The sequence below is a fragment of the Megascapheus bottae genome, unplaced genomic scaffold (genome assembly GCF_031878675.1).
Source record: "Megascapheus bottae isolate mThoBot1 unplaced genomic scaffold, mThoBot2.hap1 HAP1_SCAFFOLD_45, whole genome shotgun sequence".
In the NCBI taxonomy this organism is placed as follows: Eukaryota; Metazoa; Chordata; class Mammalia; order Rodentia; family Geomyidae; genus Megascapheus; species Megascapheus bottae.
The window spans coordinates 3,058,422-3,130,510 of record NW_028327483.1 but is presented as its reverse complement, the minus strand read 5'-3'; the positions used below and the strand labels follow the sequence as shown (position 1 = coordinate 3,130,510).

The 72,089-nt window shown below is 42.3% G+C and overlaps 1 pseudogene; it reads right to left on the bottom strand.

The window, feature by feature from the left end:
* Positions 1–50,716: 50,716 nt before the first annotated feature.
* Positions 50,717–51,031, bottom strand: LOC150039760 (uncharacterized protein C4orf46 homolog pseudogene; annotated as a pseudogene).
* Between the last annotated feature and the right edge of the window lie 21,058 nt (positions 51,032–72,089).

Sequence of the window (72,089 nt, the reverse complement as noted above, 5' to 3'; positions counted from 1 at the left end):
ATCAAAGCTATCTACTTTATTTTTCTTCTCCCTTGCTTCTAATTGCTCATTTTTGATGCCTTGCATCTCTTCTTTTAGTTAATGTATGGATTTCTTTATCTCCTTCATTTCCGTTTGAGTGGTTAGCTCAGTAGCTTTATTTTCTTTGGATATTTGCTGGAGTTCAGTCACTTTTTTATTTGTGGATTCTATGAATTCATCCATCTTTCTTTGAAAAATCTTTATTATTGCCTCCTTTATAGCTTCTTCTTTTTCACTTATCACCTTGTTTATGGTTTCCTCTTGTTTAGCTATGGCTTCCTCCCTTATCTCTTCCTTTATATTTTCACATTTTTCATTAATGATGTTTATCAATTGCATTTGTGTAGCACTTGGACCACTCTCCTCTAGGTTGGCAGTGACTGTTCCATTGGTTGTTTACATTGGGTGGGGGATGTTGTTTCTTGATTTGACATTTTCCTTGAGTTTCTTGTTCTGCCCATTTGAAAATGGGAGCAAGATATAACCAACCTAGACCTCTGTAGCTGGCAGACACTAGATGTTCACAAGTTTTGATTGGTTTTATCACTCTTTCTTTTTGTGCACTTACAGACCAGTCTAATACAACCACTGGTAAACGATTTATACCCAAAAGAATAAGCCTCTCAATCCAATATCTATTGTCTTTAAGTCCCTCTGAGCCTAGAGAATAATTAAACACCTAGATATACAGTATTGCTCAACAGCCATCAAGTGTAGATCCCTGCAGTATAAGGGTTGAATGAAGAACAGAGCTCCAGAGATAGAAAAATAGAATGAGAGAGGTCAGGGGAGGTACAAGAGGATTAACGTAGGAGTGTAAGAATATTGTAGTAATGAAGAAAAGGTATAATGTAAGGATAACTGACCTAAGTTGGTAAGTAGGTAGCATATTTGAGTACAAAGTTTGGAAAGTATTAGAATAAAACTTATGTGTTGCTGCACGACTAGATCTTAGCCCAACTAGTGGCCTCACAGTGGACCATGGGATGGATCTGCGAGCTTCCGTTTGAGCGCGGTTGGCAGACGTTTTCCTGTGCTGCTTCCAGGGGCGGCCCGAAACCAAGGGTCTGGAGATTGAGAGTTCCCAGGGGCTCTCAGCAGGACCAGCAGGAGGCCCCTCTGTTCCCAGGGGCGGGGCCCAGCTGAGGACATGGGCTCCAAGGGCGGAGCCACGCCTTTTTGATTCTCAGAAGTGGAGCATGGCTGCTGGTTGGCCCTTCAGATCCCTGCTGTTTCCACTGCTTTATGAGAGTCTGTGACTCTGGGGGGCCCCTTGTTGCTCTCTTGCTCAGGATTCCCAGCTGGAGGATGCCCCGCTCAAGAATTGAGGGGGGGGCCGGGAGTTTAGCCTAGTGGTTAAATTGCTTGCCTAGCATGCATGACGACCCGGGTTTGATTCCTCGGTACCACATACGTAGAAAAAAGCCGGAAGTGGTGCTGAGGTTCAAGTGGTAGAGCTCTAGTCTTGAGAAAGTCCAAGGACATTGCTCAGGCCCTGAGCTCAAGCCCAGGACTGGCAAAAAAAAAAAAAGAATTGAGGGGGGGCAGATGCTGGCTTCTATTTTCCCGCTTCCCCTACCCGCTGTTGTAAGGCAGGGTCCCAGCGCCCTCCACTCTCCAGATCCAGTGGCCTGGGAGAGGAGCCTGGTGGGCGGGTGGGAGCTGGGACAGCTCCCCCTCCCCTGGTGGGGTGCTGAGTCTTAGGGTCCGCCTGCTTCTCAGTCTCCAGTCAGAGGGCTGGTGGTTTAGCCTGTTGGGCTTGTGGGAGTTGGGACAGCCCCTCCTCCTTGGTGGGGTGCTGGGTCTTAGTTAGCCCACCTGTCAATCTCCAGTCAATGGCCTGAGGGAGGGGGCTGTTGAGGGAAGGGACAGGATTCTAAATTCCTTGCCCCCCTGCTCCCACCAGTCTTTCTCGGGCACGGTATTGGGGTCTGAGTTAAGTTCTATTGCTTGGCACCGCTCTGCTTTCCTGATGTGTCTGGGGACGCGCTGTATTACTCACGCCTCTGCGTCCCTCTTCAGGTGATCCACGGTGGTGGGGAGTCTTTCGCTCCCCTCGGGTCTCTGCTGATGTCTGTGTTCTGCATCTGGGTTCCGCTGCTTACTGTTCTGGTTCCGCGTCTTGGTTCCGCGGCTTCCGCCGTTTGCTGGCTCGGTTCTGTGCTGGTTTCTGCAGTAGTTGGGCTCCCAGCCTGGCGCCCTCTACTGTAGCTTCTTTTCGCGGCTTGGAGCCAGCGCCGGCCGCTGCTTTTCGGGGATTGGAGCTGGTGGAGGGAGGTGGGGATGGGGTCCTCGCATTCGGAATTCTTTGAGAAAGTTGGATGTAAGCTTTACCTGGATTTCTTTTCTGGTTCGAGCCCTTCTCCTTTGCTTTTTGAGTTTGTTGTTGTGGATTTCTTAAGGTAGTTGGCTCGTGGGACTCCCTGGTTCTCTCTTTTTGTGAGAGAGAGCTAGGCAACGTCCCTATTGTCTCTGCGCCATATTCCTTCCCTGTGCCCTCTTTTTTTTTTGTAAGGTGTCTTCACAAGATTTTTTTTCTCTAATTTCTGTCTTCATTGTCTGTTTCCTGCTCACTAGTTTTCTTCATTTCTATTTTGTTTGCATCTGTTTTTCTCCGTGTCTTTTTATTTTACCCAGTCCCTCTTCCCTCCATTTGTCTCTCACTTTTTTTCTTTTGTTCAAATGATCTGTCTGGGAGCTACTCTTCCTTCCTGCTTTCCTAATCAATTTGGCTTTGTTGACGTAACCTTTCTAATTGATAATTTTCTTTTTCTTTTTCTTTTCGATTGTGAGTCTTTAACTCTAGGCCTGGATTCTGTCCATGAGCTCTTCATCTCAAGACTGCAACCCTAACCCTTGAGCCACAGAGCCATTTCTGTTTTTATAAGTGTTTAGTTGGAGATGATAGTCTCATGGACTTCAGTGCCTGGGTTAGATTGGGGCTGGCTTTCCACCTTTTGAACCAGTTTTGAACCGAGATCCTCAAATCTCAGCCTCCAGATTATCTAGGATGACAGGAGTGAGCCATCATACCCTGCAAATTGATACTTTTCTTATCCACAATGTAGGAAGATTGTTGTTAACTGTAACCCTAGACAATTCTACAAGATTGCAGTGCCAAATAAAATGGGAAAAATACAAAGACATAAACAGAGAGAGACATGGGGACATGGAGGAGGGGAGGCCAGGTCTCCCAAGGCTCACTGGCACTTGAGTACACAAAAGCAAGTATATTTGCTCGAGTACACACAGGGAAGGTTACCATGGACACATGTAAAAAACAAAGCATCGGTATTAATACTACAATCAGAGCCAAAAAAAGTTTGGGAGAGACACTTGTTCACTTATTTTTTTGAGTCTGTAAACTAGAGCCCAGAGAAAGTCCAGATGTGAACTTTATCTTACCAAGCCTTAAAGGTCAATAGCAGGGCCATGAGTTTGGCCTAGTGGTAGAGTGCTTGCCTAGTATGTGAGAAGACCCAGGTTCAATTCCTCAGGACCACATACATAGAGAAAGCCATAGTTGCCAAGTGCAGTGGCTCACACTTGTAATCCTAGCTACTCAGGAGGCTGAGATCTGAGGATCACGGTTCAAAGGCAGCATGAGCACTAAAGACTGTTAGACTCTTATCTCCAATCAATCAATAGAAAATGGGAAGTGGCTCTGTGGCTCAAGGGATAGGGTAGTAGCCTTGAGTTGAAGAGCTCAGGGACAGCACCCAGGCCCAGAGTTCAATCCCCAACACCCACAAAAACAGAAAAAGAAAAAGACAGAAGTGCTGCTCTGGCTCATGTGGTTGAATGCCTGCCTTGAGGAATGCCCAAGAACAGTGCTCAGGCCTTGAGTTCAAGACCAAGGACTGGCAAATAAAAAAAAGTCAACAGCATGCAAGGTTCAGTTCCCAGCCTTTGCAGCACTAAGGAAGGGAAGAGGGTTGAGAAGGGTCTCTTAATCCTATCCAGAGTTGTCTGTTGTAACCCTTCCTTAGCCAGCTCTCAGAGTGTTGTCAGGGTGGAGTTCCAATCTCTCAGAATTTTTTAACTTCAGCTCAAATTCGGGGCTCCCTACAAGAAATTTTATTTATTTATTTATTTTGCCAGTCCTGGGCTTGAACTCAGGGCCTGAGCAGTGTTCTTGGGTTTTCTTAAGGCTAGAGCTCTACCACTTCAGCCACAGCACCACTTCCAGCTTTTTCTATGCATGTGGTACCAAGGAGTCGAGCCCAGGATTTCATGCATGCTAAGCAAGCACACTCCTGATTGTATTGACTTTATGTGGTCTAACCTCATTTGATGTGATACTGTAGTTTTGTTTTTTGGGGTTTTTTGGTCAGTACATTTGAATATTCTCATCCACTGCCAGTGTAAGTTAGAAGCTGGTATTGATACTAAATAATACAGTGAGTAGGATTTTTATATTAGAAATATCACTGGTGGCAAAATCTAACAGACATTTGCTTAGTAATTGCTTTTAATTTCTCAGGAAGTTCAGTACAAGCTAACATGTGTGGCATATATCAACTAGGAGAAATGATTCATGAAAATATGACTCATTTGAACAGGAGTCAGTGAAAAGATACAAAATCTAAAAGCAGGATATACATATTATAATAATTTGTATCCTTTGTCCATCTGTGTTTGTTATTAATTCCATTTGTAGTGTACAATTCTAGGTAAAATCTTTTAAAATGTTTCCAAACAATTTGTTATTTCAACAGGAAAAGAGATTATACACCATTTATATCCCTGATGAAGTTCACAAAATCTAGATTTTTCCGTATTTTTTTGTTTTTGTTTTTGTTTTGTTGGGACATGGAGCTTGAACTCAGCCTGGGCATTACTCTTGAGCTCTTCAGCTCAAGGCTACCACCTTACCCAGAAGCCAAGCCCCACTTCCCTTTTTCTAAAGGTTAATTAGAGAAAGGATTGTCAGGTCTTTTTGTGCCAGGATGGCTTTAAACCTTGATTCTCAGATCTAAGTCTCCTGAGTAGCTAGGATTATAGAAATGAGCCACCACGCACACCTTGTCAAGCTTCCTTGTTTTTTTTGTTGTTTTGTTTTTATCCGTCCTTTGTCTTGAACTCGGTCTGAGCAATGTCCTTCAGCTTTCCTCAAGCCTAGTGATCTACTACTTGAGCCACAGCACCACTTCTTTCTTTCTCTATGTATGTTGTACCGAGGAATTGAACCCTGGTCTTCATACAAGCACTCTACCACTATGCCAAACTCCCATCCCCTCTACATTCCTTTTGATGATAGATCTTTCCATGTAGTCTAGCATGGCTAGAATTCTTTCTTGAGTTTCCCAAGATCACGGAGTATAAGAGTGTCCCATTCTGCAAGGCTACATTAGCCATTGTTTAGAGTACAGATCCCTCTTCCTTCTATCCATCTACAGCAATTTTCATCTTCCACGTACAATCACTAAACATGCAGCTCCTGTTTCTCTCTACTCCATTCTCTGGAACCATCATGCTTTTTGGCTCTATGGGTTTGTTGATCCTTGGAAGCTCTGGAAGGGAAATCATACCCTAGCCGTTTTATTTGGTTTACTCTATTGAAGATTCATCTGTAAAATATAGTAAAATATTCTTCTTTTTTAATGCACTGTTTTGCATACTCCTATCTTTTGGTTATTATGAATAGTTGTGAAGTGATTCTCCACATATTTGTTCTAGTCTCTGCTTTCTCTTCTATTGGGTACAAATCTAGAAATAGAAGTTTTGGACCACATTGCTATGTAATTCTATATTTAGTTCTTTTTTAGCACTGTCCACACAATTTTTGATTGTTGTTTATTCCTTGCAGAAATATACCAAAGTTCTCTTTCTTCTCACAACCTTCCCAATAATAGTTAGACACTGGAAGTTGGTTTTGTGTGTGTGTGTGTGTGTGTGTGTGTGTGTGTGTGTGTGTGTTTCTTTTTGTTTAAAACTATGTCTATATTAAAATATTTAGATAAGTGATTTCATTGTACTTTTAATTTTTCTCATGACTATTGATATTGAACTTCTTTCTACATTTTGAACCAATATTTGTATATATTCTCTTTAGAAAAGACTCTCCAATCTCCAATCTTTTTTCCCTTTTGTTTGTGGGGGAACACGTGGAATCATGGGACTTGGACTTTGAGCCATGAGCTCTTCACTTCAATGCTACTGTCCTACCCTGGATATTGCCCCTGAGTTCTTCAGCTCAAGGCTACCTACGATTCTACCCCTTGAGCCACTTCCCATTATGTACACAACAAATGTCATCCTCAGTCTGAACCATTAATGCTTTTGAAAAAGTAAAATGTACAGTAAACTTGTAGTAGTATAAAACAGTAAGAAATAAATTTCTTGCCAGGTGCATTGATTTACACCTGTAATCCTAGCTACTCAGATATCAGGCTGATATTTGGGGTTTTGGTTCAAAGCCAGCCTGGCCATTAGAAATCTGTGAGACTCTCATCTCTAATTAACCACTAGAATATGGGACGTAACACTGTGGCTTCATAGGTAGGGTGATAGCCTTGAGCTGAAGAGCTCAGGAACAGTGCCCAGAGGCCCAGAGTTCAAGCCCTACAACCCACCAAAAAACAAAAAACAAAAGAAAAAAGTTTCTCCCCCAACTGATTATTATGCCAGACATAGGAAATTAACATTCTGCATGTACTTCACTGTATTATTACTTGATACCACAAGACATTAGCCATTTTCTGGTGGGTAATTGGAAATGAGTCTCATGGAATTTTCTGCCAGGATGACTTTAAACCATAGTCCTCAGATCTCAGTCTCCTGAGTAGTTAGGATGACAGGCTTGAGCCTCCCGCACCTGGCTTGCCATTTTTTTTGTGGGTCATGGGACTTCCACTCTGGGCCTAGGCGCCATCCCTAAGCTCTTCATGTCAATATTTTATGTAAGTCTAAAGCATTCATGTAGAAGTATAAACTTCCAGACATGGTGTGTTTAAAACTCAGGGCTAATTGCTTGATGGAAATGTGCCATTACAGAAGTATGTGTCATTTGATGATGTGGCTGTAGACTTCAGCTGGGAGGAGTGGCAGAATCTGGACAAAGCTCAGAGGCCCCTGTACAGAGATGTAATGCTGGAGACCTACAGCAACTTGTGTCATTAGGTGAACAAAAGTCAACCTAACTTACAGGGTCAAGTGCCTTGTTATTCTGTAGATAGGGGAATATTTATCAAACTTTAAATCCTATTTAAATGTAAGATTCTAGGGCCTGAGCAGTATCATTTTTTTTTCTAAAGAAAATCTAAAGTTGAGGGAAGGAAGATGGCGTCGAGACAATAGGGACGCAGCCTAGCTCTCTCTGACAAAAAGAGAGAACCAGGGAGTCCCACGAGCCAACTACCTTAAGAAATCCACAACAACAAACTCAAAAAGCAATGCAGAAAGACTCAAACCGGAAAAGAAATCCAGATAAATCTCACATTCAACTTTCTCAAAGAATTCACAACGCGAAGACCCCTCCCCCACTTCTCGCCACCGGATCCAAGCCTCAAAAGCCACAGAAAGCCTCGAAAAGCTGCAGCTGGCGCAGCATCAAGCCGCAAAAAGCGGCTTGAGCAGGTGCCGGCCTCACGCTGGGAAAGCAGTGGCGAGCTCCGGCTCTAATCCACGAAAAGCGGCGGCAGTGGAGGGAGCCAGGCTGGGAGCCCAACAGCTGCAGAAACCAGCACAGAACCGGGCCAGCGAACGGCGGAAGCAGCGGAACCAGAACAGCAAGCAGTAGAACCCAGACGCAGAACACATGCGGCGGCAGAGACCCGAGGGGACCACCATGGAGCACCTGCAGACGGACGCAGAGGCGTGAGTAATACAGCGCGTCCCCAAACACATCGGAAAGCAGAGCGGGTGCCTAGCAATAGAACTTAACTCAGACCCCAACACCCTGCCCGAGAAAGACTGGCGGCAACAGGGAGGCAACGAATTTAGAATCCTGTCCCTTCCATCAACAGCCCCCTCCCTCAGGCCATTGACTAGAGATTGACAGGCGGGATACTCATAAAACCCAGCACCCCACCAAGGGAGGCAGGGCTGTCCCAACTCCCACCACCCAAAGGGCTCAACCCCTAGCCCTCTGACTGGAGACTGACAAGCGGGTGGACCCTAAGACTCAGCACCCCACCAGGGGAGGCGGAGCTGTCCCAGGTCCCACCCGCCCACCAGGCTCCTCTCCCAGGCCACTGGATCTGGAGAGTGGAGGGCGTTGGGACCCTGCCTTACAACAGTGGGTAGGGGGTGCGGGTAAATAGGAGTCAGCATCTGCCCCCCCCTCAATTCTTGAGCGGGGCATCCTCCAGCTTGGTATCCTGAGCAAGACAGCACTGAGGGGCCCCCCACAGTCACAGACTCTGACCAAGCACTGGAAACACAGCAGGGATCTAAACGGCCAACCAGCTCCCCTTCTGAGAACCAAAAAGGCGTGGCTCTGCCCTTGGAGCCCACGTCCCCAGCTGGGCCCTGCCCCTGGGAACACAGGGGCCTCATGCTGGTCCTGCTGAGAGCCCCTGAAACTCTCAATCCCCAGACCCTGGGCTTGGGGCCGCCCCTGGAAGCAGCACAGGAAAACGACTGCCAACCGCGCTCAGAGGGAAGCTCGCAGATCCATCCCATGGTCCACTGTGAGGCCACTGGTTGGGCTAAGAGCTAGTCGTGCAGCAACAAATAAGTTTCATTCTGATACTTTCCAAACTTTGTACTCAAATACGGTATCTACTTACCCCCTGACCTCTCTCATTCTATTTTTCTATCTCTGGACCTCTGCTCGTCTTTCAACCCTTATACTGCAGGGATCTACACTTGATGGCTGTTGAGCAACACTGTATATCTAGGTGTTTAATTATTCTTTAGGCTCAGAGGGACTTAAAGACAATAGAGTTTGGATTGAGAGGCTTATTGTTTTGGGTATAAATCGCTTATCAGTGGATTATTAGACTGGTCTGTAAGTGCACAAAAAGAAAGAGTGATAACACCAATCAAAACTTGTGAACATCTAGAGTCTGCCACCTACAGAGGTCTAGGTTGGTTATATCTGAAAAACTACAATCATGTTTAGTATTAATCTTGCTCCCATTTTCAAATGGGCAGAAGAAGAAACTCAAGAAAAATGTCAAATCAAGAAACAACATCCCCCACCCCCCCACCCAATGTAAACAGCCAATAGAACAGTCACTGGCAAACCTAGAGGAGAGTCTTCCAAGTGCTGTACAAATGGAATTGATAAACATCATTAATGAAAAATGTGAAAATATAAAGAAAGAGATAAGGGAGGAAGCCATAGCTGAACAAGAGGAAACCATAAACAAGGTGATAAGTGAAAAAGAAGAAGCGATAAAGGAGGCCATAATAAAGGTTTTTCAAAGAAAGATGGATGAATTCACAGAATCCACAAATAAAAAGTTGACCGAACTCCAGCAAATGTTCAAAGAAAATAAAGCTACTGAGCTAACCACTCAAATGGAAATCAAGGAGCTAAAAAAATCCATACATGATCTAAAAGAAGAGATGCAAGGCATCAAAAATGAGCAATTAGAAGTAAGGGAGATGAAAAATAAAGTAGATAGCTTTGATAGCAGGTTAGACAATGCAGAGGAGAAAATTTCCAGGGCTGAAGATAATTTAGTTATTATAGAGAAAGAACAGAAAATGAGTCGCTCCAAATCTAGGAAAAATGAGAGAGCGCTTCAGGAGGTCCAAGATACAATTAGGAAACCTAATTTAAGGCCAATGGGTATTGAGCAGAATTAAATGATTTGGAATCCAAAAAAACTATAGAAAGAATCAACAAAACAAGGAGTTGGTTCTTTGAAAGAATTAACAAAATTCACAAGCCCTTAGCAAATCTTACCAAAAAACGAAGAGAGCATATCGAAATAAACAAAATCGCAGGTGAAAATGGTAATATCACGACAGAAATTATCAAGATCCAGAGTATCATGAGGGAATACTTCTCAAACCTTTATGCCAACAAATTTGAGAATCTAGATGAAATGGATGAATTCTTAGCCAATATTAACATACCCACACTGAATCAAGAAGAACTAAGCCAACTCAACAGGCCTATTTCAAGCTCTGAAATAGAAATGGCAATTAGAGAACTTCCACCTAAGAAAAGCCCAGGGCCAGATGATTTCACAGATGAATTCTACAAGGTCTTCAAAGCAGAGCTCAAACCAATACTCCTCAAGCTCTTCAACGAAATTGAAAATGAAGGTTCCTTACCAAACTCATACTATGTAGCCAGTATAACCCTCATCCCCTCCACAGAGATTCATCAAAGAAAGAGAACTATAGACCTATATCTTTGATGAACATCGATGCAAAACTTCCCCACAAAATACTGGCCAACTGTCTACAACAACTCATCAAAAAAATTATGCACTGTGATCAAACTGGATTCATCACAGGGAGGCAAAGCTGGTTCAATATACGCAAATCAATTAATATACTTCAACACATCAACAGGAGCAAGGACAAAAATCACATGATTGTCTCAATAGACATGGAAAAGGCATTTGACAAGATCCAACACCCCTTTATGGTAAAAGCTCTGGAGAAACTAGGAATCCAAGGAACATTCCTCAATGTAATAAAGGCTGTGTATGAGAAACCTACTGCTAGGATTACACTTAATGGTGAAAATCTAAAGCCATTCCATCTAAAATCAGGAACGAGACAAGGATGCCCACTCTCTCCACTACTCTTTAACATAGTACTAGAATTCCTAGCCAGTGCAATAAGGAAAGAAGCAAGCATAAAGGGGATCCAAGTAGGGAAAGAGGAAATAAAACTATCCCTCTTTGCAGATGACATGATTCTGTATTTAAAGAATCCTATAGACTCTACTCCCAAGCTCCTTGAGCTGATTCAAAACTTTGGAAGAGTAGCAGGCTATAAAATCAACCCTCAAAAATCAACTGCCTTCCTTTACGCCAACAGTGAGAGGAACGAGGCAATAATCAGGAAAGAAACTCCTTTCACAATAGCCTCAAAGAAAATAAAGTAACTAGGAATTAGCTTAACTAAGAATGTAAAGGACCTTTTTGACGAAAACTTTAAAACCCTAAGAAAGGAAATTAAAGCAGAACTAAGGAACTGGAAAAACCTCCCATGCTCCTGGATTGGAAGAATCAACATTGTGAAAATGACAATCTTGCCAAGAGCTATCTACAAATTCAATGCAATACCCATTAATATCCCAATGGCATTCTGTAAAGAAATAGAAGAGGCAATCCAAAATTTCATATGTAATAATAAAATACCCCGTATAGCAAAAACACTTCTTAGCAGAAAGAACAGCGCTGGAGGGATTTCAATTCCAAACTTTAGACTCTATTACAGAACTATAATTCTCAAAACAGCTTGGTACTGGCACAGGAACAGGCTTGAAGACCAATGGAATAGAACTGAGGACCCAGATATTAATCCACAGATCTATGGCCACGTAATCTTTGACAAGGGAGCCAAAAAAATAGAATGGAAGAAAGACAGCCTCTTCAACAAGTTGTGCTGGCAGAACTGGTTAAGCACCTGCAGAAAACTAAATTTGGATCCTTCTTTGTCACCTTGCACTAGAATTAACTCCAAATGGATCAAAGACCTGGAGGTAAAAGCTGACACACTGAAACCTTTACAATAAGGAATAGGAGATACACTAGGCCTCCTTGGCACAGGTCAAAACTTTCTTAATAAGGACCAAGAATCACAACAAATCAGAGAAAGGCTGGATAAGTGGGACTGCATTAAACTGCAGAGCTTTTGTATGGCAAAGGACATAGCTAGTAAACTAATTAGGAAGCCTACAGAGTGGGAGAAGATCTTCACCAACCAAACAACGGACAAAAGCCTCATATCTAAAATATATCAACAACTCAAAAAATTGAATCAGTCCAAAACTAACCTCCAAAGTAACAACCATCCCATTAAAAAATGGGCCAAAGTCTTAAAGAGAGTCTTCTCTGAAAAAGAAACAAAAATGGCCTATAGACACATGAAGAAATGCTCAACATCTCTGGTCATTAAAGAAATGCAAATGAAAACAACTCTAAGATTCCACCTCACTCTAGCTAGAATGGCCAGGATCAGGAAAACGAATGACAACAGATGCTGGAGGGGATGTGGCCAGGAGGGATCACTACTACACTGTTGGTGGGAGTGCAAACTCGTTCAACCACTATGGAAAGCAGTGTGGCAATGCCTCAAAAGGCTAAACATAGACATCCCCTATGACCCAGCAGTTCCACTACTTGGCATTTACCCAACCATCCAGAAACAAGGACATACTAAATCCACTAGCACAACAATGTTCATTGCAGCACTATTCACCATGGCAAAGATATGGAACCAGCCTAGATGTCCCTCGGTTGATGAGTGGATCAACAATTTCTGGTATTTGTACACAATGGAATTCTATGCTGCTGTCAGAAAGAATGACATAGCCCCAATTGTTAGGAAATGGAAAGACTTAGAAAAAATCATATTAAGTGAAGTAAGCCAGACTCAAAGGAACTTAGGCTCAATGGTTTCCCTCATTCGTCATAATCACTAGAAACCTTGGGCTCTAGTAGCAGAGATCTGCAATAGAGCAAAATCTTGATACGTAAGGCCATATAATGTGAAGCTAATTGAAAGGACATCCAGGATATTGAAACAAAAGCCATATAATGAATGATTGTTGTCCTTAATGTACTATGTTGTCTCCCATCTCCTTTGCTATCCCTTGGTTATCTCATATTGGTATAGTATCTCACTTTGTTATCTGATATATTGAATTTATTTGTATTTGGATATTTGAAATTTGATAGGGAAGGGGGGAAAACCAAGACGGGTGGGGGGTGTGGGCGGGGGAGGGAAATGGGTACCAAGACATGTGAAAGGATATCAATTTATGTGAATTAATGTACCTTCTATCTGGCCAATAACATGTAACCCTTTTACTAATTACAATTAAAGAAAATAAATAAATAAATAAATAAATAAATAAATAAATAAATAACAAAAAAAGAAAATCTAAGGTTATTTTGTTCTCATTCTTCAAGATACCTAATCAACACTTTGACAAAAGTTCTAAATTATGTTCCCACTAATTGAGATGACATTCCAAACTTACACAGTAATTTTAAGTGGATAAACAATCCAGAATAGAATATATATCATTATTGGAAATAGGATCTACAAATCACTAAACAGTGAGTTTATAATGGAAACCTGGCACTAGGTGCAATGTTTCGTGCCTGTATTCTTAGACACTCAAGAGGAAGAAATTTGAGAATTCTAATTTGAAGCCAGTAATGGCAGAAAAGTTCCCATGAAACTCTATAACTCCAATTAACCCCTCAAAAATGTTAGTGGAGTGTCGAGAATTTTGCATTGTGGTTGAGTGCTTGCCTAGCATATATGAAGACCCATGCATGTCAGTGGAGCTAGGACTCAAACTGTTAGATTTCTAGCCTTCAAGCAACGAGCTAAATTCATGCCATACAGAATGAATCCAGAGCTGGGGAAAAGTCAACCATGGAGCTAGTGAGAAATGAGAAAAAATATTAAAGAGCTACCTTGTGAGAGGGAGCTGATTTCTTACAGCAATGATGACCTAGCATAAGCAATAATTCTCAACTATTTCTAATTTACAGGGCCCTGTGTTCCCAAACCTGTATTTATTGTCATGCTAGAGCAAGGTGCAGAACCGAGGATAGGAAATTCCTCTGACAAGTATATCACAGGTGAGTTAATACATCTTCATGTTGATGTTGGAGCCTGAGCCCAGTTGGTAAGTTCATGTTGTGATGTACTGAGCCATAATGTTCTTAGTTATCCTAAGTCCTGTGTGTGGAACCTAGGGTATTCTTTGTGAATGAATCAAGAATCATGTTTTTTTTTGTTTTTTGGGTTTTTTTTTGCCAGACTTGTGCTTGGGCTCAGGGCCTGAGCACCGTCCTTGGGTTTTCTCAAGGCTAGCTCTCTACCACTGGAGCTATAGCACCACTTCTAGCATTTTTCTTTGTATGTGGTACCAAGGAAGTGAACCAGGTCTTAGTGCATGCTAGGCCAAATTCTCAGCCCCAAGAATCATATGGTGATATAATGAATTCTATGTGACAGTAGAGTTAAAGGTAGATTTCTCTGTGGAAATCACTGTGAAACAAAATAAAATGAGAAAGCCAGAAGCCAATGGCTCACAACTGTAATCCTAGCTACTTAGGAATCTGAGATCTGAGGATGAAGGTTCAAAGCGAGACCTATCACAAAAGGACCTTAGACTATTCTCTCCAACGAACCACTAGAATATAGGAAGTGGGGCCGTGGCTAAAGAGGTGAAGAGCTCAGGGACAACACCAGGTCGAGAGTTCAAGTTCCATGACTGACAAAGAAAGAAAGAAAGAAAGAAAGAAAGAAAGAAAGAAAGAAAGAAAGAAAGAAAGAAAGAAGAAATGAGATTTCATTTTCTTTGAAACTGAGAGTAAAGGTATGCGTAAAGAAGGAATAAGTCAGGGCTTTGTTCTCTGGTAAGGATACTGGCTTTTCGCTTGTTGGCAGGCACTGGGATTCTGAACTAAATCTTTCCAGCAAGGAGTTGAGCCTAGGGGTAGAGGGCTTGCCAAACATGTACAAAGACACCCGTTTGATTACTCAGTACCACATACATAGAATAAGCCAGAAGTACTGACTTAATTGGTAGGGTTCTAGCCTTGAGATAACCCAAGAACAGTGGTCAGGTCCTAAGTTCAAGCCCAGGACTGAAAAGAAAAAAAATGAAATTTTAGTCTACAGAAGATAATTAACTAGACAATGAGCTGGAGTTTTTCTGGTCTTCCATGGTTCTCAGGGACAGGAGTGTCAGAAAAGTAATTTTGATGAGACTTCAAATTGAAAGAAACAAATTTCAAAATTCCCACACATACCTAAATTGAGACGTTAAGGAGAAGTTATAACTGAAGGGATGTAAGTATAAGTCCTTACTCTCAAGAACCATTCTTTCTTAGATCAAAGGCAGACAGATATATAAACCACTCTTGTGGCCTCTGAATCTAGAAAATATTCCTGTTCCTCACTTAATGGTTAAAAAGCAAAGCAGCATTGGAGCTGGGTAAGGTAATCCTAGCTGCTGCTCAGGATCTGAGGATCAAGGTTCAAAGCCAGCCTGGGCACAAAAGCACCTGAAACACTTCCAGTTAACCTCTAGAAAACAGGAAGTATGGCTGTAGGTCAAGGATAGGGGCTGTAGCCTTCTGCTGAAGAGTTCAGGGACAGGGCCCAGGACTATGAACAACAAAAAAAAGAGAGTTTAAAAAAGAAGCAATACATAAATTATTTCTCAAAAATAAAAGAAAGCCAGCTATTCCTCCATGTATAAACAAAACAGTGTTTGAAAAAAACAGATGCAGGTATACTATAAGCAATATTCAGCTTAAAACTATAGAAATACATAGTTGAGTAATTTGAATAAATGTTTCCTGTGATATAAAAAGAAAACTAAAACACAGAAAAACATTGGTCATTGTAAAATATCATTTTCTTAATATGTTAAGGAGAAATGCATATATTTCTCACAAATTAATTTCCACTTTTTTAAAGAATTTATTAATGTTGATTTTTACATCATATTTTAAATGACAGGTTTAACAAACAAGTGTTCAAGAAGGGAATCTCTATTTACAATCACTGGGACTTTATAATTAGAACTTAATCAAAATTAGGCTAAGGGTTTGTATATCAGAGAAACACTAATTTATGAAATAAAACATTATGTCTATAGAGTCATAGGTTTTTATGTCTCTACAGTTATGTTTATATTTCCATTATCATATCTACAGCATTGGGTATGCAGATATTGAGTCCTTGCTCCTATACTCTTTGGATTTAATAGGCACATGTTAAGGATACCATGCACCTTTTGTTCCTTAGGTCTTGACTTGTCTCACTCAACATGATTTGCTCTAGATTCATCCTCTTCCCTGAGAATGCCATTATTTTTTCTTGTCTGTTGGCTAAGTAGAATTCCATTCTGTATATATACCACATTTTCTGTATTCATTCATCTGCAGTAGGGCATCTGGATTGTTTCCATGCCTGGCTATTGTGATTAGTGCAGAGGTGAACATAGCTGAGCAGGTGTCCTTATCATATCCTGGGTCATGTTCAGGGTAGATGCCCAGAAGTGGTATGGCGGGATCGTTGGGAAGGTCTATTTTCAGTTTTTTCAGAAACCCCCACACTGCTTTCCAGAGTGGCTGAAATAGTTTACATTCCCACCAGTAGTGTACTAGGGTTCGTTTTTCTCCACAAATCCGCCAGCAAATGTCATTGTCTGAGTTCAAAGTCTTGGCTATTCTTGTTGGTGTAAGGTGATATCTTAGGGTTGTTTTTATTTGTATTTCCTTTATGACCATAGATGATCAACATTTGCTTTTCTGTCATTTTATTCTCTTCTTCTGATAGGACTCTCTTTAGTTCCCTTCCCATTTTATTGGTTTATTGGGCTTGGGGGAGGGGGATTAATTTCTTGAGTTCCCTGTAGATACTGCATATTAAGCATTTGTCAGATGTATTATTGGTGAGTATCTTTTCCCAGTTGGTTGGCTGTCTCTCTACTTTTGCGACTATGTTTTTACTGTACAGAAACATTTTATTTTTAGGTAGTCCAATTTATTGAGTCTCTCTCCAATCTGTTGTGACCCTGGGATTATGTTCAGGAATCTTTTGCCTGTGCCTATGAGTTCCAGTGTCTCTCCTAATTTATCATGCAACAGTTTCATGGTTTCCGGTCTAACATTGAGGTCTTTGATCCACTTTGAGTTAATGCTTGTGCATGGCAAAAGGCTAGGGTCAATTTTTACTTTTCTGCATGTGCCTGGCCAGTTTTGCCAGCACCAATAATTGAATAGACTGTGTTTGTTCCATTGTATATCTTTGGCTCCTTTATCAAATACAAGTTGCCTATAGGTATGTGGTTCTATTTCTGGGTCTTCTATTCAGTTCCACTGACCTTCTGGTCTGTTTTTGTGCCAATACCAAGTGTTTTTTGTTATTATGGCTCTATAGAAGAGTTTGAAGTCTGGTATCGTAATACCTCCAGCATTGCTCTTTTTGCCTAGAATTGTTTTGGCGCTTCTAGGTCTTTTCTTGTTCCATATGAATCTTTGGATTGTATCTTCTATTTCAGTAAAGAATGTCTTTGGGATTTTGATGGGGATTGCATTGAATTTGTACATCAGTTTTGGCAGTATAGACATTTTCATTATGTTTGTTCTCCGTAGCCATGAGCATGGGATGCCTTTCCATTTCCTAGTGTACTTTTTAATCTCTTTCATTAGGCTTTTATAGTTTTCATTAAATAATTCCTTTACATCTTTGGTTAAATTAATTTCCAAGTATTTTATTCTTTTGGGGTCTATTGTGAATGGGATCATTTTCTTGATTTGGCCTTCTGTTTGAGTATTGTAGGTGTATAAGAAGGCTACTCACTTCTGAAGGTTGATTTTGTATCCTGTCACTTTGCTAAAGTAGTTTATTAATTCTAGTAGTTTGGGAGTGGAGTTTGTTGGGTCACTCAAGTAGAGGATCATGTCATCTGCGAATAGGGATAGTTTAATTTCTTCTTTCCCTATGTGGATCCCTTTGATGTCCTTTTCTTGCCTTATTGCTCTGGTTAAGGGTTCCAGCACTATATTGAAAAGAAATGGAGAGAGTGGGCATTCCCGTCTAGTTCCTGATTTTAAGGTAAATGGTTCCAGTCTTTCACCATTTAGTATAATATTGGCTGTATGTTTTTTCATATATGGATTTAACTATTTTGAGGAATGTACCTCTTATTCCTATTTTTTCTAGTGCTTTCAACATGAATGGATGTTGTATTTTGTCAAATGCCTTCTCCACTTCCAGAGAGATTATCATATGATTCTTATCTTTAGCTCTATTGATGTGATGTATTACATTGATTGATCTGCGAAAGTTAAACTAGCCTTGCATCTGTGGGATGAAGCCTACTTTATCATAGTGTATACTTTTTTAAATTTGTTTCTAGAATCTGTTCGCTAATATTCTATTGAGGAGTTTTGCGTCTGTGTTCATTAGAGAGATAGGTCTGTAGTTTTCTTTTTTGGTTGGGTCTTTCCCTGGTTTGGGGATGAGAGGAATATTAGCTTCATAAAATGAAAAGCATTATTGGTCATTGTACAATATCATTTTCTTCATCTGTTAGTGGTAAACACATATATTTCTCACAAATCATTTTCCACTTTTATATTTTAAAATATCTAACACTTAGGATGGGAAGTGAAGTCCTTACCTTTACATTAAGGAATATTTGTATCTCATGTATGTTTTGTCTTTTTTCTATGATTCATTTTAGATGTCTGAGTAATGGAGAATGTTTTTAAGACCTGCCAGGAAAGCACACATGAATGTCTTTGTGGAGTAGCAGTTGCAATTAGTATTGAAGCAGAGGAAAACGTGAGATTAGCAACAACGTTTAATTTGAGCTCCACACATAAGCCAGAGCTGATCAATAATAGTGGGAACACCTTAGGGATGAGGTCTGAGGAGTTCATTAAGTGTCAGAACATGCTTCTCACTCCTGAACCTGAGGAGATGCATGCTGCATCGATGTCTCGAATATCTCCTGTTATTGAAGAATTTCTCAGATATTCAGAGAATTTTAGTCACAATTGTGACAATCCAAAAGAGCTTCACTATCCTCATTCTGTTCTCTCTGCCCAAGAAATTCTTCAGGGAGGAGGGAAAAATGCTGAATGTACTGTGTGTCAAAAAATATTGTACTTAACACTGACCATCACTACATATGTGAAAATTTACACAGGAGAGAATCCTCATACATGTAGTGAATGTGAGAAATTTTCAGTAATAAAATACACCTTACAATATCTCAGAGCATATATCTTAAGATATCTGATGAGTATATCAAGTGTGAATATTTAATTTCTGAGAAGTCAGACCTGATGTTCCAACTTCGATCTCCAACAGAAGAGAAACTTTATGAGTATGAGGAATGCAATAAAATTTCTGCCCAGAAATTAGCTGTCAGAAGGCATCAGAGATCTCACACAGAAGAGACATTTTGTGAATGCAATAAATGTCAGAAGTCTTTTAGCCAGAAGTCATACTTCACTTTGCCCTAGAGAACACACAAAGGAGAGAAACCTTATGAATGTATCAATGTGGAAAGTCTTTCACCTTTCAGTCATCCCTTTATGTCCATCAAAGAACACACCCAGAAGAGAAACCTTATGAATGTAACAATTGTGGAAATTCTTTCACCCAGAAGGTACATGTTTGAGTTCATCACAGAACACACATGGGAGAGAAATCTTATGAATGCAACAAATGGGAAAGGTCTTTTATGTGGAAGGCATAACATACTATTCATCAGAGAACACACACAGGACAGAAACCTTATAAGTGTAATGAATGTGGAAAGTCTTTCAACAGTAAGGTACGACTCCGTGTTCATCAGAGAATACACAGAGGAGAAAAACTTTATGAGTGTAACAGATATGGATTGTCCTTCTAACAGAAGTCATACCTCGAGACACATATGACAATTTACACAGGAGAGAAACCTTATGAATGCGACCAATATGGAAAGTCGTTCAGACAGAAGTCTTCCCTCAATTTGCATCAGAGAACACACACAGGAGAGAAACCTTATGAGTGCAGCAAATGCGGTAAGACCTTCAGGTGGAAGTCTTCCCTCAATTTGCATCAGAGAACACATGCAGGAGAGAAACCTTATGAGTGCAACGAATGTGGTAAGACCTTCAGGTGTAGGTCACATCTCGGGAGGCATAACAGAAATTACACATAACCTTATGAATGTTACCAAAGTGGGAAGTCCTTCACACAGTATTCACTCATCAGGAAGCATAAGAGAGTTCACACACATGAGAAGCCTTAGCAATGTAATAAATGGGAAAAACTTTTAATCTTTGGAAGAAAACTGAGCTTGTGTCACAAAACCAACACAAGATAAAACCCTTAATGAATGTAGCAAATGTTCACTCTTTACCCCAGAAGGCACAACTCAGGATTTATCACTAAACACACACAGGAGAGAATCCTATGCATAAAAAAACCTGGAAAGCTTTTCAAAAAGTCACACTTCTTTGCATGAGACCACACACACACAGCATAGAAACCATATGAATATAGGGAATGTGGAAAGTCCATCACAAAGGCATGGCTATTTATAAAATGCACATAGGAGAGAAAAACCTTATGAATATTACAAATGTGGAAAGTGTTTGACCTGGAAGGCATACCTCTGTGTTCATCACAAACCTGATTCACATAGAAGAAAAGAAAACTAATGAATATAACAAGTGTGCAATGACTTTTAATCAGAAGTTATTCTTCAGTACATTTCAGAACATATACAAGAGAGCAAGTTTGAGTAATGGAAAACATTTAGCTATATACAGTATCTCTATATGTAAGCATGAGGGGAAGTCTTCAGAAGTCAACCTTCAGCAAGCATTAAAAACACTCACACAAGAAATAAATACAAGATAGGAAAACCTTTGTCAGCAACCTCTATTAGAGCTGACTCTGTGGCTCAGTGGTAGAGTGCTTACCCAGCAATGATGAAGGCCTGGTTTCGATTCCTCAGTACTACATAAAAACAGCAAGCCAGAAGTAGCACTGTGGTTCAAGTGGTAGAGTGGTACCCTTGAGCAAAAGAAACTCAGGCCCTGAGTTCAAGCCTGAGGATTGTCACCAAAGAGAGTGGGGGGAACTAATTTCCAAACTGTACAGAGAAATCCTGCATTGCAGAGATAAGCTAGGTATAATGTGAATGACTCTTCAGATTTGGGCACTTTCTGAAGCAACATTTCTCATTGTGTTTAGTGGTGAAGTCCCTGAATATTATCCAAAGAAAATGGATACAAAGGATGGGCATTAATGACTCCACGCTTTACAAGTAATTAAGAGAGTGGAGTTGTTGCCTTGTGACTTTTATACTAAGGAATTTTTTGTGAAGTTAATTTTATTAACTCAGTAATAAGAGCTCTGGCCCACTGAGACTGGAATAAGCTAATCTCCACGATGGTCTGGGGAGTGATGGATGGGAAAAGATTGTCACAATTTGAGCCAAGTATCTGAGATCATCGATTTCTCTACTGCTCCCCTAAAGTCTGCTGTGTGTGTGGTCCATGCATTAAAACACAAATGACCTGCTATTTCAAATTCAATTTTTGAATGGAAGGTACAATGGGAGATACTACACTTTGTTTATTGCAAAATTTGTCCAATAGGAAAAAGTTTCTCATCAGTTTTTGCCTCAGGTAGTTTATGAAACTTTCAGAAAACATGTAAGGACAACTTTTGGGCCTGTATTGTGTGTGTGTGTGTGTGTGTGTGCGCATGCGCGCGCGCCTGTGTGTGTGTATCTGTATGTATGGGTACACAAATCATTTAGCTTGAACTTAGAGCATAAGCACACCTTAAGCGTCGTTGCTCAATGCTCATGCTTACCATTTGAGCCCCAGCTCTTCTTCTGGTTTCTTTGGTGCATAAAGACAAGACTCTTAAGTATTTGGTTTTGGATGAGTAAGTCCAAAATTACTTCAGTGCTTTCTTTATATTTAATTACTCACTGATGGTGAATCACATGTGATTTAATGACTCTTAGCCTGCACTTTTGTTCTGCTGAATGAATTTTAATTAAACACCGGTGTTCATTAAGTGAAGAACCTGGGTATTCTCACTGTTCTGGAGGTGAAGTTAACAGGAGGATGAATATCTTTCTACCGCCACTAATTATTCTTTTAGCCAGTTCCCTTCAGAATTTTGTACCCAAACAAAATGAAAACATAGATTTGTTAAACTTACAATAGTGTAAAAAATTAGAAGCATGAAGGGGCATGTTGGCTCATATCTGTAATCCTAGCTACTCAGGAGGCAGAGATCTGAGGATCAAGGTTCAAAGCCGGCCCAGGCACATAGGAACCTGAGAATCTTATCCCCAGTTAACCTCTAGAAAATGGGAAGTAGGGATTGGCTCAAGGATAGTGAATTGAGCTGAAGACCTCAGGGACAACCCCCAGGCCTAAGATACAACGATAGCCTTGAGCTGAAAACCTCAGAGACTGGGCCCAGGCCAAGATCAAGCCCCATGACCCCCCGCCCCCCCCAAAATTTGGAAACATGGAAAAGATGAGGAACAGCAGCTAGTTAGAAGTTGATTATGGAAATCCAAGTGATGTGGCCTGGGGGTTTAACCTAGTGGTAGAGTGCTTTCCTAGCATGCACGAAGACCTGGGTTCAATTCCTCAGTACGACATACATAGAAAAAGCTGGAAGTGGTGTGATGGCTCAAGTGGTAGAGTTCTGGCCTTCAAAAACTCCAAGGACAATGCTCAGGCCCTAAGTTCAAGCTCCAGGACTGCCAAAAAATAATCTAAGCGATGAGACAGACAACTAGTTAGTTATAGGGAGAAATGTGGTAAGTATTTGAAATACAGTATTATGTGCCATGTTTTCATTGTGCAATGATTGCATATACAAAGCCAGATTGCATGTTTCTTTGTCATGAGGACAGTCTCATGGATGGTTATGGACAATAATACATTATGCCAACATACAGAAAGATATTGAGCAATCGCACAAAAGAAATCATGCCTTTCTATTTCCTCTTCTTCACTGCTATCTTGTTCAATCCACCATGCATGTCCTTCTACTTCCTCTAAACACTTCAGGTTCCCTTTGTTTTTCCATGTTGAGCCAGTCTCTTCCACTTCATTAATAATTTTGTAATCAACACAGATGAGTGTCCCTAGATAACTCCTCCTGTTGCTCTGTCTCTGCTTCGTGTTCTTCGGCTTTTTTAATGAACTGAACTTCATCATTCTCATCTGAGGATTCCATGGGAGCATAGTCTGGCTTCTTTTATTTCATATATTTTTATTGTAATTAATAGAAGCGTTATATTATATTCACCAGACAGAAGGTGCATTACCTTACAAACATTGATATCTTTCTTATGTCTTGCTCCCCATTTTCCTCCCTCATCCCCATTCCTCATCTTGTTTTCCCCCATTTCCTATCCTATTTCAAATAACCAAAAGTGCATCTATACATTACATCAGATAACAAGGTGAAACACTGTAACAATATTAGATAACCAAGGGACAGCAAATGAGATGAGAGATAACAGTACAGTAAGGAAAACAGTCACTCATTATATGCCTTTTGTTTCTGGAGGTCCTTTCATTTAGCATCATTCTATATGGCCTTATGTATCTAGGTTGTATTCTATTGTAAATCTTCTAGGAGAGCCCAAGGTTTCTACTGATTATGTATGACAAACGAGGCAAACCATTGAGCCTGTGTTCCTTTGAGTCTGGCTTACTTCACTTAATATGATTTTTTCAAAGTCTTTCCATTTCCTTATAAATGGGACAATGTCATTCTTTCTGACAGAAGCACAGAATTATATTGTGTAAAAATACAATGTTTTGTTGGTCTACTCATCAACTGAGGGGCATCTGGGTTAATTCCATGTCTTTGCTATGGTAAATAGTGCTGTGATGAACATTGTTGTTCTAGTGAATTTAGTATGTCCTTATTTCTGGATGATTGGGTAAATGCCAAGTAGTGGAATTGCTGGATCATAGGGGAGCTCTATGTTTAGTCTTTTAGAGGCACTGCCATGCTGCTGTCCATAGTGGTTGAACGAGTTTGCACTCCCACCAGCATTGTAGTAGTGATCCCTCCTGGCCACATTCCCTCCACCATCTGTTATTAGATATCTTCATCTTGGCCGTTCTGACTGGAGTGAGGTGGAAAGGGGAAAGAGGAAGTGAGACTTTGCCGCTTTGCAGATGACACGGTTCTGTATTTAAAGAACCCTATCGACTCCCAAGCTGCTTGAGCTGATTCAAAATTTTGACAAGTGGCAGGGTATGAAATTAACCCTCAAAAGTCAACTGCCTCCCTATATGCCAACAAATGAGAAGAACGAGGCAACAATCCGGAAAGCTACTCATTTTGCAATAGCCTCAAAGAAAGTAAAATACCTAGGAATTAACTAAGAATGTAAAGCATCTTCTTGATGAAAACTCTAAAACCCTGGAAAAGGAAATTAAAGCAGAACTAAGGAAATGGAAAAACCTATGTTCCTGGATTGGAAGAAGTAATATCGTGAAAATGGCAATCTTGCCAAGGGTTATCTACAAATTCAATGCAATACTCACCAATATCCCAATGTCATTCTTATTTTTTAAGTTCTTATGTTTATTTTAAACAACACTCTATATAATATACATTTTGATGATTTTCTCTACACCGACCTCTGAACTTTTGACCAGTACCTGTAATGAGAGATGTTTACTATACTTCTTCCTTGCCAACACATACAAATATGTCCTTGTGGACAAACTAAGCGGAATTATTCAATATGCAACAGGATAGAAATTACCTTTATTGCTTCTTTATATCCTTTCTTTTTCATATATAATTTCTGACAATAATTTTAGTTAAAACATATTTACTGACAAATTTGTTCATCCTAAATTACAATAAGAAATTTATTATCAGAGTATTCCAGCCATAGCCATGGGGAATGATAGAACAATATTTAATGGGACATAATTGAATTGATTCCACTAAATAGACTGGACATGTTCTTTTGAGTAACTTAAATAACTTTCCCCTTTCTTTTCCAACATTAAACATTTTATTATCATTTTATAACTAATTGGAAACTGAATTCCAGTTAGGCTCATGCCCTTTTAGAAACCATTTTAGATAAACCGGAATAACTGCCTACTCTGTTCTATAATCAATCCTAATTCAAATGCTTCCTAAAACCAAGCACTTTCCATTCAAATGGGCAGAAATATATTTTGTTCTTGTTGATTTTCTCCTGTACACCACACTTGATCATAATTTTAAATTCTGTAGCTGTCACTTCTCTTGCCAAATAATGTTAATGCTGGCTTTTCCATTGTATTGTACAATAGCACAAAGAACATATTGCTTATAACAGTAACATTTTCATTCAATTACTAGTTTTGCACTTGAAATGGAACACACTGAAACATTTGATTTGTCATGAAGCAATACAACATACAACTCTAGTCATATTTTCTCGCCATGAACTTAAATCTTGATAAGGTCTATCTACAAATTCAATGCAATCCTCATCAATATCCCAATGTCATTCTTTAAAGAAACAGAAGAGGAAATCTAAAATTTCACCTGGAATAATAAAAGACCCCGCATAGTCTGGCTTCTTGCACGATACATAATGTTTAATCTCACCTTCTGCATCAAAATCTCACCTTTCTCATTGAGACATTGGTGGCCCTGTGTATTTGGGCAAATGCTCAAACACTCAGTTTCAGCTGTCACCACTGCCTCTGTTACTGGGTGGCTCCTCCTCTGTCATCGAATCTGAGGTCTGCTCTAGGAGTCTTGGTCACAAGTTGTTCAGGGGCATCTGATGCCAGCCTGTGCCTGTTTGCTACCAGTAGCCTACAATAGGGAATGAAATTCAGGCCCTGATGCTCTCCTTTATATGCAGGCGGGGATGAGCCCAACCCTCCCACATCTTCCTCTTCCACTTTTTGGAGAAAAACATGTTGGCAGAAGTCCTCAGATATGGGGCGTGGCTGACACACACCTTTAATCCAGGCTGGTCAGAAGGCTGAGGTCTGAGTATGGAGGTTCCAAGTCACCTGGAACAGCATAGTCTGATACATTCTTACTAACAACAACAACAACAACAATAATAATAAAACAGCTGGAAATGGAGCTTGCACTCAAGTAGTAGAGGGCTAGTCTTGATTACAAATGCTTAGGGCCCAGGCCCTGAGTTGAGGTTCCAGCACTAGCCCAATAGCCTCACCTTTTGTGAGATTTCAGCTTTATCCATGTAGGCACATCACTGAAATCTTTGCTGGTAGAATCAGTCTCAAGCTAAAGGTCCTCCTGGGGTAGTAGACAAAAGGAAATGGCTGTAGTTTTAGCCCCTGGTGGCATGGAGAGAGTAGCCCCATTTGCTCCAGTTTTGAAGATGGCATAGGTCAAGCCAGCATGGAGTTGGCACATCACTCTTTTTTCTAGCATCACCTGACATAGAGATGTTTAGTGATGGCAGATGAAATTGATTGTTGTGGGAGTGTGGGATTGAAGTGCCCCATTGAAAGCAATGTTAGCACATCCAAACCTGGATACCAGGAATGCTGAAATCTCAATGTTGAGATTTCTGCTGGCTACAGAAATGTAAGTGAGTCTGTTATCCACTAAAAGGTCAGATGCAAAGATTCTGAAGCTTGATGCCACGTGTTTATTCTGTTTACTAAAATTAATTTAGTTCACTGTACAAGTTAAAACATTTGCATATTTTAGCCTATGTTGATAAGACTCAAGGGTAGTGAAAGCATTGTTCTTGAATTCAGGTGTCTGGCAGGGTAATGGGGGGTGTTGGTGGTTGGGAGTATGAAGCTGGATCTGCTGTAGAACCATGGGTCATGTTCCTCTTTGTCTGGGAGAAATTACTCCAAAGATGAGATTACAATGATGAGGAAAGGAAGATGGTGTACTCAGGAGATTTCTCCTAAACAAATGCTCATGTGGAAGTGGGATTGGGGCTGGGCATATCTGAGGCAGAGCTTAAGGGGGCTTCTCATGCCGTTAGAATGTTCCTTGGGACTTCCAACATGCTGCAGGTTGTTTTAGACGGCCATTGTGAGATGGATGGAATAAGACAGACCAGAGTAATGCTGGGATGCAGCAATGTTCTAGCATGAGTGGGTGGTGGCTCACCTAAAAGAACAAAATATATTTGAAAAGAAATAAGCAATTTGTAATGATTAGATAATGCTTGTAATCTTAGGCATCCTCAGGAAGCTGAGATCTGAGAACGCAGCTGGTGAAAAAAATGCATGAGACTCTTACTTCCAATTTACAGCAAGAACAAAGATTGAAGTAGAGTTGTGTCCCAAGGGCTAGAGTGTTACCTTAGCAAAGAAAGCTAAGAGACAGCACCAGGTCTTGAATTCAAGGCCAGGACAGGAAGGAAGGAATGTAAAAAAAGGAAAGTAGAGGAGGGTGGAGGGAGGAAGGGAAAGATGGGAAGAAAGAGGGAAGCAACTAGAAATTTAAAACTAGAGAATATTTAAAAGACATCAGTCCTTCTAAGAAAAGTGATGGAGTATGGGTTCTATATGTGGTGAACTGGAAGCCCCAGCAGTAACTTGTTAACCACAGGATCACCATGATGAGCAAAGGATAGAAATCTGCATGTCCTCCTAGCTGATGGGGTTCCAGAAGAGAACTTCAGCTCCCATTCTACAGTTAGAAGTATATAGAGATGAGGGGGGGTTGTCATCACCTTGAGCTCATTGTGGCCCTTGGTACTGGAAGCCATGGCTCTGTGAAAGCACAATGGTCTGGTTACTGAGCTAAGAGGCTGAGGAGAGCCAAATCCTGGCCATGAAGAAATCAGGATGGCAGCAGCGCAAGACTGCTACAGTGTGTGCCTGCTTGTCTGTTCCTATTCTGTGGTAGACCAGACCAGAGGGGGCAATAGGGACTCTGCTGCATGAATACAAGCCCTTCACCAAGAGCTTCCTGTGGGATCCTCATAAGCTACAGGGTAGCTGGTGGTGGGATGTGTGTGGGGTGGAAGTGACAGAGGGATGGACACATGACAAGATGAGTGAAGACATGAGAGGAATGATGAGAGACCAGTGCATTGGTTTCCAGGGTTAATGGGTGGGAGGTAGAGAGGCATGATGCAGGAAAGATAGAGGCAGGGGAAGGTGGTGACAGAGTGAGGCCATCTAGAGTGCCAGCCTGGCCATCATCTGAAGTCCATAGGCAGCTTCCTGATCCCTCACTTCATCCTGTTCCTTGTGTAGAGAATGTCACGTGTACCCAGAGCCGGGGGAGGGGGGGCATTGGTAGTAGCACCTGCATAACCATTGGCCTCTACCTAGGTGAGGGGTGGTTATGGCTCCCTGGCTGGTTGGCCTGATAACTGTGGAACAGATCTCTCCATAGCTACCACAATGTAAGTGATTCTCCATCTAGGGTGAGGGCACCAGCTTAGCCACCAGGACATCCCATGCCAGGACAGAAGTCTACCATTCAGATGGCAGAACAGGGGTGAAGATGCTCCCAGCATAGCCCTAGTTACATGGCGGTCCCTGCATGTAGGACAGGAAGAGGACATAAATAAGTGGATGGAAAGCATCTGTCAGACCACTGGACGGGGGCAGGTGGAGAGAACATGGCTGTGGTGGCACCCAAAAAAGTGTAAAAGAATCAAAGGAACCAGGTGCTGGGAGCTCAAGCCTGTCATCCTAGCTACTCAGGCATTTGAGATTTGAGCATCACAATTCAAATCCAGCCCAGGACAGAAACTCCATAAGACTCTTACCTGCAATGAACTACTGAAAAAAATCTGGAATGGGTGCTGTGGTTTAAGTGGTATAGCACTTGCCTTGAGTGAAACTAGTTCAAGCTCAGTGACAGCACCTAGGCCCAGTGTTTAAACTGCAGGACAGGCAAAAAAATATCAAAAGAAAAGGAGCTGGCCAAAAGTTAGAGGGACATTATTTTGACAAACAATAGAATGGTAAGCTGCACTCAGAAGACTTGCACAAAATCTGGAAATCCCTGAGACCTACCTATGTATCCTATCTGTCTAAATACATATTCTTTATGCATTTATATATTAGTATAGACAGATAGGTCAGTAAATATGACTATACATACATACACAGCCAGACACATATGGGTGTGTTATAGTGTATGTGACTTTGTGTGTGTGTGTGTGTGTTGTGGATGGGTACCTCTGTTTAATAGAGAATATGTGTAAATATCTTTACAAAACGTTGATAAAATGTAGATAGACATAAGCTCTTGGGGGACTCTGAAAGGACAAGATTATTCATAGGCACCTTTATCCTTATGAAGTCCTCAGCAAGTTTTAATTTTTTCATTATATACTTTTTCTTTCTAAACCAGTACTAAGGATTCCTCTCAGGGACCACGTGCTGCCAATTACTATCTTTGTTATGGCTGGTACAAGAGGAACAGAATCACAGTTCCACTTTTGCCTTATTTATTCGTGCTTAACTGAAGATAAAGATTTCTATCAGTGACTTTCTTTCTAGGGCTGGCTTCTAACCAGGATCCTCAGATCTCAACCTCCTCTATAGCTACAATTAACAGAATGAGAACCCAGCACTGTGCATATGAGAATTCAGTTCCAATGCACAGGGCAAGAAATTGTGTGAATCTCTCAACTCCAATTAGCTACAATAAGCTAGAAGTGAAAGACAAATACCTTTGAGGAAAAGATGCTCAGGGTTATCACATAGGCCCAGAGTAAGCCTTAAATCCTATACACACATGTCTATGTGCAGACTGGTACACATACACACACATGCACACACACACAATATCTCAGGCAATATTGGATCTTGAATTAATATCCACAGATTGGACAACAGCATAGCAAGTTATGAAATCTGTTTTTCTTGTCTACGTTGAGGGAAAGGAATAGGTCACAAGATGCAGAAGCAAAGACTTCAGAGGCAAATGCTTTGAATGACTAGCTTGTAAAAAGCACTTTCTTTTCTTTTCTTTCTTCTGCCACTCCTGGGGCTTGAAAGCAGGGCCTAAGCACTGTCCTTGGGTTTTCTTAAGTCTAGCCTTCTGCCACTTGAGCCACAGTGCCACATCTTGATTTTCTATCTACCTGGTTCTGAGGAATCAAACCCAGATCTTCATGGATGCTAGGCAAGCACTCTACCACAAGGCCAAACTCCCAACACCGATACAGTATTTATAAATAGTAATCATCATCATATCAATATACCCTTTCTCCTACAAAGAATGTACACTTACGTATGTGTGTAATGCTTTTTTATATTTCACCAATACTTCTGTGATTTTCCCACTTGCATTTTTTACAGATGATAGCACAGATGTTCATCAGGAAAAAAAAATAGGATACAGAAACCTAACAACGTCCTAGTAGATCAATGTCAAAAATATGTGCAAGATGGCCTGGGAGTTTGATCTAGTGATAGCGTGCTTGGCTACCATACAAAAAGACTCGGGTTTGATTCCTCAGTACCACATACTTAGAAAACGCTGGAAGTGGTGCTGTGGCTCTGTGGGACAGCTATAACCTAAAGGAAGCCCAAGAACAATGCTCAGGCCCTGAGGTCAAGCCCCAGGACTATCAAAAACAAAATGTTCAAGAGGCAAAATGGAGAAGGCACTGTGAAGCAAAATGGCTTGTGAATGATGAGGGGAATAGTGGCAGTTAAGGATGGATCTTACCTAAGAAAGGCTCCTTGAGCCTGAGACCTGGCTGGTAGCTGGGCCTTGTTAAAGTCATTGGGATCTGACAAACAAGGATTGCTGTTTACTACAACCATATATATATTGTGAGGTTGTAGGGGAGATTCAACCTCCAGTATGTCTTTGGTGAGGTCTTCTCTGCGCTAGGAACTTTGGTCATTGGGCCCTGAGAGGTGACCCTACGTCCCTCACAATGCAACAGAATATGGAACCCTGGTAACCAAGACACTGTAACTGACAACCAGCTAAAGCCAGCTCACTTGGCCTGTGGATCAGGAGGAAGAAAGATGTTGCTGTGCTATTGCCAAAGTTTAGGAGACTTGGGTCTCAGGCATGAAAGATGTGGATGCCTCACTCAAAGATGTAGATGCTTGATTAGTGCCAAGACACGAATCCTGTGCATCATGCCTTTGTCTAGGAAGAAAGCAAGCAAAATCCAGGGCAACTCAGACAGGGTATATTCCTGAGAGGAAACCTAACTTCACCCCATCATCCACCCCCCACACCACAACCTTCTTTTTGCTTTCAAGTGTCTATAGGTAGAGGAGAGCTTGTGGTGTTTTCAATCTACTCTATCCCAATTCCTCAGTGTGAAGTGTGCTCCCATTTCTGTGTTTGAAAGATCCATTCTTTTTGCCACCATATTGTGATGGTGAGTCAGCTCAGACTCTGAATGAGCCTTGTAACCTATGGATCCTGGAGGAAGGCCTGTTGGCCATGCTGTTGGTAAAACTGATCCCTGCTTACCAGAAAGGTGATCTCTTTTATGTGAGAAATGTCCTTCACAATTTCAGACAGTGGGGGACAATGGAGCAGTTGCTGGAAATTTTCTTCAAAAAGTGAGTGTTCCTCCTCCAACCACAGGCTTGCTCAGCCCCTCCTCCCCGAGTCTTGGAATACTTGGCACGTCTCTGAGACTGTTTTGTTTGCTGCGGTGTTCACAGGGGAGCTTAGCATGATACAAGTGCACAAGCTGGCTACTTTATTAGGACTGGGCCTCCATGCCATTTCATTCCCTCACAAGGTCCTGGAGTCTCAACAGTGTGCATACTGAGAAGTTGGATTTCAGGCATGAGTGAGTGGCACCCAATTGCAGCCCTCACTTAGGTGAGGTCCTGTGAAATCCAATTTCCAGGAGGAAATAAGGTTTCAGTAGCAATGACAGAGGCCTGTGAAGTACTGGAGACAGAGGAAAGGCTGGGGGCTTAATTACTTTTGAGCCATCTGGGAGGGATTGTGTTAGCTTTGCTCAAAGCATTTACATTTTGGTGTGTAGTCCAGTCCTGCCACTTGAACCACTATTGGCAGTGATTAGGGGATCCGCAAGTTCTGCCCAGAAAAGGGGCTTGAGGGGACTGAGGGAGAGAATGGAGGCGAGGAAAGCTACGCTTGGCACTGATGGTATCACGAAAGAGGTTGTGAGAGGCTCTGGGAGTCTGTGCTAGTGCCCTTTTTGTGCTGATGGTTATGGAGGGTGAGAGCAGAGCAATGAAACCCTAGTGGTTGTTTCTTCCTCCCGTGCTGGAGAAAGACATGTTCCTTCTTCCAGCGGTGGGACTTCCAGTGTGCCCCGCGGTGGCCTGACCACAGCCCCCCTGTGACCCTTCTCCGCTCGTCATCAGGCCTAACAGCACGCTTCTTACTGAGAGGAAGAGTTCTTGTGTGCTCTCTGTCTAGTTAGGCCTCTCCAGCCTGGTAACACTCCACCAGTCACATTCCAGAAGGTCTCGGTTGGCTTGCTAACCTGTCACCTCACACCAACAGCCTTTCCCTGTGGCCCATAGTACCTGCCCAAGCAGGTGCCACTGGGCCTCAGTCTCTTGATCCAGGCTCACCCTCAGCCAACCTGTCACTGCACTGCCTCAACTGTCCACTAGATGTGGCCCCAGAGCCCTGCAGCCTGGCCTACTGTATGCCAGACATGAGTCTGAGAACTTGGGTCTTAACATGCAGAAGCTAACACCATTTGGGCCTCTGCCCACTCCCCTGCCATGTCCCTCTCTCCGAGCTTGCTAGCACCAGCCTGGCATCCTGGTTTCCCCAGGAATGATCGCTAGCATATTTTAGCAACTGACCACTCCGCAACACACAACTTAGAGTTGTAAGCAGGAACCTATGCAAGGACAGCACCCCAGGGACAGAGAGTTAGAGAGAGGTAGAGGGAGTGGGAGGCGAAAAGCAAGACTGACTTACTACTCCTGTGATAACCAAAGAAGTTTTAGCTTCATTTTGTTTCTTAGACTCACTTGGTCGGAGTCTCACTTCAGCCTCTGAGAGCTAGGCCTCTGTATGCAGCCCTTGCTGGCTGTTATATCAGTTATTTTCAAGGCAACTGCTCTACCACCTGAGCCACTGCACCAGTTCTGGCTTTCTGGTAATTAAATGGAGATGATAATCTCACAGACTGTGCTGCCTGTGTGGGCTTTGACCTATGATCCTCAGATCTCAGTCTCCTGAGATTACAGGTTTGAGCTACCAGCTCATACTTTCTGGAGGAGGGGAACCCAGAGCATTCCAGAAAGAAATGCGATTGGGAGTGGCAAGAATGGAATCTACATGAATGGATTTCAGCTCACCTTGTAGTGGGTGTGGAGCCTGTGGCCTGTGTACGCATCTGTGTGTGGGAAATTCATGTGTGAATATATGAGAATTGTGGGTATGTGTGTGTATGTGTGTGTGTGTACAAGCTAAGGTGTGTGATGTACGCATGCATGTGTGTGTCAGGTATCAGTGTGTGAGTGCGTTGGTGGTGTATCGCAGGTGATGTGACTGTGTATTGTTATTACCAAGTCAGAAGATAGAGGATAATTTAGCCATTGGCATGAGTGATAAGTGGTGTGTGTGTGTGTGTGTGTGTGTGTGTGTGTGTGTGTGTGTGTGTGTGTGTGTATAGGCCTGTAGGTGATACAACCGAAAGCCTGGACTTTAACCTGACAGCCATCCAGAGATGCATGATTTCTGGCAGGAAGCAATTACATTTATGTTCAGCAGGATCTTCCCAGCTGCCAAAGGAAAGTTGTCATGAGGGGCCAGGCTGAGTTAGAGCAGGTTGCTGTCATCACTGGGATGGGAGACACCAGCATGCCCTGCAGGTACAGAGAAATGCATTCACTGAGTGAAAACACAGAAACCCTGACTTCCTGAAAGAAAGGAAGGTGTCTGTGTCTGCTCTCCTGGCTGAGGTGACCAATGCCACCCTTCCTGAGCATTCATAATTCACCACCCAATCCCTGCTATGCTGGGTTCTTAGTGTTATCTCACAGGAATTTTTTTTGTCAGTACTGGAGCTTGAACTGAGGGCCTGGGCACTGGCCTTAGAAACTTTTTGCTCAAGTCTAACGCACAGCAACACTTCTGGCTTTTTCTTTGTATGTGGTTCAGAGGAATCCAACCCAGGCCTTCTTGCATGGTAGTTTAGGCATTTATCCTGGTCCCTCACAAGATATTTCTGTGGTCACTTCTTTTCTTTTTGTGGGTCATAGGCTTGAACTTGGGCTGAGCACTGTCCCTGAGTTCTTCAGCTCAAGGCTACCACCCCACCCTTCAAGAGGTTTATTGGAGATAAGAGTCTTGGGTCTTTTTGTGCCTGGACTGACTTTGAACCTTGATCCTCAGATCTCAGCTTCTTGAATAGCTAGGATGACAGGTGTGAGCCACCATGCCTGACTCTGGCCATTTCTTCACTTACATTGCATCCCCCAGCTCATTTCTCTGGATGGCCTTGCTCTTGAAGCCAGCCTCTTATTCTGCATTGACCTCACAAACTCCTCTTTCTAGAGCCAACCTTCCCCCTTGTGCTGGGGTCCAGAGCTCTGACCTAGGCCCATTCAGAAGGACAAAGGAAGTGGATACAACTTTGGAAATATAAGCAGAACAACATCACAGTTGGAAAGGCTGACCAGAGGATAGCTGGAGTGGTAGAATGCTCTGGGTTCAATTTCTAGCACCACAAAAAAGGTTAAAAAAGGTAATGAGTAGGTGTTGATGACACTTTGGATCAATATCTATAGCTTTGGATGACAGAACTGGGGAGAGAAAAGGCCATCATAGCTGCAGAGGACATGGAGGCCATAGCTTCAAGTTGCCAGAGATTTTAATCTGTTTGTATGTGGAAGGGAGAAACTAGAGGAGAATGGAAATTCACAGGTGAGAAAGGCCACTGGGGGGGTGCACCTGACAGAAGGAAGAGCCTCTCTCACCCCTTCCTGGAGGACAGGAGCCAGGTGGGTGTCAGGTGATGGGAACCCATTCCGTGGAATCCAGACCCCTAGATTCCATTGTCTCTGTAAAAAGGACCTTCAAAGATGGCGGGGGCAGGGAGGGGGCACAACACCGTGCCCTGGAGGAGGAATGAGGAGGGGAACCCATTGCCTCCTGGATGATACTGTGGGCTGAGTGGCACTGGCAGAAGCAAGAGCCGAGCTGTGGCTTCTCTTGTGGTGTCAGGTGGCCTGGGGCAGACAGCGCAGCAGGCATTGGGGCCTTGAGGGGCTTCGTTTTCCTGCTGGCAGAGAGCCATGGAAGCCAGGAAGGCTGTCAGATAGGAAGACAACATATAGTGTTCTAGGGACCTGGAAAGGCTCCAAGACCGGGGGGCTGGCACAGATCTTCCAAGCAAAACCGAGGTACAACTGGGAGTCAGAACCAGCAATCTGAGTGGGGGAATTAACTGAAGAAAGAAGTGCCAGGATGCAGAACTTGGTGCTTATGGAGCAGACAGAGGTTAAGCCAAGACAGGATCCAAAGTGCAGGACCCCCTGCTCTTCCCCGCCTGGAATCCAACTAGGCTTTCCCTACCAGACAGAGGGCTGGGCTGCCACACACACCACACAGCCACTGCCCAAAACAGAGGCTCCTTCCCCTGACCAGCCAGGCCTGGCTTCTCCACACACCCTTCAAGGCAGGGGGCAGAGGGGTAGGCGGCACGAAGCATGGCACAGGCAACCAGGACAGGTGTCGAGGAGACAGGTGTGGTGGCAGCAGGGACAGAGCCGCAGGACTCCACCTGTCAGGATGTTGGCCTGCTGTCCATCCTCCCCTCCAAACCTCCCCTCCTCTCCTCTCTTCCCCTCTCCTCCTGCTCTCCTTTCTCTCCACCTCTGCTCTCTTCTCCTCCTCTCCCCTCCACTCTCCTCCTCTATCCTCCTCTCCTCACCTGCTCTCCTCCCCTCCTCTCCTGCTCTCCTCCTCTTTCCTCACCTGCTCTCCTCTCCTGCACTACTCTCCTGCTCTCTTCTCTGTTCTCCTCTCCTTTCCTCTCCCCACCTGCCCTCCTCTACCCTCCCTGTGAAAGCAGTGTTGAGCCTGGAGGGTGAACATGGATTCCAGCAGGAACTCCATCCACTGAATTTATTCCTCACCCCAGACCTCCGGTGCCCTGGGAGGCGTGGCAGCCCTCCCCATGCAGGAGCAGCACTCCAGCAGTGGCTCCAGGTACCACAATAACGCTGGGAGGGTCGTCGTCCTTAGCGGTCCCATTGAAGACACCGAGGACACATCAACACAGCCAGGAGAGTCCTCCTCCAGTCCTCATCCCTCAGGACCTCCTCTTCCTCCCCCTCAAGACCTCCTCCTCCTCCTCATGACCTCCTACTCCTCATCAACACCTCCTCCTCCTCAGGACCTCTTCCTCCTCCTTCTTGCCCTAAATCTTCACTTTCCAGATCAGAGCTGCCCTCACTCACCAGATTTCCACTCATCTTTGGTCCTCCTCAATGTCTGTCCAGACTGCATAACTCGCCCTGGAGTTCCTTGAGCCAGCTCTGCCCTGAAGTCCCGCCCCCGGACCCCCACCCCTAGGCTTGGCCAGGCCCTGCCCTCAGCCAGTCTGCTCCCTCCACCACCAGCAGAGCTCCAGCTTGGTGCCTCCTGCAGGGCTGTGGCTCAAGTAGTAGAACACCAACCTGGGTGAAAATGCTTAGGGACAATGTGTAGGTCCTGTGTCCAAGCCCCACACAGACAGACAGACACACACATTGTCTTGTGTCCAAGCCTCACACAGACAGGCAGACACACACAAGGCCCTGTGACAAAGCCAAAGACAAACAGACACACAATGTCCTGCGTCCAAGCACCAGACAGACACACACAAACAAGGCTCTGTGTCCAAGCCCCACACAGACAGACAGACAGACAATGTCCTGCGTCCAAGCCTCACACAGACAGACACACATACACAGTGTCCTGCGTCCAAGCCTCACACGGAGATAGACAGACGGACACACAATATCCTGTGTCCAAGCCCCAGACAGACAGACAATGTCCTGTGACCAAGTCCTACACAGACAGACAGACACACACAATGTCCTGTGTCCAAGCCCCACATAGACAGATAGACACAATGTCCTCTGTCCAAGCCCTGGACGGACACACACACACACACACACACACACACACACACACACACACACACACACACACACACAATGTCCTGCATCCAAGCCCCACACAGATAGGCCTGAAATCCCTCAAAGGTAGGCTCGGAGGTTCCTCCTCTCTAGTGACAGGGTAGCCTTTTGCTAGAGTTCCCACCCTGAGAAGCATCCACACTTCCCAGCCACACATCACAGCCCCCCTCCGGAGGTGGGGGAACTCTGGGGACTCTAACAGGGGCTTTGGGACTCCAGAGGCTGTGAAAGCCACAGCACCCCATGGCGGAGACACAAACTGCTATCCTAATGCATGTAACCTCAATTCATGTTTCCTAACATTAACTTTACAGAAAAATAGTTCACTGCACATCAAATCTCCCACTTAAAAGATATGCTCTAATGACCTTGAGCATATGTAGATGTGTACAAACATCATCACAAATACCAATCACTTCTGTCACTTCAGAAACAAGTATCGTGTTTAGCCTTCACTGCTACCCTCCCGGAATCTCCTGTTTTTGTGAATCTACCAATCATAGGTAGTTAAGAATGAAGTATTTTATAACTGAGGTATTTTATGGATGGATTCTTTTTTCCCCCCTGTTGTGGGGCTTGAACTCTGGTCCTGGACCTGGTGTTGTCCCTGAGCTCTTCAGCTCAATGCTAACACTGAATGCTAACACTTGAGCCTCAGCACCACTACTGGTTTTCTGATGATTCACTAGAGGTGAGTCGCAGTCTCTCATGCCCGGACTGGCTTTGAACTTCGATCCTCAGATCTCAGCCTCCTGAGTAGGCAGGATTACAGGCATGAGCCACTGCACCTGGCAGGATTCTTTCACTTAGCATCATGTTTTTAAGTATTATGCTAGAGCTTGATTCAGTATTCTTGGCCAGAGTAGGGAGATCTGGGGGCCTTATATCTGGATAATGTTCCATTCTCAAAGTATTTTTAAAGTTCTGTTGTGATTGTTTTTCTTTCTGGTTTAGAAGTTAGAGTTTGAACTCAGGGACTTGTGCTTGTTAAACAAGCACTGCCCATCGTCTCTCACCCATGTTTTTCAGATACAAGGTCTTGTACTTTGCCTAGGAAAAGCTTTGGATTACCACCCAGCCCCTATGCATGCAGCCACACCTCTGTCCACCGCACAGCTGGGAATCCAGGCACATGCCACCTCACTCTGATTGTTCTCTGACATAAGATTTCATAAAAGTTTGGCCTAGGCTGATCTTGAACTGTGATCCTACTACTTCAACTTTCCAAGTGCTGGAATTCCAGGCATAAGTCACTGTTTCTGGTTCCTGTTGTGATTTTTTATGCTAATTTTTTTGAGTTCCTGGACCAAAAAAAAAATGAGATTTTACAGGTAGAGCTGGTAGTTCACACCTGTAACCCTAGCAAGTCAGGAGGCTGAGATCTGAGGATTTTGGTTCAAAGCCAGACAGGAAAGAAAAGTCTGTGAGTTTCTCCAATTAAACACTAGAAAACAGAATGTGCAGCTCAAACTCATGAAGCAAAAAAGCTCAGGGATAGCCAGGAGTTCAAGCCCCAGACCCACAAAGAAGAAGAAAGGATTTCAGCCTCTCCTGTGTAGCTGGGGTTACAGGCATGAGCCACCAGCGCAGCCCTAAGGCAGCTCTGATGAACAAATGCCCCTCCTTGCTGTGCTGAACACTCACTCATCTGTATTGTCCTCTGCTCTGTAGCAATCTTCAATTAATTCTATCTTGTATCTTGGTATGGTTATCCAGCATTCTTTTGGTTCCAATTACATAGACTGTATTTTTGTTCTATTTTACATCAATCCATGTGTGAATTTGGGACTAAAACATATGTCCGCATTCCCTAGGTCATGAGTGATTTTGTGGGGGATGGTTCTTTAGTTGGTTTTATTTTTTCATTGTGCCTTTTGATTAGAAACTTTGATCCATATAAAGGAAAAGAGGACAGAAAAAAGAAAAAACTCATACCTGTGGTCTTGTTTTATTTTGTTTTTTGGTGGTGATGCTGTGCCCAGCCCCCAATGTTGCCAGGCAGATACTTTGTCACTTGAACCATGCCCAATCTTGTATGTCTTATTTATTTATCAATTTCTCCTTTGCCATGTGAGCCACATCCTGACCTTGTATGTTTTATGTCTTATTTATTTCTCAGTTTCTCCTTTATTGTCCCCTGTATTTGGCTGATTTAATTCTGCCTTTCTCTGTAGACTTCTACTTTTCCTATTGTTGTTGTTTTTGGCCAGTCCTGAGCTTGAATTCAGGGCTGGGCATTGTCATTGGACAGGTTTTGCTCAAGGCTAGCACTCTGCCTCTTAGCCACAGCACTACCTCTGGTTCTTTCTGTGTATGTGGTTCTGAGGAATGGAACCCAGAGCTTTTCTTGTGCTAATCAAGCACTCTACACTTGGCCTGCTCCCAGCCCCACTATCGGTCAAGCACTCTACCAGTAGGCACCACTCCGGCCCTAGTGAGGTAGCACTGAGCCACACTCCCTTCAATTACCTGGTGGTAAATTGGAGATAACAGTCTCACAACTTTCCTAACCATGCAGAAGACTTGGGTTGGATTCCTCAGTACCACATACATAGAATACACAGAAGTAGGTGGGGCTGTGGCACATGTTGTAGAGTACTAGTGTTGAAAAAGTGCAAGAAGTATGTTCAGGCCCTGAGTTGAAGCCCATGACTTGCAAAAATAAAAACAAACAAGCAAACAAACAAACAAAAAACGAGTCACCTCCTCAGTGTCATTGAAAGATATCACTTGACAGCTTTTTCTCACCACAGAAAAACTAGAAACAACGTGCAGCAAAACTGCACTCAACTTAGACCATAACATTTTGTAATCTGCTAAAACGTCAAGTCATCTTTATCTGATTTAGGAACATATTCCTGAAGCTCAATGCGTCTTGCTTTTAAGGCCTGGATACCCTTAGTTTCAAAACATGGAAATGTAAAACCAAGTGAGAAATAAAAAGCAAATCATCAGAGAGCCATTCTTTTTCTCTTTCTTTCTTTCTTTCTTTCTTTCTTTCTTTCTTTCTTTCTTTCTTTCTTTTTGTGCTGTTGACAATGAACAGGAGATTCTGGAAGTATGCCTGCAAAAGAAGGAAAAGGAGGTAGTCAGAATCTGTGATTTTGCCCCAGATTTTCCTGCTCTAAACATTATACATGGGCTGGAGAAGCATAAAACCTTCTTTTGAGAGAATAATCTTTTGTGTCTCAAATAGACCATTAAACTCTCCTCCAAAGAAGAATCCACACTCCATTAGTTGGTAGATATATACTATAGAGCAATTCGTTTCCATGTTAATATACAAACAGAATTAATTTTAAAATAATTTTCCATAAAAATAATTGAAACAAAAAAAATCCCCACATCTTCACTAAAAGTAGTTATGACTGAAATACACTTAAGGATGTATGAACTATTTTTCCATTAATGTAAAAGTATCTTAGGGTTGCATTGAGCATTTGTACTCTAATTCATTTATTTACATATTTAAATAACATGTTATAACAACATTTCTCACCCAAAGTTAATGCAGGAAAAAATAATAATAGTTGTCAAGTGGAACATTTGACAGTATTCAAATATTGAGTGTTCGCTTGTGCAATGACTTGCAATGCGTCATTTAACCTGCTTTGGCCAACGGGACATCAATAAAGAGGATATAAACCCTGGTTTGAGAATTCCCTAATGCTTACATTCTTAAATATTCATGTGAAGAATTTGATCATCCTGCTAGAGATACAGAACCAAATAAAGATGTAACATAAAAAAAACTGCTCATAGGAGTGGCACAAGCCTAAAAAAACCATCCTCAGCCAAGGCACCAGAAGATTAAAATTTTATGTGACTTCAATAATCTTGGCCAGGAGTTTGGCTTAGCAGTGAATTGCTTGCCCATATGCAGGAAGACCAAGGTTCGATTCCTTGCTATCACATACATAGATAAGCCAAAGTGCTGCTGTGGCTCAAGTGGTAGAGCTCTAGCCTTGAGAAAGTACAAGAACAGTGCTGAGGCCCTGAGTTCAAGCCCAGGACTGGCAAAAAAGTCTTAACACAAAAAATACGAAGCTGAGGACACCCCAAAATGTAGATCCATAAAATTTAAAAAACAAAAATTAAGAAGGGATATCAAGGTTTGTTTGCTTGTACTCTGTAGACTTCAGTTAGATCGTGTTGGGAAACCCAATAGGAATCATTTTAAAACAAAGTTAACATATTAATTGTGGGTTTTTGTACATCAAAAAAATGGTTTCTGCCAAGTGCTAAAGGCTCATCTCTGGAATCCTAGCTACTCAGGAGGCTGAGATAAGAGGATCATGGTTCAAAGCCAGCCTGGGCAAAGTCCATGAGACTCTTTATCTCCTATGAACAACTAAAATACCAGATGTGGTGCTATGGCTCAAACTGGTGGAGCACTAGCCTTGAGCTGACGAGCTCAGGGATAGCACCCAGGTCAAGAGTTCACTAGCACAAGGATGTTCATTGCAGCACTATTTACTAGAGCAAAGATATGGAACCAACCCAGATGACCCTCCGTTGATGAGTAGATTAAAAAGATACGGTATTTTTACAAAATGGAATTTTATGCTGCTATTAGGAAGACTGACATCGCCCCATTTGTAAAGAAATGGAAAGACTTAGAAAAAATCATATTAAGTGAAGTAAGCTAGACTCAAAGGAACATAGGTTCAATGGTTTCGCTCATTTGTCCTAATCAGTAGAAACCTTGGGCTCTCCTAGAATAGATTTACAACAGAACAAAACCTAGATACATAAGGATATATAGAATGAAAAAGGACCTCCAGGATATAGAAACAAGAGCCACATAATGATTGATGCTTGCTTTTTTTAATTTTGCTTTTGATAATTATTTATTTTTATACATTTTTAATAATAACAGTTTTCAGAATATACAAGAAAAATTAAGAAAAATATTTGTCTTATACTGAAGTGAATATTTCTTTGGTATAGAAATTATATCATAGAGTTGGGGGACAGAAGATGGCACAGAGACAATAGAGATGCTGCCTAGCTCTCTCTTATAAAAAGAGAACCAGGGAGTCCCACGAGCCAATTACCTTAAGAAATCCACAACAACAAACTCAAAAGGCAACGGAGAAAGACTCCAAACGGAAATGAAATCCAGATAAAGCTCACATCCAACTTTCTCAAGGAATTCGGAACGCGAGGACCCCTCCCCTACACCTCCTCACCGGCTCTGAGCCTGGAAAAGTGGCGGCAGAGGGCGCCGGGCAGGCCAGCCCTGACTGCTGCAGAAACCAGCACAGGACTGGGCCAGCGAGCCTCAGAAGCAGCAAAATCCAGACGCGGAACCGGACAGCAAGCAGCAGAACCCAGACGCAGAACACAAGCTCTGAAATAGAAATGGCAATTAGAGAACTTCCACCTAAAAAAAGCCCAGGGACAGATAGATTCATAGCTGGATTCTATAAGGTCTTCAAAGCAGAGCTCACACCAATACTCCTCAAGCTCTTCAACGAAATTGAAAATGAAGGTTCTTTACCAAACTCATTCTATGAAGGCAGTATAACCCTCATTCCCAAACCAGACAGAGATTCATCAAAGAAAGAGAACTATAGACCTATTTCTTTGATGAACATCGATGCAAAACTTCTCAACAAAATACTGACCAACCGTCTACAACAACTCATCAAAAAAATTATACACTGTGATCAAACAGGATTCATCACAGGGAGGCAAAGCTGGTCCAACATACGCAAATCAATTAATATAATTCAACACATCAACAGGAGCAAGGACAAAAATCACATGATTGTCTCAATAGACGCGGAAAAGGCATTTGACAACACCCCTTTATGTTAAAAGCTCTGGAGAAACTAGGAATCCAAGGAACATTCCTCAGTGTAATAAAGGCTGTGTATGAGAAACCCACTGCTAGTATTACACTTAATAGTGAAAGTCTAAAGCCATTCCCTCTAAAACCAGGAATGAGAGAAGGATGCCCACTCTCTCCACTACTCTTTAACATAGTATTAGAATTCCTAGCCAGTGCAATAAAGAAAGAAGCAAGCATAAAGTGGATCCAGGTAGGTAAAGAGGAAGTAAAACTATCCCTCTTTGCAGATGACATGATTCTCTATTTAAAGAATTCTATAGACTCTACTCCCAAGCTCCTTGAGCTGATTCAAAACTTTGGAAGGGTAGCAGGCTATAAAATCAACCCTCAAAAATCAATTGCCTTCCTTTACGCCAACAGTGAGAGGAACGAGGCAATAATCAGGAAAGCAACTCCTTTTACAATAGCCTCAAAGAAAATAAAGTAACTAGGAATTAGCTTAACTAAAAATGTAAAGGAACTTTTTGATGAAAACTTTAAAACCCTAAAAAAGGAAATTAAAGCAGAACTAAGGAAATGGAAAAACCTCCCATGCTCCTGGATCGGAAGAATCAACATTGTGAAAATGACAAGCTTGCCAAGGGCTATCTACAAATTCAATGCAATACCCATCAATATCCCCATGTCATTCTTTAAAGAAAGAGAAGAGGCAATTCAAAATTTCATATGGAATAATAAAAGACCCCATATAGCAAAAACACTTCTTAGCAGAAAGAACAGTGCTGGAGGTATTTCAACTCCAAACTTTAGACTCTATTACAGAGCTATAATTCTCAAAACAGCTTGGTACTGGCACAAGAACAGGCCTGAAGACCAGTGGAAGAGAACTGAGGACACAGTTATTAAACCACAGACCTATGGCCATCTAATCTTTGACAAAGGAGGCAAAAAAATACAATGGAAGAAAGACAGCCTCTTCAACAAGTTGTGCTGGCAGAACTGGTTAAGCACCTTTAGAAAACTAAAGTTGGATCCTTCTTTGTCACCCTGCACTAGAATTAACTCCAAATGGATCAAAGACCTGGAGGTAAAAGCTGACACACTGAAAACTTTACAAGAAGGAATAGGAGATACACTAGACCTCCTTGGCACAGGTCCTTGGCACCTCACTCCAGTTAGAATGGCCAGGATTAGGAAAATGAATAATAACAGATGCTGGAGGGGATATGGCCAGGAGGGATCACTACTACACTGTTGGTGGGAGTGCAAACTTATTCAACCACTATGGAAAGCAATATGGCAGTGCTTCAAAAGGCTAAACATAGAATTCCCCTATGATCCAGCAATTGCACTACTTGGCATTTACCCAAACATCTAGAATCTAGGGCATACTAAATCCACTAGCACAACAATGTTAATTGCAGCATTATTCACCATAGCAAACATATGGAACCAACCTAGATGTCCCTCAATTGATGAGTGGATCAACAAGCTGTGGTATTTGTACACAATGAAATTCGATGCTGCTGTCAGAAAAAAATGACATCGACCCATTTGTCAGGAAATGGAAAGACTTAGAAAAAGATCATGTGAAGTGAAGTAAGCCAGACTCAAAGGAACTTAGGTTCAATGGTTTCCCTCATTCGTCATAATCAGTAGAAACCTTGGGCTCTACTAGCAGAGATCTGCAATAGAGTAAAACCTTGATACATAAGGCCATATAGTATGAAGCTAATTGATAGGACCTCCAGGATATTGAAACAAAAGCCATATAACGAATGATTGTTGTACTTAATGTACTATGTTATCTCTCATCTCCTTTGCTGTCCCTTGGATATCTCATATTGTTGTAGTATGTCACTTTGTTAACTGATATATTGAATTTTTTTGTATTTGGTTATTTGAAATTTGATAGGGAAGAGGGGAAAACAAAGTGGGGGGTTGGGGGGAGGGTAATGGGTACCAAGACATGTGAAAGGGTATCAATGTGTGTGAATTAATGCATCTTCTATCTGGAAAATATCATGTAACCCTTTTATTAATTACAATGAAAACAAAAGAAAAAAAAGTACTGTAATCCTAGCTAATCAAGATAAGCTGAGATCTGAGGATTCCAGTTTAAAATCAGTCATGCAATAAATTCTGTAACACTCTTACCTCAATTAACCAGCAAAAAAAACACAATGTTGGGTTGTGGTTAAAGTACCAGAGGCCTAAGCTTTGCATAAAAGTGCTAAGCGGTCACATCCAGGACATGAATCAAGCCCCGGCACTGGCTCAAACACACAAAAACTAACCCTGAGGCCAACACAGTACATGCACAGGTTTGGGAGGGATGCAGTTGGATGGGATGCTGATTTCATTTACCTAACATTTAATCTCAATGCTCTGTACAAAGCAGACCTCTCTGTAAAAAGTCCCAGATAAAAAAGCGTCCTCAAGATCAGCACATACATACTTATTTCCCAGTGCACATTTAAAATACAAACACAGTTCCAGGAATTTAGCCCAGTGTTAGAGTGCTTTCCTAGCCTTCACGAAGACTCAGATTCAATTCTTCCATATTGCATACAAAAAGCCAGAAATGGTACTGTGGTTCAAGTGGTAGAGCTCTAGCCTTGAGAAAGCCAAGAACAATGCCCAGGACTGGCAAAAACAAAACAAAAATAGTCTGTCAATGGGGCTGATGTGGCTTAGTGGTAAAATGCTTAGCATGCAGGAGGCCCTGGGTTCAATTCCTCAGTACGACATGAACGTACTCACACACTACCACAATATCACTCTACCACTAGGCCAACTCCAGTCCCATTGACAGTCTTGAACAACAAAAAAAATCTAATCTAGTGCTCTAGGTCCTGAGTTCAATCCCTAGTCCTGGTCCATTAGCACCTCAGAAGCCAAAACTGCAAAAATACCAAAACAAAAATGTGAAAATATAACTTTTCAACAAAATCCGATGAGACAACGTAGAGTATAGTTTGTTAAAGATTTGGTAGAAAAATGGTGGTAAAGAAAAAAACCCACCCAAATTCAACATGAGCTCATCTGATGCAAGAAACATGCCACCAAAAGAATTTTCCCTTGCCGGGTAGGGTGGTGCAACTCTATAATCCTAGCTACTCAGGAGGCTGTGATCTGAGGATTGCGGTTCAAAGCCAGTCCAAGTACTAATTTCATTGAGACTTTTGTAGACTTGGTGAGACAATTACACACCAGAAAATGGAAGTGGTGTATGTGGCTCAATGAGTAAGGCAGTATTATGGAAGTGAAGAGCTCAGGAACAACTCCCAGGTGCAGAGTTCGAGTCCCATGACTGTCAAAAAAATTCCACATTAAAGAGTTTTCCTTGGGCCGGGAGTTTGGCCTCCTGGTACAGTGCTTGCCTAGCATGCAGGAAGACCTGGGTTGGATTCCTCAATACCACATTCATAGAAAATGAAGGAAATGGTGTTGTGGCACAAGTGGTAGAGTGCTAGCCTTGAGAAAATGCAAGAATGCTCAGGCCCTGAGTTCAAGCCCCATGTCACTTCCTTAGTGTCATTGAAAGACATCGCTAGTGTGACAGCTTTTTCTCTCATCAGAAAAAGTAGAAACAATGTGCAGCAAATCTGTACTCAACTTAAACAGACTGTAATATTCAGAAATCTGCTAAAACTTCAAGTCATCTTTATCTAATTTAGAAACATATTCCTAAACTCAATGTGTATTGCTTTTAAGGCATGGATACCATTAGGTTCAAAACATGGAAATGTAAAACCAAATGAGAAATAAAAAGCAACTTACCAGCTTTTTTCTTTTTTTCTTTTTCTTTTTCTTTTTTCTTTTTTTTTTGCGGTTGACTGTGATCAAAAGATTCTGAAAGTATGGCTGCACAAGAAGGTAAATGAAGTAGTCAGAACCTGTGATTTTGCCCCAAATTTTCCTACTTTAAACATTATACATAGGCTGGAAAAGCATAAAGCCTTCTTATGAGAGAATAATCTTTTATGTCTCAAAAAGAGCATTAAACTCTCCACCAAAGATCAATCCACAGTCCATTAGATAAATACTATAAAGGCAATTCATTTCAAGGTCAATATACTAACAGAATTAATTTAAAAATACTTTTCCAGAAAAATAATTGACAAAAAAATCCCCGCATCTTTAATAAAAGTAGTTATGACTGAAAAAGTCTTAGGGATGTATGAACTATTTTTCTATTAATGTAAAGGTATCCTAGGGTTGCCTTGAGCACTTGTACTCTACTACATTCATTTACATATGTCCCACCCAATGTTAATGCAGGAAAAAATAATAAAAGTTCTCAAGTGGAACATTTCACAGTATTCAAATATTCAGTATTGTCTTGTGCAGTGACTTGCAATCTATCATTTAACCTGCATAGCCCAAAGGGACATCAATAAAGAGGATATAAACCTGGTTTGAGAATTCCTTAATACTCACATTCTTAAACATTCATGTGAAGAATTTGACCATAATGCTAGAGATACAGGACCTAATAAAAATGTAACATTAAAAAAAAACTGCTCATAGGAGTGGCACAATCCTAACAAACCATCCTCAGCCAAGGCACCAGAAGATTAAAATTTTATGTGACTTCAATAATCTTGGCCTGGAGTTTGACCTAGCGGTACAGTGCTTGCCTATATGCACAAAGACCCAGGTTGGATTCCTTGGTATCACATACATAGGAAAGCCAGAAGTGGTGCTGTGGCTCTAGCCTTGAGAAAGTCCTAGGACTGTGCTCAGGCCCTGAGTTCAACCCCAGGACTGGCAAAAAAAATCTTAACACAAAAAATGCCAAGCTGAGGATACCCCAAAATGTAGATCCATGAAATTTAAAAAACAAAAATTAAGAAGGGATATCAAGGTTTGTGAAGTAATACACATTCTCTCTGGCAAATATAATGTAACACTTTCATTAATTATAATAAGAAAGAAGTAAAAAATTAAATGGCTATGTGTGTTTGCTTGTACTCTGTAGACTTTCGTTAGATTGTGTTGGGAAACACAATAGGAATCATTATAAAAAAAGGTTTCCATATTTGTTGTGGGTTCTTGTACATCACAAGAATATTTTCTGCCAAGTGCTAAAGGCTCATCTCTGGAATCCTAGCTACTCAGGAGGCTGAGATCAGAGGATTATGGTTCAAAGCCAGCCTGGGCAAAGTCCATGAGAATCTTTATGTCCTATTTTCCACTAAATTACCAGAACTGGTGCTATGGTTTAAATTGGGAGAGAACTAGGCTTGAGCTGATGAGCTCAGGGATAGCACCCAGCTCAAGAGTTCATTACCACAGGATGTTCATTGCAGCACTATTTACCTGAGCAAAGATATGAAACCAACCCAGATGCCCCTCAGTTGATGAGCAGATCAACAAAACGTGGTATTTTTACAATGGAATTCTATGCTGCTGTCAGAAAGAATGTCATCGCCCCATTTGTTAGGAAATGGAAGGAATTAGAAAAAATCATATTAAATGAAGGAAGCCAAACTCAAAGGAACATATTCTCAAAGGTTTCCCTCATTTGTCCTAATCAGTAGAAACATTGGGCTCTCCTAGCAGAGATTTACAATAGAACAAAACCTATATACATAAGGCCATATAGAATTATGCTAAATGAAAGGACCTCCAGGATATAGAAACAAAAGCCATATAATGAGTTATGGTTGGGGATTTTTTTGCTTTTGATAATTATTTATTTTTATGCATTTTTAAAAATCACAGATTTCAGAATATACAAGAAAATTAAAGAAAAATATTTGTCTTATACTGAAGCAAACATCTCTTTGGTATAGAAATTAAATCATATATGGCTTTTAGCCAAAAACAAAACAAACAAACAAACAAACAGAAGAATCAGGGCCTAACATGCTAAATAAAACCATTCTTACTATTCTTTGCCCATCCATTTGGACCCTTTTGCAGCTCCATTGTGTGGATTTTGAATATAGTTTTTTGTGTATCAATAGATCTACAAAGACTTAAAATATCACATCAAAGATGCTCAAAAGTCATAAATATATGCTATCACTCTTGACATGATAGATAGCTAAAGTGAAACATGTTTAGTAAGGTCAAATCATACAAAATATTATATCACTTAACACATTAGAAGCAAAGTCTCTTCTGAAGTTATTAAAAAGCAATAACACAGATAATGTAATTCAAACATGAAAACATCAAATGTGGGAAATATTAACTGTGAAGTCAATCAACCTTTAAAGTAAGTTGGGAGCTGGGCTTTGGTTGTTCATCCCTGTATTCTTAGCAATTCAGGAGGCTGAGATCTCAAGATCTCTATTGAAGGCCAGCCCAGATAGGAAAGTCCAAGAGAATCTTATCTTACCAAAAAGGTGGAGCTATGGCTGAAATAGTAGAGCTCTAGCCTTGGGCAAAAAAGCTCAGGGATTATAAGTATGGCCAAGTTTAAGTCCCATGATTATCAGAAAAATAAAATGGCGATAAATGGCATATTTTCTCTAGACATACTTTTATTCTCTGAAGTAAATGCTTTTTCAAAAAGCATCACACAATAGGAAAATTTACTTATCTATTTCAAAAAGTTATCATTATCCAGTGCAGTGGCTCATGCCTGTAATCCTACCTACTTAGGAGGCTGAGATCTGAGGATCACAGTTCAAAGCCAGCCTGGACATGAAAGTCTAAGAGACTTATCTCCAATTAATCACCAGAAATGCAGAAGTAGTGCTGTGGCTACAGGGCTAGGGCAGAAGCCTTGAACTGAAGAGCACAGCAATATCCCCCAAGCACAGAGTTCAAGTCCCTCAACAACAACAACAACAACAAAAAGTTATCAAAATTCAATTCACCCTGCTGGGGATGGTAGTATACATCTGCAGTCCCAGCACTCATGAAGGCTAAGGATAGAGAACCTACAGTATGAGGCTAGCCTTGTCTACATAGTGAGATCCTGTCTCAAAATACACACACACACACACACCTCAAGTTTAATTGGGAGAATTCTTTCCCTTTAGTTCAGATTCACACATCTATTTTAAGGAAAATGATCTTAACCTTTATCCCCAAAAAAAGAGGGGGGAAGATTTTAATCATGTTTGCCAATTGTTTTACTCAACAAAAAATTGGGGAGTGTCAGGTGACAGTGTCAGGTGCTATAGGTCTGGAAGTCATAAACTTGTCTCTGCTTCCAAAGAACTGGGAGCTGATTAACATGGGCAAATTTAGTCCTATAGCTTGAGTTGTAACATGATCCTTTTTTTCTTTTTTTTCATATATTTTTATTGTAAGTATTAGAAGTGTTACATTATATTCACCAAATAGAAGGTGCATTACTTCACAAATATTGATACTTTTCCCATGTCTTGGTCTCCATTTCCCTCACCCCACCTATGCCCCTCATCTTGTTTTCCCCCATTCCCTATCCGATTTCAAATAACCAAATACCCATATATACAATATATCAGATAACAAGGTAAAATACTGTAACAATATGAGACAATCAAGGGACAGCAAAAGAGATGAGAGATAACATAATACATTAAGGACAACAACCACTCACATGGCTTTTGTCTCTATATCCTAGAGGTCCCTTCATTTATTTTTTTTCATGTATTTTTATTGTAATTAATAGAAGGGTTACATAACATGATCTTCTGACATGCACCATCTTTCAAAACAATTACCTGGTCATACTAAGGCACTGTTAAAATTATCTGTTGAGAGAAATCACTTTTGTAAAGGAATCTCAAATGTTTAAAGAACAGAAAGTAAGGACAAACACATCTGTGTTAACATAAAAAAATCACATCAGGGCTGGGAGTTTGGCCTAGTGGTAGAGTGCTTGTCTAGCATGCATGAAGACCCGGGTTCGATTCCTCGGTACTATATACATAGAGAAAAAGAAAGCCAGGAGTGGTGCTGAGGCTCAAGTGGTAGAGATCTAGACTTGAGAAAGTCCAAGGACAATGCTCAAGCCCTGAGCTCAAGCCCAGGACTGGCAAAAAAAAAATATATCACGTCAATAGTATGCTTTCTCAAAGGTGTAGAAAAAGAAGAAAAAATTTTATTCTGAGTACACAGAAATGCTGAAGATTGTCCTATATATGTGGTACATGTGCAAATCCATATGAGAAGGTGAATTATACAGTCATAGTCAGTTGCCGGGTTTCAGAGAATCATACCATCTTTCAAGAGTTCTCTACACGTCCTAAGGAAGCGTGCATTTTCTGTACATTTAAGGGCAATCTCTTCCACTTGAGCTGATACTGCAGATGGGGCCTCAAGAAGTTTGGTTAATGAAAACGATGGATCTCCGGTCTGCTGTGCCACCACCTCCAGGGGGTCCACCACTCCAACTCGGAGCCCTCCATCCCACACTCACGCAGGAGGAAAATGCGTCCAAAGACAAAGGAGAAGAAGGATGTGACAGAGGCAGTGAGCAAACGTGAAGCTCCTCAGCTGATGCCATGGGGAAAGGACTGGCACCAAGGTGTGGGACCCAAGCAGCCAAACCACCACTGACTGTCTTTCCAATGATTGTCTTTAATCTACTATGTTATCTCTCATCTCTTTTGCTGTCCCTTTGTTATCTCATATTATGACAGTATTTCACCTGGTAATCTGATATATTGTATATATGCATATTTGGTTATTTGAAGTCAGAAAGGGAAGAGAGGAAAACAAGATGAAGGGCAGGGGTGGGGGAGGGAAATGGGGACCAAGACATGAGAAAGGGTATCAATGTTTGTGAAGTAATGCACCTTCTATCTGGTGATTATAATGTAACCCTAACATATGAAAAAAAAGACACCCTGCAGATTGAGTGGAGGCTTTTGGACTTATAGATAAGTAAAAGACCTAGTATCCGGATTGTACAAAGAAATCAAGAAATCAAAGAGGCTAAGAGTTAACTACCCAGTTAACAAAGCCAAGTAGAGACTACTTTGTGTATGTGTGTGTGTGGGGGGCTTGAACTCTGGGCTTGGGAGCTGTCCCATCAAAAGCAGCACCTTGCTCACTTGAGCACAGCTAGCACCCATTACCTCCCAATAACCCTACCAGGGTACTTTCTCACCTGGGGTAAGCTGGGGAGGAGTGGGATGCACCATTGCCTCCCAGGAAGTGGGAGATCTGATGTTTGCAGTCACCAAGTCACACCCAGATAGACTGGAACATTCCACAAGAAGGTAAATGTATAACTTACTATGTGGAGAAGAAAGAATTAATGGTGCCCAACATTGGCGCTGGCCTAGGTGATTCCGCATTCCTCCCCTCCCCCGCCAGCTAGTTGGTGGTAGCTTCCAATTCACCGTAAGTGAGCAGCAGAAGTGCAGTGGAAGTGGCGGGAGTCGGGGCTTAGCTTCTGCTACTATCATCATTCCCCTGGTCCCACATGTGTACCTGCTCCACCCTGGCCAGCTGGGATTGGGGGCCTTGCTGGATCCTGCGGTTGCTCAGGTGAGTGACTTGGCGCCTTGAGGCCATGGACTCTGCATTCACTTCCCGAGCAATGCTTTTACTTCAAACCTGCATCTCATTCTTCTTATGTCTGTGTCCTCAGAGACGACTCTGGAAGGGTCAGCGCTTCTTCCCATTATTATTATTTTGTTGTTGTTTTGTTGTTGTTGTTGTTGCTGCTGTTATTATTAATGCCAGATGGAGTTAATTGAGGCACCTAGGACAGAGATTTATCCACTCGACAGAGTTAGAATTAGAACCCAGGGCCCTTGAAAACCAATCCAAAACTGTTGCTTCAAATTTCCAGACTTTAGTCTTCTTTTTTCTGTTGCCCATTCCTGTCCCCTGACCTCAAGCATTCTCATTCTGGGAATCACCCTATCTGCATGTTTTTATCCAGGGTGTGATGCCTTGGGTAGGACTAGTTCCCTCTTTAACTCTGCTCCCCACCATCACCTCCACCTACTGATTCAGGTATTTCTTCTCAGGCAGAATCTTTTACAATTTACCTGCTCCCCTCACCCTGTGTAGCTTTCCTCTTACTATTTCTTTGTCGAGTCCTGTGTATTCCTTGAAGGAGTGAGTGCTATGTTTTTCTTGGATCTTCAGGTCCCTTGGATGGAGTGAAAGATGAATTTTTGGTTCCTGAGGAACTTGTCACTTTTGACTCTCCAGGAATAGAGGTGTCCCAGTGGAGGGATCCCCCAAAATGTTTCAGAGTTTCAGTTCCCTGAGGGTAGAAGGCCCCATGCTTTCCTTCCCTCCTCTGAACTGATGTGACATGGTTGGTTTTGTTTGTTTTGTTGCCACATCTGGGCAATGAACTGAGGGCCTGAACACTGTCCTTTGGCTTTTTCAAGGATAGAGCTCTATCACCTGAGCCACAGCACCACTGCAAGGTTTTCTATTTATGTGGTAGTGAGGAATTGGAGTACTCTCCCAAACTCCTGGCCCCAGGACATGGTATTTCTTGTACTACAAACTGATCGTGATCACATGGTCATGGTCAGAATTGTGCCTCTTTGAAACTCACTCATGAACCTGCACATGTGTACATGCATTTGTACTAAATTACGATTTTTTTCCCTTCATGTGTGTATGAGTATTCAGACCCTGGGTCTTGAGCTTAGGACCTGTGCACTGCCCTTTAGAAATTTTCACTCCCGGCTGGCACCCAACTTCTGGCTTTTTGGTGGTTCATTGCAGAGAAAATCTTCACCAACCAAACAACGGACAAAGGCCTCATATCTAAAATATATCAACAACTCAAAAAATTGAATCACTTCAAAACTAACCTCCAAAGTAACAACCATCCCATTAAAAAATGGGCCAAAGACTTAAAGAGAGTCTTCTCTGAAGAAGAAACAAAAATGGCCTATAGACACATGAAGAAATGCTCAACATCTCTGGTCATAAAAGAAATGCAAATCAAAACAACTCTAAGATTCCACCTCACTCCAGTTAGAATGGCCAGGATCAGGAAAACGAATGACAACAGATGCTGGAGGGGATGTGGCCAGGAGGGATCACTACTACACTGCTGGTGGGAGTGCAAACTCGTTCAACCACTATGGAAAGCAGTGTGGCAGTGCCTCAAAAGGCTAAACATAGAACTCCCCTATGACCCAGCAATTCCACTAATTGGCATTTATCCAACCATCCAGAAACAAGGACATACTAAATCCACTAGCACAACATTGTTCATTGCAGCACTATTCACCATAGCAAAGATATGGAACCAACCTAGATGTCCCTCAGTTGATGAGTGGATCAACAAGTTGTGGTATTTGTACACAATGGAATTCTATGCTGCTGTCAGAAAGAATGACATCGCCCCATTTGTTAGGAAATGGAAAGACTTAGAAAAAATCATATTAAGTGAAGTAAGCCAGACTCAAAGGAACTTAGGTTCAAGGGTCTCCCTCATTCGTCATAATCAGTAGAAACCTTGGGCTCTACTAGCAGAGATCTGCAATAGAGCAAAATCTTGAAACATAAGGCCATATAATGTGAAGCTAATTGAAAGGACCTCCAGGATATTGAAACAAAAGCCATATAATGAATGCTTGTTGTCCTTAATGTACTATGTTGTCTCTCATCTCCTTTGCTGTCCCTTGGTTAACTCATATTGTTATAGTATCTCACTTTGTTATCTGATATATTGAATTTATTTGTATTTGGATATTTGAAATTTGATAGGAAAGGGGGGAAAACCAAGACGGGTGAGGGGTGTGGGGGGGGAGGGAAATGGGTACCAAAACATGTGAAAGGGTATCAATGTATGTGAATTAATGCACCTTCTATCTGGCAAATATCATGTAACCCTTTTACTAATTACAATAAAAAAAAGTCTTACAGCATTAATTTTCTGGGCAGGCTTAGAACCAGGATTTTCAGATTTCAGTCCCTTGTGTGAACCACTGGCACCTGGCTTGGACAAACATTTTCCTGCTCCATCACATCACTCCAAATCTCCCATCTTCTGGTGAGTATATGGCATGCTGGAATTGCTTTGTACAGTGGGACATTTCAGATTTGTTTATGGGGTTATGTATCAGGGTCCGACTTGACTGATTATTGGCTGTCCTGAAAGGAAGAGCCTGACTTTGAGGTTGATGGTTTTCTTTTCTCCTCAGTATCTGTTATCTCTTTTGGTATCTTGAGCACTGAGGGTTCTTTGTCTCAGAGCTAATCAGTGGGGGGGGGTAACAATACTTCCTAGTTGTTGCAAACTGTCAGGAGGAGTCAGCTTGATCTTTATGCATATTTTTTTGATTCATGGGGTTTAGTCTCTGGACCTAGGCACTGTCCCTGGGCTCTTGAGCTCAAGGCTACCACCCTACCCCAGAGCCTGGGGTTGTCCCTGAGCTCTTCAACTCAAGGCTACCACCTTACCTCTGGAGCCACAGTCCCACTTCTGGTTTTCTAGTGCTTAATTAAAGATGAGTCTCACAGTCTGTACCCTAGGCTGACAGAGATCTCAACCTCCTGAGTATCTAGGATTACAGGCATGAGCCCCCACACTCAACTTTATGGTAGATCTTTACTGTTCAGAAACTGAAGAACATTATAACACTTCTTTCCTAAACCCAAGGTTCAGATCCTTATAGCCAGCCCGACCTTTCTCCCCCCTATATCTTGTGTGTGTTTCTATCTTGAAATCTCTTTCCTCAAGGGGTCTGGATGCCAGGACTGTATCCTCAGCTCTGCTGTTGATTTGCTGCGAATGTTCATCATCAATCATCTCTGTCTCTGGATGTGAATTTCTCTATCTGTAGACTATGATTAATGGAGAGAAGAGCCATTAGTGCCCAGGCTGGCTTTGATCCTTGATCCACAGATCTTAGCCTCCTGAGTAGCAAGGACTATGGGTGCAAGTGTTCTTTCCCAACTCCAATTCATTTTTTTTGCCAGTCCTGGGCCTTGAATTTGAGGCCTGAGCACTGTCTTTGGACTTTCTCAATGGCAAGAGCTCTATCACTTGAGCCTCAGCACCATTTCCAGCTTTTTTCTATGTAAGTGGTATCGAGGAATTGAACCTAGGTCTTCGTTCATGCTAGGCAAGCACTCTTCCACTAAGCCAGACTCCCGGCCCCCTAGTTAATATTTTTGATCGGCTTTTTTGGCTTACAGATGGAACCATGTGAGCCACATCTTCTGTTTTAGGTTCTTTGTAGTTTTATTTTTTTGTGTTAAGTAGAGATGAGTTATAGACTGGGCTGGGGATGTGGTTTAGTGATAGAGTGCTTGCCTAGCATACATGAAGCCCTGGTTTCAGTTTCCCAATACCACATAAACAGAAAAGGCTAGAAGTGACACTGTGACCTGAGAGCCAGACCCTGAGTTCAAGACCCAGGAATGGCTCATGCCTGTAATCCTAGCTACCCAGGAAGCTAAGAGGTGAGGATCACTGTTCACAGCCAGCCTGAGCAGGAAAGTCTATGAGACTGTTGTGTCTAATTAGCTACCAAAAATCCAGAAGTGGAGCTGTGGCTCAAGTGGTAAAGCACTAGCCTTGAGTAAAAATACCTAGGTTCAAGTCACTGAGTCAGCAGTCCTGAGTTCAAGTCCTACTGTCCACCACCAGCACAAAAATTAAAAAAAAAGAGACCAAGTGACTACTTATCTATGGGCCTACAACACTTGTGAGCATATTATCATTTGTGAGTACATTTATGTACATGCCTGCCTTATTTTCCAGAACATGGTAGACTTACACTTTTCTGTTCTTTCCCAGGATCAGCACAGTAATGTGATTACAACACCATAGCTGAATATGCTATGGGTCAATGTGAAAGTCACTGTGTTCCTTTCCCTTTCCTACAGTGATCTTGGAAGCGTGTCAGAGTAGAGACTCCACCTGGTGGCCTCTGTTCCTCACAGGAAGAACAGAATCACCTACTAAGTCACCTTGAACACATGTTGTGAGTAGAAATAAGATGATGCTGTTTGTTGCTGCAGTATTCCTTGACTGGTACTGACTCATCCTGGCAGAACCCTTCTCTGGTGGTACTTTAGGGGTCTCAGAGTCTGTCAGCACAGAATAGGTACTGAAAATCTCACCTGCTGTCCTTCACTAAAACCTTACTACAAGCACCCAGAGTATGAGTCAGTGGCTCATGCCTGTGACCTTAGGTACTTAGTATGTTAGCAGTTTGAGGATTAGGGATCAATGAAATTCCAAGGTAGGATAATTGTTTAGACTCTTATCTCCTAAAGCTAGATGCTAGGCAGAGCAGTGTTGCATGCCTGTAACCTATTCAGGAGGTTGAGATCTGAGCATCCAAGTTCAAAGCAATCTTGGGTATAAAAGCAGCTGATAACTCTTATATCCAACTAACATCCAGAAAAGAGAAGCACTCTTGGCTCAAGGTTAGGGCTGTAGCCTGCAGCTGAAATGATCAGGGACAATGCTCAGGCCCAGGAGTAGGGCAATAGCCTTAAACTGAAGAGCCTAGGCACAACACCTTGCATGAGTTCAAACCCCATAACCCATAAAAAAAGATGCAGATATGATCTGTGGCTCATGTGGTAGATTGCCAGCCTTGAACAAAAAACCTCAGTGACAATACCCAGGCTCTAAGGTCAAGTTCTAGCACTGGGGAACACACAGACACTAGTAGCCTAGGACCTGAGTTCTTTCCTCTGTCCATGTAACATGCAACACATGATGCCCAAGAGACAAACAGGATAGAGGGATTCTGGGTGTGTGTCTGTATGTCCGTGTCTGTCTTATGTGTTGTTGATATGGGAGGGCTTGAACTCATAGTCTGGGTACTGTCCTTAAGATTTCATTCTCAAGGTTGGTACACTCTACCATTTCTGGCTCCGTAGTGGTTTATTAGAGTCTACCTGATCTTTCTGTCCAGGCTGGCTTTGAATTCCAGTCCTTAAATCTCAGCTTTTTCTCTAGCTAAGATTATAATCATTGGCACTAAGGCATAGATTCTCAACCCTTGTAGGTAAATCTGTTTTATGTGAAACTTAGTTTACTCAGTGTGAACTGGTTTTAATTACCCTAGGGCAGACGAGGCATGTATTCCTTCTTCACAGTGCCTGGCTGGTGCTTCACGACAACACTAGCTACCTCTGCCTGTGATACAAGTTTTTTGGGTTTTTTTTTGTCCAGTCCTGAAGCTTGAACTCAGGACCCGACCACTGTCCTTGGGCTTTCACAAGGCTAGAGCTCTAGCCCTTGAGCCACTGAACCAGTTCTGGCTTTTTCTATGTATGTGGTACTGAGGAATTGAACCCAGGTCTTCTGCATGCTAGCACTCTATAACTAGGCCAAACTCCCAACCTGATTAAAGTTTTGGAAAAGAAAACTAAGCCAGGGCCAGGAGTTTGGCCTAGTGGTACAGTGTTTGTTTAACATTCAGGAACACCTGAATGTGTTCAGGTGATTCCTTGGTACCATATACATAGAAAAAAGCTGGAAGTGGTGCTAAGATTCAAGTGGTAGAGCTTTACTCTTGAGAAAGTCCAAGGACAGTGCTCATGCAATGAGCTTAAGCACAGAACTGTCAAAAACAAAACAAAGAAAGAAAGAAACTAGGCCAGGTGTTGGTGGCTCACACATGTTGTCCTTGCCACTCAGGAGGCTGACTGACATCTGAGGATTGGGGTTTAAAGCCAGCCTTGACAGTAGGACTGTGACATTTCTATCTCTAATTAACTTCATAAACGTTGGAAATGAAGCTATGACTGAAGCGGTAGAATTCCAGATTCCAGTCCAACAAAATAGCTGAGGAATAGCATCCAGGCCCTGATTTCATGCCCTAGTGCTAGCACAAAATGAAAGAAAGAGCCAGGCTTTTTAATAAAATGTGTTGTATTAAGTAGAAATCTCTATGGAAAGAGAAAATTTAAAAATATTAATCTCAGCTGGGTGCCGTGGCTCACACCTGTAATCCTAGCTACTCTTCAGGCTGAGAACTAAAGATCAGGGTTCAAAGGCATCCCAGGCACCAAACGACCTGAGACTTTTCAATCTCCAGTTAACCTCTAGAAAATGGAATGTGTGGCTTGACACAAGTGTAGAGCAGTCACCTTGAGCTGCAATGCTCAGTGTCCAGGCCAAGTTCAAGGCCCATGATGCACACACACACACAAAGAAGACATAGAAATAAAAGGGGGAGCCAGTGAATGATCTGGACTTCAGTGGCTCACACCTATGATTCTATTCAGAAATGCAGAGGTTAAGCTGCGCAGCTCAAAGTGGTAGAGAGCTAGCCTTGATCAAGAAAGCTCATGGACAGGGCCCTGACCCTGTGTTCAAGTCCATGACTGACATAAAGAGAGGGAGGATTGGGAAGGAAAGAACTGGTTCTTTCCAAGAGTTGAGTAAAGTAGAAGGTGCTAGGTATGTGGGAACCCTCTGAGAGCAAGGAGGGAAAGTGAGTTCTTTAACTCAGTTCTTGGCTGGTGATGAAGGTTAGATTCCACCTGTAGAGCCCCTACTCTGCCTTAGTTCTCATCTACTTAATTCTCCACAGGCCCTGGGAAGGAGGTGCTGGGCTCTGCATCATTTGTAAAGGCTAGGAAACTGAGGACATCAAAGACCTCTCCTGGCCAGAAGAGGCAAAGATGGGGTGTCCATTTCCTGGAATTGGAGCCTTTCCATGTCCTTCCTAAAATCTTCCAGTCTGATCTTTCTCCCATGCTATCTTCTGGTGGTCTTCCTTACACCATTAGTATAAATAATAAGTTCAGTGAAATAACAGGATATAATATTTATATAAAATAATAATTGGAGCTGGGGGTTTGGCCTAGTGGTAGAGTACTTGCCTAGCATGCCTGAAGACCCAGGATCGATTCTTTGATCCCACATACATAGAAAAAAGCCAGAAGTGGTTCTGTGACTCAAATGGTAGAGCTTGAGAAAACCCAAGGACAGTCCTCATGCCCTGAGCCCAAACTCAGGAGTGGCAAAGATAATAATAATAATAATAATAATAATAATAATAATAATAATAGTAATAATTGAGCTTTTGTGAGAAATGAACAAGTTAAAAATAATGTATGGAGTCAATTCTATGTATACTAGAATAAGAAATAAAACATTGAGAAATAAATGTATAAATAATGTAACATTGGACAATGCAAACTAGACTGCACAGCTAGGCTTGAAAGCACCCCATTTTTACCTGATCTTATCTCCTTGCTACTGAGGAATTTACTTTTCCAAAAAGGCAGTTTTCTATTTTCCTTCATATTATTTTAGGTGCTCTCAACTAGAAATCTACACATCCAAATATGCCCTACAATCTCCATTTTCATGAGGAATAGCTTAAGTCCACTAAATAGGCAGAACCCATACCCTGGATGACTGTATAGCAGGCATAAAAATTCCCTACTGACCTTCCAATCATGCTGAATGAAACATTCACAATAAACCTTTAAGAGCAAAGCAGGGCATCTCATGTAAAAAGGAGGAAGACAGGATCTCTTCCACAGGCTAATGGATAAGGTCTGGGAAGACAAGTCTGAGGTCCTCTTGAAAAGCAATGGAGTGGGTAGCAGTGATGTACCATGCTCTAAGAAACCCCTGTATGGAAACTTTTCACTAGTTAGCTAAAGAAATTATTAACTGTGAGCTGTGCTCACAGTCAATTCCCAAGCTGTGAGTTCAAGCCACAGCACCAATAGCACAAAACAATACAACAAAAAAACACAACAAAAAACAACAACAAAAAACCCTTAGAGGAAAGGCAGAATTCAAAAACTAGTAACCAAAGAGTCCTTAACATTTTATATATGGAATTTGGGAGTGTCTAAGAAATTCATTGTTAGATTTTGAGAAATCTAAATTGACACAAGGATTGTGCCTTATATGTACTTAACAATCCTGTGATTTTATTTCACTGTATACATTAATTGCACATGAGAGCAGTGGAAAAAAGACCAGGAATTTAGTTTAGTTGCTGCAAATACTTTTTTTTTCTTCCACCTTTTGGACATGGGGCTTGAACTGTGGGCCTGGATGCTGTCCTTGAGCTTTTCAATTCCAGGCTTGTGCCCCACCACTTTGAGCCAGTGTCACTTCTGGTTTTTTAGTGGTTAAAAAGAGATGAGTCTCCTGGATTTCCATGCTCAGGCTGGCATTGAACCGTGATCCTTATATCTCAGTTTCCCTCATGAGTAACTAGAATTATAGATGTGAGCCATCGCACCTGCCATGCAAAATACGTGGGGGGGTGTGGAGGGAGGGTCCTGGGTCTTGAACTCAGCCTAGAAACAGCCCCTGAGCTCTTCAGCTCAAGGCTTCTGTCATACCCTTGTGTCAAGCCCTATTTCCTGTTTTCCAGAGATTAATTGGAGATAAGAGTCTCAGGTCCTTTTGTGCCCAGGCTGGCTTTGAGCCTTGATCCTCAGATCTCAGCCTTCTGAATAGCTAGGATTTAAAATACCTAAAGTGAGAGAGTGGAGAAGTTCAAAAAATAAATAAATAAAAACAACAAAGACTTATAACCTCAATTACACTATTAAAACTAAAAATTAAAAAAGCAACTCATCTAATTCTCCCCAAACATTTCATTTTCAAGTTGGTCTCACAGTGTTTCAGGAGACAAACCATGACTTAAGAAGAAACTCAACTTAGCTCCCACAGCTAGGAGAGAAAAGTCCCCAGGCACCCACACACTCCTGGACCTAGGGTATGGCACTGGACTGGTTGAACCCCTGTAACAAGCCTATGTCACAGCACATCCTGGGAATTGTAGTCTCCTTTGGAGTGCAAATCCTCTAAAAGTGCTGGGTTTTTATTTTTGGGGGAGGGGTTGGTTTTCTCTATTTGCAAGACCTGGTTTCTCTCCCTTTGCCTTGCTGCTGGAAGCACTCTGAAGTACAGTTTTGCCTTCTGTAGGTCAGAGCCCCAGGCCAAGTGCCCAGGATGTCTTCAGTGGACCTTGGGGGCTGTGACTTGAAGGGATCTCAGGCTACAGAACCAATGTCTGGGCTCAAGACCAGCGTTTACCTTCCTTGTGTTCCTCCAGTCTGAGGTGGAGGATTTGTGTAGGATTCATGAGTTTGTGCTGCTGTTAGCCTTAGCCTAAGTGTCTCCAGATGGCAGAAACCTGTTCCTGAAGCTCCTAGAGCATGTTGGGTGGTTCTCAGTCTCCATGACTGAGGGATTCTGCTGTTAACCCATGTGACCTTCTTATGCACTTTGCCTAGCTTTAAAATAAGCAATTTAAAAACTAACAAAATTGTGAAGTGTGTGTGCCTGCCTCGAGTCTTATTATAATTACTTTTTGGGGGGCAGATTTGTTTCTCCTAGAAGAGTTTCTGCTCTGCTACTGCCATGTTATCCTTCTTAGCACTGCTGGCTTGCATTCACCCTTGTTCATACACAACCTTGTGTCTAGAGACAGTTCTACATTGGAAAATTGGAGTAGTGTGTGCTGGTCCTTTGTTTTTAGGAAGGGAGCCGGTCAATGTTTGAAGGAGGTTACCCTTTAATAGGAGTCTCCCTCCTAAAGGACAGACTTGACCAAATCTGACAAGCCCTACACAGTAGAGGCAGAAAAGCACAGGAAGAGGAAGATGTTTTTAGCTTTCCTTGCCTTAAGCAATAATTGGTTCTCCCACGTGGTACTCTCCTCCAACACTCTCAATTACCTGGTGATGTTTGAAGGTTTACAACAACTTTTAGGAAATAAATTGAGCTGGCCTGAGGAATACTCCAGAGCCTAATTATTAGCCACGACATGAAGTCATGGTTTTGAGTGCAGGGACCTTTTCCACTTTATTCTTCTGTTCTTGACAAATTACAGTTTCTCCATTAGAATTATGAGCCTGTTTTACATCACTTCAAATGAGACTGACTAAACTTGGATTCTAAAACAATTGATAAAATATAATTTATGGTCAGATGGATATCCTAGTGGCTATTCATGAAGACCTGAGTTCAATTCCTCGGTACCACATGCACAGAAAAGGCCAGAATTGGTGCTGTGGCTCAAGTGGTAGAATGGTAGCCTTGAGGAATGCCCAAGGTGCTCAGGCCCTGAAACAAAGCCCCAAGACTGGCAATAATAATAATAGTAATAAATATATATAATTTAAATACAATAGAATGCCCTTTTTTGTGTGTTACTCCTTGTCCTTGAGGTCATGGCCTGGTCTGGGTACTGGCCATTTTTGTTCAAGACTAATATAGTACCACTTAAGCCACCTCTCCTCTTCTAGCTATTTGTGATTATTCATTGCAGAATTAAGTCTCTCAGACTTTCCTGTTCCAGCTGACTTTGATCTTCAGCTCTCAGAAATCTGAGTAGGTAAGATTAGAACCAGGAGCCACCAAAGCCCAGTACAGTACTGACTTTTTTTTGCCAGTCGGGGCTTGAACTTAGGACCTCAGCAATGTCCTTGGACTTTCTCAAGGCTAAAGCTCTACCATTTGAGCCACAGCACCACTTCTGGCTTTTTCTCTCTGTGTGTTACTGAGGAATGAAACCCGGGTCTTCATGCCTGCCAGGCAAGCACTCTACCACTAAGCCAAACTCCTGGACCACAATACTGACTTCTAAATACAGATTCTATTTCTAATAAAACAACCTGAAACAAGCCAGGTGCAGTAGTTCACGCCTGTAATCGTAACTACTGAGGAGGCTGAGAAATCTGAGGATCTTGGTTCAAAGCCAGGCCAGGTACAAAACGACCTTGAGATTTTTATCTCCAATTAGCCTCTAGAAAATGGAAAATGAGGCTTGACTCAAGGAAGGATAGGGCGGTATTCTTGAGCTGAATAACTCAGGGGTAGGGTGGTAGCCTTCAGGTGATGAACTCAGGGACAGTACCCAGGCCTGGTGTTCAAGTCCCATGTTTAACTAAAAAGCAAAACGAACAAACAACAGCAAAAAAACCCCAAATCCAATATTTTTCATCCTTGGCTGAGGATGGTTGTTTGGGATATTTTATGCTGTATGGTTATTGAGTATGATTATTAAGGAGGATTTCCAGGGCTCTTTACAGGTTTAACCTAGAAATGAATTGCTTTTATATTGCCTACCAATTAATGGAGTGTGGATTGGTCCTAGGTGAAGAGTTTAAGGTGTTATTTGAAACATAAAAGATTCTGCTCCCATAAGAAAGCTTTATGCGGGACCAGAAGTTTGGCCTAGTGGTAGAGTGCTTGTCCAGCATACACGAAGATCTGGGTTTGATTCCTTGGTATCACATAAATAGAAAAGCCAGAAATGGTGCTATGGCCTAGGTGGTAGACTGTTAGCCTTGAGAAAAGCCCAAGGACAATGCTGAGTCCCTGAGATCAAGTCCAAGACTGGCAAAAAGAAGAAAAGAATGCTTAGCCAACATGGTGGCTCACACCTGTAATCTTAGCTACTCAGGAGGCTGAGATCTGAGGAGTTCAGCCTAGATAATGCCTAGGCTCAAAGTCCAAACCCCATGACTGACAAAAAGAGAGAGAGAGAGAGAGAGAGAGAGAGAGAGAGAGAGAGAGAGAGAGAGAGAGAGAGAGAAAAGAAAAAGATTTTTGCTTTTCCAACCCTTGCATCATGTTGATTCAGGGCTAGTGAAAACATTTTTCTTGAATTCAGGTGTTTGGCAGGGTAGTGGCGGGTGTTGGTGTCTAGGAGTATGAAGCTGGATCTGCCTTCGAACCATGGGTCATGTTCCTCTTTGTCTGGGAGAAATGACTCCAAAGATGAGATTTGAATTGTGAGGAAAAGAAGATGGTCAGGTGATTTCTCCTAAACCACTGCTCATGTGGAAGTGCAATGGGGGCTGGGCATAAATGAGACAGAGCTTAAGGGGGCTTCTCATGGCATTGAGAACATTCCTTGGGATTTCAAACATGCTACAGGTTAATTTAGATGGCCATTGTGAGATATATGGAATAAGACTGGAGACAAGAGGAATGCTGGGATGCTGTAATGCTCTTGCATGAGTGGCTAGTGGCTCACTTGAAAGAACAAAATACGTTTAAAAAGAAATAAGCAATTTGTCATGATTAGATAGTGCTTATAATTCTAGGCATACTGAGGAACCTGAGATCTGAGGATTGTGGTTTCAGACCAACCCAGCAGGGGAAAAATTCATGAGACTCTTAATTCCAGCTTAGAGCAAGAACAAAGATTGAAGTAGAGCTGTGCCTGAAGAGCTAGAGTGCTACCTTGAGCAAAGAAAGTTAAGAGACAGCTCCAGGTCTTCAGTTCAAGGCCAGGAAGGTAAAAAAAAAGTATGAGAGGAAAGAGGAAGGAAGGGAAAGATGGAAAGGAAAGAGAGAAGGAACTAGAAATTTAAAACTAGAGAATATTTAGAAGTCATCAGTCCTTCTAAGAAAAGTGATGAAGTATGGGTTCTATATGTGGTGAACTAGAAGCCCCAGCAGTGACTTGTTAACCACAGGGTCACCATGATGAGCAATGATAGAAATCTGCATGACCCTCCTAGTGGATGGGGTCCCAGAAGAGAACCTCAGCTCCCATTTTACAGTTAGAAGTGTATAGAGATGGGGGGTTGGCATCACCTTGAGCTCATTGTGGCCCTCGGTACTGGAAGCCATGGCTCTGTGAAAGCACAATGTTCTGGTTACTGAGCTGAGAGGCTGAGGAGTGCCAAGTCCTGGCCATGAAGAAATGAGGATGGCAGCAGAGCAACTCTGCTGCAGTGTTTGTCTACTTGGCTGTTCCTATTCTGTGGTGGACCAGGCTGGAGGGGGCGAGAGGGACTCTGTTGCGTGGACACAAGCCCTTCATCAAGAGCTTCCTGTGGGATCCTCATAAGCTACAGGGTGGCTAGTGGTGGGATGTGTGGGCTGTAGAAGTGACAGAGAGATGGACGCATGGAAGGTGGGTGAAGAGATGAGAGGAATGATGAGAGCCCAGTGCTTTGGTTTCCAGGGTTAATGGGTGGGAGGTAAAGAGGCATGATGAAGGAAAGATGGAGGCAGGGGAAGGTGGTGACAGAGTGAGGCCATCCGTGGTGCCAGCCTGGCTATCATCTGAAGCCCATAGACAGCTTCCTGATCCCTCACTTTGTCATGCTCCTTGTGGAGGGAATGTCACGTGTACCCAGAGCCATGGCTGTAGGGGGTGAGGTGGTATCAGCACCTGGATAACCATTGGCCTCTACCTGGGTGAGGGGTGGTTATGGCTCCCTGGCTGGGTGGCCTGATAGCTGTGGAACAGATCTCTCCAGACCTACCAATGTCAGTGGCTGATCTCCATCTAGGATGAGGGCACCAGCTCAGCCACCAGGACACCCCATGCCAGGACAGAGGTCTACCATTCAGATGGCATCACAGGGGTGAAGGTGATCCTAACGTAGCCCTAATTACATTGCTGTCCCTGCATGCAGGACAGAAAGAGCTGGGGACAGGAGATGAGACATGGGGAAAGCCTGGATGGGGGCAGGTGTTCTCTTTGTCTATCCACAACCTATACCAGTCTCCTCTTATGTCTGATTAGACAGACCAAGAGAGTACCAGATGTCCTCTCACAGTCCTGGTTCATTTTTTCTTTTTGAGTCGTGAGGCTTGAACTCAGGTCCTGGGTACTGTCCCTGAGCTCTTTTTCTCAAGGCTGACACTCTACCATATGAACTATAGTACCATTTCCAGCTTTTTCTATTCATGCGGAACTCTGATATCTGCAGTGCTGTGCCTGCAGGGAGGCACTCACCCCACAGACAGAGAAACCTGTGCCTTCACTGTGACTGCCCCCACCCTTCACCTACTCCTTGCACCTCCCTCGCTTCCACTCCCAGCTTCTCTGGATGTCCTCTGGGTGTTCAGCCTACCCCTTCCCACATTCACAAAGGGTCTATACTTGTCTTCCAAGGGCCCATTCTTCTGCCAGCCAGAGCACAGGCTGTGCACACCATGGCAATCACAGAGCTCAAAGTCAAAGGCTGAGATGCAGAAGGGGGTGGCCCAGCAGTGCCCAGGGCCCCTTGCCCATCCTGTGCATGCCCCAGCCTGTGACTTACCCCACCCCTCCCTTTGCAGGGAAGCTCCATGCCCACATCCTGATCCCTGGTCCCATCCAATGCCATTCTCCCTTGGATTTTGCAGACAGTCTACCATCAGCATCTAAAATTCTATTCATCACTTTATGTCCTTATCACTGATTCGCTGCATTGGCAGGATCTCCCCCTGCCATGGACAGTAGGCATGTTAGGTACTTTCTGTGGAGAGGTTGCCCCAGGAGAAGAAATATGCACTTCATGTGAGTGCTGGACAGGGAAGGAGGGCTCCCTAGGACCAGAGACCACAGGAGGGGTGCAGATGGGGTAATGCTAAGGGCCCCAGGGGACAGTGCGACTTAGGGCAGAGTTGGTTCCTTCTGCAGGGTTGACACCTCTTCGCAGACACCACACAATGAGTTTCACACCACAGATGTCAGAGACAGTGCAGATAGCCCATGGGCACTGGGGTCACTGTCATGCCCAGATGCTGGCAGCATGATGGGATGCAGGCAGAGGTGTTTTTAAGATTATAGTGTGGATGCTGCAGGGTGTAACCATTCTTCACAGATGCCTCCCTACCTCTCTTGAGCTTAATCTCTATCTTTGTCTTTTCCTTGGCAGTTAACTGGAAATGAGAGTTTCATGGACTTTCCTTTCTGGACTGGCTTCAAACAGAACCTCAAATGTTAGCTATGCAGTTTTCAAACCATACCCTACTGAAGATGGGAAGCTTGATCTGCTGAGTTACTGAGTTGCACTTTGGGTCCATACTCTATGCCTCATGGGAGGGGCTCATCATTTGTAGACTAAAGTCTCATGACCTCTAAAGCCAAATGCTACCTGAAAGTTCAGGGTCCCAGCCTATATGTTGGGCCTGAGTGAATACTCCTCTCTGGTGCTGTGCCATCAACCCATGTCCTACACTGGAAGTAGGCAGTGCCACATTTGATAAGAACTTCTGCCAGAGATTGTCATCTCATGAAAGCAGATTCTAAGTTTGTATTTCATTTCCTGTTTTGGAAAAATACCCTCCAAGTTAGACAGCCTCTGATCCACCTGCAGGCCCCACACCTAATGCACACTTGAGTGTCCTAGTGCCATGCAGATCTAAGTCTGGAGAGAATTCTAGTTTAGTTCATGAATTAGCTAGACAAGTGATGACAAAGTTGTGGATTACTATGAGAACAATCTAAGAAGCCCAGGAGTATCATCAACCTGAGCCTCTGTGGGGATAGAAATCTGATAGGACCTTCCAGATTGAGAAACAATCACATGGATTTGTGTTTGGCATCCAGACCATTGAGTGCATTCCTTAGCTGTCAGCCAATACAGAGGAGGACATGAATAAGTTGCTGGAAAGCATCTGTCAGACCCCTGGCTGGGGTCAAGTGGAGAGAACATAGGAAGGTAGATACCATGGCTGTGGTGGGGCCAAAAAAAGGGTAAAAGAGGCAATGGAACCAGGTACTGGAAACTCAAGCCTGTAATCCTAGCTACTCAGGAGTTTGAGATCTGAGTATCACAATTCAAAGCCAGCCTAGGACAGAAACTCCATGAAAGTCTTATCTACAATAAGCTACTGAGTGCAAGAAGCTCAAGCTCAGTGACAGCACCCAGGCCCATAGTTCAAACCCCAGGAATGGCAAGAAAAAAAAGTATCAAAGGACAATGAGCAGGCCAAAAGTTAGAGGGACTCTATCTTTTACAAACCATAGAATGGAAAGTTGCACTTAGAAGACTTGCACAGAATCTGGAAATGATTGAGACCTATCTATGTATGTATTCTATCTGTTTGTGTAAACACATATGCCTTATGCATTTACATATTAGTATAGAGAGACAGATCAATACATATGACTCTCTCTATATATACATAGCCAGACACTTATGGGTGGGTGGTATAGTGTGTGTGATTTGTGGATGGCTATTTCTGTTTAAGAAAGATAGAAAATATGTAAATATGTTTAAAAAAACATTGATAAAATATAGACAGACATAAGCTCTTGGGGGAATCTGAAAGGACACGATTATTCACAGACACCTTTATCCTTATGAAGTCCTCAGCAAGTTTTTATTCCATTGGTCTTCAGGCCTGTTCTTATGCCAGTACCAAGCTGTTTTGAGAATTATAGCTCTGTAATGGAGTCTAAAGTTTGGAATTGAAATTCCTCCAGCGCTGTTCTTTCTGCTAAGAAGTGTTTTTGCTATACGGGGTCTTTTATTGATCCATATGAAATTTTGAATTGCCTCTTCTATTTCTTTAAAGAATGCCATTGGGATATTGATGGGTATTGCATTGAATTTGTAGATAGCCCTTGGCAATATTGTCATTTTCACAATGTTGATTCTTCCAATCCAGGAGCATGGGAAGTTTTTCCATTTCCTTAGTTCTGCTTTAATTTCCTTTCTTACGGTTTTAAAGTTTTCATCAAAAAGTTCCTTTACATTTTTAGTTAAGCTAATTCCTAGGTACTTTATTTTCTTTGAGGCTATTGTGAAAGGAGTTGCTTTCTGATTATTGCCTCGTTCCTCTCACTGTTGGCGTAAAGGAAGGCAATTGATTTATGAGGGTTGATTTTATAGCCTGCTACTCTTCCAAAGTTTTGAATCAGCTCAAGGAGCTTGGGAGTAGAGTCTATAGGATTCTTTAAATACAAAATCATATGATCTGCAAAGAGGAATAGTTTTATTTCCTCTTTCCCTACTTGGATCCCCTTTATGCTTGCTTCTCGCCTTATTGCATTGGCTAGGAATTCTAGTACTATGTTAAAGTATAGTGGAGAGTGTGGGCATCCTTGTCTCATTCCTGATTTTAGAGGGAATGGCTTTAGATTTTCACCATTAACTGTAATACTAGCAGTGGGTTTCTCATACACAGCCTTTATTACATTGAGGAATGTTCCTTTAATTCCTAGTTTCTCCAGAGCTTTTAACATAAAGGCGTGTTGGACCTTCTCAGATGCCTTTTCCGCATCTATTGAGACAATCATGTCATTTTTGTCCTTGCTCCTGTTGATGTGTTGAATTATGTTAATTGATTTGAGTATGTTGAATCAGCTTTGCCTCCCTGCGATGAATCCTGTTTGATCATAGTGTATAGTTTTTTTGATGAGTTGTTTAGACGGTTGGCCAGTATTTTGTTGAGAAGTTTTGCATCGATGTTCATCAAAGACATTGGTCTATAGTTCTCTTTCTTTGATGAATCTCTGTCTGGTTTGGGGGTGGGGGTTATACTGCCTTCATAGAATGAGTTTGGTAAAGAACCTTCATTTTCAATTTCGTTGAAGGGCTTGAGGAGTATTGGTGTGAGCTCTACTTTGAAGACCTTATAGAATTCAGCTGTGAATCCATCTGGCCCTGGGCTTTTCTTAGGTGGAAGTTCTCTAATTGCCATTTCTATTTCAGAGCTTGAAGTAGGCCTGTTGAGTTGGGTAAGTTGTTCTTGGTTGAGTGTGGATATGTTAATATTGGCTAGGAATTCATCCATTTCATCTAGATTCTCAAATTTGTTGGCATAAAGGTTTGAGAAGTATTCCCTCATGATATTCTGGATCTTGGTAATTTCTGTCGTGATATTACCATTTTCATCTGCGATTTTGTTTATTTTGATATGCTCTCTTTTTTTTGGTAAGATTTGCTAAGGGCTTGTCAATTTTGTTAATTTTTTTCAAAGAATCAACTCCTTGTTTTGTTGATTCTTTCTATAGTTTTTTTGGATTCCAAATCATTTAATTCTGCTTTGATTTTAATAATTTGCTTTCTTCTACTGGGATTAGAGTTGGTTTGTTGCTCTTTTTCCAGGAGCTTAAGGTGAGACATTAACTTGTTGGTTCACAATTTTTCCAACTTGTTGTTGTAGGCACTTAGCGCTATAAATTTTCCTCTGAGTACTGCCTTTGCTGTGTCCCAAAGGAGCCGGTATTTTGTGTGCTCCTTACTGTTAAATTTCATAAACTGTTGGATTTCTGTTCTGATCTCTTTGATGACCCGTTGGTGATCAACAATGTGTTGTTCAGTGCCCATGAGTTACAGGGTTTTCATTAGTGGAGATGTGTGTTCAGTTCCAATTTGATACCTTTGTGGTCTGAGAGTGTGCATGGAATAATTTCAGTGTTTCTGAATCTGACCAGGTTTGTTTTATGGCCTAAGATGTGATCTATTTTGGAAAATGTTCCATGTGCTGCTGAGAAAAACATATATTGTGTTGTTGCTGGGTGGAATATTTTGCAGATGTCTGTTAGATCTGGTTGGTCTATATAGTTGTTCAGTTCTAATGTTTCTCTGTTGAGTTTTTGCCTTGTTGATCTGTCCATAGGTGAAAGTGGTGTGTTAAAGTCACCAACAATCACTGTGTTTCGATCTATGTATGGTTTCAGTGTAAGTAAACTTTGCTTGATGAAGTTTGGAGCTCCGGGATTGGGTGTGTAAATATTTAGGATCGTTATGTCTTCCTGGAGGATAGATTCCTTTAGTAGTATGTAGTAACCTTCTTTGTCTTTTCTTACTAATTTTAGTTTGAAATCTCTTTTATGTGATATGAGGATGGCAACTCCAGCGTGATTACGGGGGCCGTTAGCTTGATAGAGTTTATTCCAACCTCTCACTTTCAAAAGATGATTGTTTTTTTGGGTAAGATATGTTTCTTGAAGACAGCAGAATGATGGCTCTTGCTTTTTGATCCAACTAGACAACCTATGCTGTTTAATTGGAGAGTTAAGTCCATTGATATTGAGAATTAGGATTGAGAGATATTTATTAGTTCCTACTATATTTAAAAGCTTTTATTAGGGCCTGTGTCTTGCAGTTCTTGTGGTCCTTAGATGATATGCTGTTTAGGTGCCATTTCTTTCCCTATATTGCATTTATTTTGGTTTTCTATGTATAGAACATCTTTGAGAATTCTCTGTAGTGTTGGTTTTGTTGCGATATACAGTATTGCTCAACAGCCATCAACTGTAGATCCATGCAGTATAAGGGTTGAAAGATGAACAGAGGTCTAGAGATTGAAAAATAGAATGCGAGATGTCAGGGGAGGTACAAGAGGATTAACGTAGGGGTGTAAGAATATTGTAGTAATGAAGAAAAGGTATAGCGTAAGGACAACTGACCTAAGTTGGTAAGTAGGTTGCGTATTTGAGTACAAAGTTTGGAAAGTATTAGAATAAAACTTATGTGTTGCTGCACGACTAGCTCTTACCCCAACCTCTAGCCTCACAGTGGACCATGGGATGGATCTGCGAGATTCCGTCTGAGCGCAGTTGGCAGACATTTTCCTCTGATGCTTTCAGGGGCGGCCCCAAGCCAAGGGTCTGGGGATTGAGAGTTTCCAGGGGCTCTCAGCAGGACCAGCAGGAGACCCCTCTTTTCCCAGGGGAGGGGCCCAGCTGAGGACATGGGCTCCATGATTCTCAGAAGGGGAGCTTGGCTGGTGGTCGTCCCTTCAGATCCCTGCTGTTTCCACTGCTTTGTCAGAGTCTGTGACTGTGGGGGAGTCCCCTCGGTGCTGTCTTGCTCAGAATTCTCAGCTGGAGGATGCCCCGCTCAAGAATTGAGGGGGGGCAGATGCTGGCTCCTATATTCCCGCACCCCCTACCCGCTGTTGTAAGGCAGGGTCCTAGCGCCCTCCACTCTCCAGATCC